A 66,189-nucleotide genomic window follows, 5' to 3' on the forward strand; every position below is an offset into this window, starting at 1 on the left:
GATGGGGAAATAAACGCGGGGTAGGATCGTTTCACCCTTCGGCTATTTTGATTACCTACAAGCACGAGTATTTCCTTCACTATCCCCAGTGGAGTCGCCACTGTGAGGGGGTCGAAAAAGCACGAGGCTAATGCGTGACCTCGTCCCTCGTGGGTGTGACGATTCTTTTTATTCAATCAAGTGTAATTAGATTTCCTGTGAGTTTACACCCAATTGACTAGTAATATAGGAGTCGCCATTCATTTTTTAACGACAATGAGAAAAACTGACAAAACCCGGTTATCGTGACATAAAGGGAGTGCAATTATGTTTGACCACGACGGCCGTAGGTTCCCTTGTGATCCCTGGTGTGGGGATCTCTCAACATACACCCGCAAGGTAGAGATTGAGGGTTCGGGGGACTGTAACTACCGAGAGGAGTAATTCGCTCGTCGATAACTCCAGAGGCAGGATATCCTTACTAGCTTAGCATAAATAATTGAAGGGACATGCGTTAACTATTAAACTAATCTGAATTGATTTTAGCAATATGCAACATATAATACTAATTCGATCGTGATTATCTGATTTAAATAGCATCAAGGGACCTAGCATGATAATTCGATTTCCCAAATATATTATATTTGTTAGGCGTGATAGAACAATCAGATTAGGTTAGTTTAACAGTTCATAAAAAGGGCGAGGAAAGCAGTTAAATCATCGAAAAGGGACACATTACGACGCACCCTTGAGAGGTGCGTCACGGTTCTCAGAAAACTAACCAATTTGACTTTGTTATTTCTCCTTTTTATTTAACGAATCTCAATTATGGGACAGGATACGTTCTATTCGATTTATGGATCGATTGCGACAGAACGCGTGAATAATTTCGCAGCGAGAGGCTTAGGCTAAGGGTTGGAGTCAATACTCAGAATATAATTATGTGTTGTGTGTGTTCCTTTCACGTCGAATCTAGGGGTCTATTTATAGGGAAGAGTTCGTGGAAAGATGGAATTGCAGAGTTCTAATCCACAAAGAATTAGGAAAAAACACGTACCCAGGTATTTTCAGCGCCCAGGCCTGGGCGCCAAAGATTTCGGCGCCCAGAGCCAGGCGTTGAAAATAGGGTTTGGGCTGTTTTCTTTAGTCAGATTCGGATTCCTAAAATCCGTAGAGTTTGAGATTTAATCGAGTCTTTTAGCGCGTATCAATTTTATGACGGAATGCGTCTGGGCCCGTTACGAACACTAGGCTCGTTAGGATTTTAATTAATACGTAACTCTTATTTCCGAATCCTATTAGGAATAGGATTCTCGCGGTTTTCTATCTCATTTAGGATTTATGTTGGAATGCAACACCTAATTCTGACAGGTTTCTATCCTTTATGATTTGCCACTTTTAGAAGCTACCTTTTACGGCAGTTACTATTTTTAGCAGGTTTCCATAAATAGCAGGTTTCGGGTGAAATGAAATGGGGAATCGAGATTCGTTTATTTTATAGGAGATGCGTTGTCAAGTGGAGATTTATGTTTTCATCATCGAAACTTTCCCTTTCGGGAACGGGTACAAAAGTAGGTGTCTACACTGCCAAATTTGAAAATGAGCCCGCACTTGACATAGACATGGGCAGCACAAGCATAAAAATGAGCCGCACTTGGCCTATAAATGAGCCGCACTTGATCTAGATTTGTTGTATAACTGATTTCCCTACTACATATTACAATCGGACCACGCCACTAATTAACCTCTATATGTCATATAAAAAGTATCTAATTATATAGATAATTAAATTAAACAATATATAATTTTAAATATAAAAGTCGATTACATTACAATGATATGAAAAACTAGCTAGCATCCATAATTTAAGATTCAGCACAAGAAAATATCAAAGACAATCACTGGTAATGAAGTTTGCCAACATTTCTCGAACTTCATCTATCTCCTCAAAGGTGAAAGGCCGCTCCCTCGGAATATTGAATACCTTAAAAAGATCGACCATCAAAAAATATATATACACTTTATTTACATAATAAATATTGAATCGTACAATAAATTAAGACTTAATTTGTTCATAATAAAGAAATAATGAACCGTATAATAATAAAATTTGTTAATTTTGGTCCCAACTTTCATCTAATGAACTTAAATGAATATTTTAAAGTCCTTCCATGTATAATAAACTTGGTTTTATGTTTTAACGACTCATTCTCACCCATTTTGGTGAAGTTATGCACATTTAAGCCTCGTTAGTTCATTATCGGTCACATTTTGACTAAAATGGCTAATTTCGGTCCTAACTTTCAACTAATGAACTTAAATGAGTATTTTAAAGTCTTTTCATGTTTAATACACTTATGTTTTTGTTCCAAAGACTCATTCTCACCCATTTTGGTGAAGTTATGCACATTTAAGCCTCGTTAGATCATTATCGGTCACATTTTGACTAAAATGGATAATTTCGGTCCCAACTTTGAACTAATTAACTTATATGAGTATTTTAAAGTTTTTCCATGTTTGAAACACTTAGTTTTATGTTTCAAAGACTCATTCTCACCCATTTTGGTGAAGTTATGCACATTTAAGCCTCGTAAGTTCATTATCGGTCACATTTTGACTAAAATGGCTAATTTCGGTCCCAACTTTCATCTAATGAACTTAAATGTGTAATTTAAAGTCTTTCCATGTTAAATACACTTAGTTTTATGTTTCAAATACTCATTCTCACCCATTTTGGTAAAGTTATGCACATTTAAGCCTCGTTAGTTCATTATCGGTCACATTTTGACTAAAATGACTTATTTCGGTCCCAACTTTCAACTAATAAACTTAAATGAGTATTTTAAAGTCTTTATATGTTTAATACACTTAGTTTTATGTTTCAAAGACTCACTCTCACCATTTTGGTGAAGTTATGCACATTTAAGCTTCGTTAGTTCATTATCGGTCACGTTTTGAATAAAATGGCTAATTTCGGTCCTAACTTTCAACTAATGAACTTAAATGAGTATTTTAAAGTTCTTTCATGTTTAATACACTTACTTTTATGTTTCAAAGACTCATTCTCACCAATTTTGGTAACGTTATGCACATTTAAGCCTCGTTAGTTCATTATCGGTCACATTTTGACTAAAATGACTTATTTCAGTCCCAACTTTCAATTAATGAACTTCAATAAATATTTTAAACCCTTTACAAGTTTAATACACTTATATTTATGTTTAAAAGATTCATTTTCACTTACTTTGGTTAATTTATGCACATATAAGACTCGTTTGATCATTATAGGTCAAATTTTCACTAAAATGGGTTATTTCGATCCCAACTTTCAACTAATGAACTTAAATGAATATTTTAAACCCTTTACAAGTTTAATACACTTAACTTTATTTTTTTTAAGATTCATTATGTTTCAAATACTCATTCTCACCCATTTTGGTGAAGTTATGCACATTTAAGTCTCGTTAGTTCATTATCGGTCACATTTTGACTAAAATGGCTAATTTCAGCCCCAACTTTCAACTAATGAACTTCAATAAATATTTTAAACCCTTTACAAGTTTAATACACTTAATTTTAAGTTTCAAAGACTCATTATCACCTATTTTGGTCAAGTTATGCGCATATAAGCCTCGTTAGTTCGTTATCGGTCACATTTTGACTACAATGGCTTATTTCGCTCCCAACTTTCAACTAATATATTTAAATAAGTATTTTACACTCTTTACATGTTCATTATACTTGGTTTAATGTTTCAAAGAATAATTAACGCCTACTTTGGTCAAGTTATACACATTTAAGGCTCGTTTGATCATTATAGGTCATATTTTGACTAAAATAGCTTATTTCGGTCCCAACTTTCAACTAGTGAACCTAAATGAGTACTTTAAACTCTTTACATGTTTAATACACTTAGCTTTATTTTTCAAAGACTCATTATCACTCACTTTGGTCAAATTATACACATTTAAGGCTCGTTTGATAATTATAGGTCACATTTTGACTAAAATGCCTTATTTTGGTCTCAAATTTCAACTAATGAACCTAAATGAGTATTTTAAGGTATTTACATGTTTAATACACTTAGCTTTATATTTCAAAGACTCATTGTCACCCATTTTGGTCAAGGTATGCACATTTAAGGCTTGTTTGATCATTATAGGTCACATTTTGACTAAAATGACTTATTTCGGTTCCAACTTTCAACTAATGAACATAAATGAGTATTTTAAACCCTTTACATATTTAATATATTTATTTTAATGTTTCTAAGACTCATTCTCACCTACTTTGGTCAAGTTATGCACATATAAGGTTCGTTTGATCATTATAGGTAACACTTCAACTAAAATGGCTTATTTCGCTCCCAAACTTTAAACTGAAGAACTTAAATAAGTATTTAAACCCTTTACATTTTTAACATACTTAGTTTATGTTTAAAATACTTATTCTCACCTACTTTGGTCAAGTTATGCACATTTAAACCTCGTTTAATCATTATAGGCCACATTTTGACTACAATGGCTTATTTCGGTTCCAACTTTCAGCCAATGAATCTAAATAAGTATTTTAAACCCCTTAGATGTTTAATATACTTAGTTTTATGCTCCTAAGACTTATAGTCACCAATTTTGGTCAAGGTATGCACATATAAGGCTTGTTTGATCGTTATAGGTGATCATATTCCGACTAAAATGGCATATTTCTGTCCAACCATTCAACTAATAAACATAAATAAGTACTTTAAACCCTTTACATGTTCATTTTTGTAAAAATAGAGCTTCGGAACAAATGGAAAGTAGAGCCAACACCCGAGAAAACTTAATACCTTGTAGGCTGTGATGTTGGCTTGTGTGCCCTGCCGGCATCCACCATTGTTTTCGAGACACTCATTAGTCTCAATGCCTGCAGGGTTTTTTTAACAGCAAAAGGAAGTATTAGCAACGACTATATATTGTTTTGGATAACAAATGTTTTTTTTTTATCAGTGAAACCTATAAGAGGAAAGGCCTGCCTGACAAAAAACCACTTTATGGGGGAAGAGCCTTAACAGGAGGGACGATCTCTAACTAGTTACAAAGTAAGCAGCAAGGGATGAAAACAAAGCCGCCTTTCTGAGGAAAGCCTAACTAGTAGTACACTATAATAAACTCTCCAGCAACGACATCCAACAAGCCATCGAAATAGAACAAGACAAGACACTCACAACCTAAACAACTTGAGAGAAAATCAACTCACAACACATGAAACTGTCTACGCAAGCTAAACTTTACAGTAAGCCACTAATTATTGCAAACAGAATGTTTCCCAGGCATAAGTTGATTCACCCTTTTAATAACTTGATCCAAACTAAACAGAAACACATGCACCGTGGCATTTTGGAATTCCAGAATGTTTAATTCCTACTTTTCCAATTCTGATAATACGCAAGAAGAAACTGCAGCAAATATGACCTTGGGTTTAATCTTCGGCACTTACCATCTGTTTTGTTAGCCCAATTCCAAAACCGATGCAAGTCATGACTGAGAAAACGCACCTGCAACCGGTTTTTGATAGTAGCAAAAAGTTACTTTTACTTAAACAACGTTTAAAAAATAAATGAAAGAGTGTCTCAGGTGGATACTGGATAGCCATAGAAAAGGCACTTCCCATAATCATAACCTTTAAATCTTTGCATCAAGGAAACACTTCCCAGCTTAACAAGCTAACTAATTAAGCCATGATTGGAACCTTTAAGTCCAGACTCTTTAAGCCTTTAAGGCAATTATAACCAGCTTTCATAGTTTAATAACCATGACTCCATGAGGGTGCAGAGGCCATTTAGAGCCACTATAAGTCGTTGTACTTACCTCTTTTCCAGCAAATTGATTTTTGTATCATGAAGCATCCCATCCCATCAGCAGCATCATGAAGCTTTTGGTCAACATCAGCAGCATGAAGATTTTCAAGAGCATCCAATACCTAATTTAAATTAAGCAGACACTATTCAATTTCCTTCATCATGTAATGTCACAGACTAGACACCAAAAAGGATACGATTTTTAGGGACCTGAATCACACCTGAATTTACTATATATTCACCAATATCAACCCGTAAATTACCCATTTAATTCAAAACCCACAAAATCAAAATCACTAATTAAAATTAGAATCAAAATCAGCGAAATTGAGATTCTTAACAAGTGTTGAGCAACTGAACTTCGGAAATCAGTAATTAAAATTAAAATCAAGCATGAAATCTGGAAAGTTAAACGACCAAATTAGGTTAAAAAGTATAGCCGATACAGATAAACATGAAAATCCATCATTCGAGACAAAAGAATCAAATAAATGGAAAGAACATTAACTGGACTATCAGTATATGAACTATGAACCATGAAATCAAGTTCAGAAAGTTATTTGCATCTAACCAATCAACTCAAGAGTGATTCGACCAAATGAACGTGATTTTAAATCGAAATTAAACTAAAAAGAAAATTGAATCACATAGAGAAAGTGTAATTACCTGGGAAACTTGAATTAAGGAGAATCGTTGAACGATTTCTTCAAATTAGGGAAACTCGAAGCAGCTGGTTGTGTGGGTGGATGGCGGCGACTCAAGATGGACTAACCTCGACACTACATTCTTTAGAAGCAGAGGCGGCGGTGGAAGCAGCGGCGACGGCGGTGGAAGAAGATAGCGATGGCAGAAGTAAAAGCAGAGAAGGGGAAGGAAGAGGAGCGGGAAAATGAAAAAAAAGTACCACTTTATTTTTGGGGAAAATCTACCGTGGGCTCTATTTTTAGAAAAATTTTGTGCTGCTCATTTTTAAATGACCCGCATTTGAGTTTAAAGCCCGCACTTGAAGTCAAGTGCTGCCAATTTTTTAAAATGACCCGTACTTGTAAAAATATATTTTTTACTTTTTTTTTAGTGCTCTCAAGTGCTGCCATTTTAATAAATGAGCTGCACTTGAAGGGAAGCACATGACGATTTTTCCTCTAGTGAATAAACAACATATTTCCAATATGCTTAAGAAAAATCAAGAACAACGTGCTTAGAGAGATAGAGGGGTGGAGGTGGTACTACAACTTGAATTGCATGCATGAAAATAAACAATTGAAATGTTGAATTAAAACACCATATAACTTCCTACCGTTTCAAAAAGAATTAGTAAAAAATTCTATTAGTGGGAGGTTAAATTTTGAATGAACGCTACAGAAGAAGAAGAGAAGAATTGGGAATTGAATTAAATTGACATTGAAAATAATTAAGGTTGGAGAGTTAATGGGAAGATGAAGAACGGGGAAGACGAATTACGGGACGGTTGTTTAGGCATAATCAAGTTGAGTATCGATTCTAATTCTTGGTACTCCCGCCGTCTCATTTCTATAGTCCTGTGCTTTTATTTTGAGCGTCCCAAAATTAAGAAAAATCAAGAACAATGTGCTTAGAGAAAGAGAGAGAGGGGGATGAAAATAAACAATCGAAATGTTGAATTAAAACACCCTATAATCTCCTACCGTTTTAAAACGGACCAGTCAAAAAGTCTATTAAGTGGGAGGTTAAATTTTGAATGGATGCTACAGGGGAAGGGTAGAAGATTTGGGGATTGAATTAAATTGACAGTGAAAATAATTAAGGTTGAAGAGTTAATGGGAAGTTGAAGAATGGGGAAGATGAAGTAGGGATCAGTTGTTTAGGCATAATAAAGTTTAGTATTGATCCTAATTTTTGATACTCCCTCCATTCCATTTTTATAATACTATTTCTATTTTGAGCGTCCCAAAATTATAGTCATGTTTACATTTTTGGCCATTAAGTTTTCCATTTTCCTATGTACTATGATAATTTAAAATGTATTGAAAAATCAACAAAACTTCCTCATGTACTATATTTTAATTCTTCATGTACTATATTCCACTTTCTCATACAAATCAATTATCAATGCACTATATTCCAATTTTCCGTGTACTACATTCCATTTTTCTTAAAACCCGTGTTTTTTTTGTCAACGGGGCTATAAACATGGACGGAGGGAGTTCAATTCTAATAAATTAGGGATTAGTAGTATACTACGTGAAAACTAATGGCAATAAAGTGGAATAATGAATGTTCATTATTTTTTTATCACAAAAAGTAAATAGTAAGATTAATAATGTTTTGACATGTGTCTTCAAGATGGAGTTGCTTATGTGTCATTGAAATGATGATGGTTATGTTTTTTAAATACTAGGTATAGATGTGCTCTTTGTAGTGTATTTGTAATTTCAGGTTTATCATTGTAGGAATTGACATATTTGAATGCATTTCCTACTCATTTGAACCACTACAAGAGGTGATGTACTTTTGAGAACACGAACATTGAGTTGAAAGAGTTTTGAAACAAAGCGAATAACGAAAGAAGTAGAAAATGATTGTAGTCCACAACTTTAATTATAACTCAAGTTCCACAAATACAAATGCAATGATTCTAATTGTGTTGGATTCTAGACTTCAAGATCTTTCCAACTAATGGTCACTCGCCTAATTCCCAAAATGACGAATGAGATATGGAGTTTTGAAGATAGGGAATCGTGCACGCGACCGTATTATAAACCTAATTACTTTGCCAATAAAATAAAAGCAACTTTCCTCTTTAGGCATAACTTCCAAAGGAAGCATTCACTTCCCGAAATAACTTGTTTCCTGCCATTCAAAAACATAAATAATTTCCTTAATAAAATACGCATCTATTGTAATATAAAACATCTTCTTAAACATTGCCAAAAAAAAAAACTAAGTAAGACAATCAAGAATTCTTTGTAGACAGCAAAGGCTAGCACTATCCTTACCATCTCTTCATGCAAGAATGTCTTTCCCCTTCTTGAACTTTGAGCATCTAAAATTCATCCTGAATCGGGTAACTAGTATTTGTTATAAGTAATCTGCAAGTACTACAGTTAGCAACCTAAGTGAAGCTTCCACATTAAAAAAAAGAGACGATTTGACCTTAGACATATATTGAACCATATGACCGCATTGTCAAATGACATCCTTGAAAAAGAATATTCTCAATATGCTTTTAAATAAGGACCCTACCTTCTTCCTTCTGTTTTAAAAATATTCTCAAAAAAGTTGGATATGTCATCATCTTAGTTAGTTCAGTCATTTCCTTGTTAAGAAATCAAGTCTGGATGCACTTTCCCATGTCTGATTCAAAAGATGCAAAACCTTTGCTCTGCTCTATACTGGCGGCTAACTTTGCCAACACGTTCATTCTTGTAACACCCTAATAATTCCTTACCTTTATAAAACCATTTTCGAACTTAAAATAAAGGAATTACTTAAGTATTACCACCACCGTGATAACGGTTAAGGCTATTACCAAAATTACGCAGCGGAAATAACTAACTTTCAAAACATTAAATAGTAGTTAATGGCTCCATACAAGTTGGAACCATAACGGCCCAAAACCAAAACGTTTAAGTAACCAAAACCCATTAACTAGAAGTTTAAATAGTTTAAGTAGTCTAGACTAATAAAATAATATAGTTTAACGATGCAGGAGAAAAACAACGCTCATTCAACATCCCCATTATAGATAACTTCTCCAGCAAGTTATCTCTACAAACCTGTTATGTAAAGTCTACTCCCCAACAATGCAAATGCAATGGTGGATCATCATAGGATCATTAAGGCAAAGGCCATGACCAAAAGACATGAAGCACGAAGTCAGCGAAAGCTGAGTATGAACAAGCTAGAATGAAATCCTATTCTAACATGCTTCACTCACAATAATAATCCACATGCAAAAGCCATATAATTAAACAATTGAAGCCATACAATTAAACAATTAATCATGAAGACATGACACGACTCTTGACTCATAGATTAATTAAGAATAAGCTTTGAACGGGCCTAAAGAAATATCCATAAAAGGAAGGGTGTTGGGAGCCCACCAAACACCAAAAATATAAATAAAAGTAACTTGTCGGACCATACCGACGGAATTCCAGCGCATAAAAAGAATGAAACAACGTCTTGTATCATTCGTAGGAGTACAAGTTTTTCGGCAAGACTCCCCCCATTGTTCATACTCAATGTATATACGTTCCAAGAGTTTTGAAGCTTGTTCTGGTTGCACTTTACGTTTATTAATACTTTCTAACCAAGTGAATTCAAGACACAACACAAGACATATAATAAAAGCAACCAAACAACACTACTTTTTAATCCATTAGGACTTGTGTTCAAACATGCAAGACTTAAGTGATATTACTCCCATGGTACCTTCTCAATATACTATTGAGCTGATCCAACATGCCCATTAACATGTGGGTTGTGCACTAGGCACAAAAAATCCTTAGTCCAATTCACATAGACTTCCAAAACATACCCTACAAACGGGGTAGAATAAATAGTGCAATCAGGCACGAATACTTGGCTCAAAGCATGCTAGACATTAAGTACAATAGCATAAACATAATCCCTTGCATGTGAAACACCATACATGCATATAAAACTTGAACAACAAGCTTGACATTAAATTCAACGATTATAAATTATCATAACATGCTTGTTCAATAAACATAGTTCCACAATAATTCAATCATGCTTGTTCACCGCATCAAACATGAATCCATAATAATATAACATGTTCTTTCACCACATCAAACATGAATTCATAATAATTCAAGTCACGTGATTCATAATAATAAAGTATCACAAGTATCCTCATGTAAACGGTGGTCATCCTAGACATGTACGTACCTCGAATATCTAAGTATGGGGCCCACTTTGCGAATCAAGACTCTAGATTAGAAATCTCCTCCTATAACTGAAATAATGAAACTTAATTATTTTTCATGTTCATTAAATTTCCAGCAACTTTTATAAATTCTAAAACCTTTGAATTAGTTAGAAATTAATTGCCCATTAATAAATAAATACTCCCTCCGTCCCTTAATACTCGCACCACTTTCCTTTTCGGGTCGTCCCTTAATACTTGCACCGCTTCTATAAATGGAAATTTTTACCAATATTATATTATTTCTCACACTTATCTACTAACCCACCTACACCCTACTCCCTACAAAAAATCATTTAAAAATTCATATCCCCCCACTCACCACTCCCCACCCCTTACACATTTCCCACTAACTATATTAAAAAATAATCCACTATCAACTAACACCCATTAAATTAATAAGTCAATTCAAGTGTCTTAAACTCCGCACCGGTCAAACCGGTACGAGTATTAAGGGACAGAGGGAGTAGTCTCAATTGAAAAACTAAAACCCTAGCATGAAAACATTAATTTTTCACCCTTAAATTCATCAAAAATTGACATTTTAAGCCTTGAAATAATTCTGAAAAATATAATTGATTTCCATAATTGAAATCAACATTAAATTATGAAAATAAATCAACCATTAAGTTGGGGTTAAAACCCTAATCCTAATTCAACATAAAAATCACTTTAAACCTTTAAAAGAAATCGACACTTTATTAAATAAACGAATCTGAAAATTGCAATATTCCAATTCAAAACATATTTCAATAATTCATACATACAAATCATCTAAATTCGGTGTTCATAACCGATCCCAACATTTTAATTAATCAAAATCAATAGTAACAATATAATTTAAAATACGGAATTGAAATAGAATAGGTAAGGAAGAAGAGAATTATACCAAACCGGCCTATAGCACGGTACAATCACGAATTGGATGTGATTGGGCGCAAAAGATCGAAAGAATACAGAGTATAGTGCACGGCACACACACTTTGGCTTACGTGTGCGACGGACAGCAAGCAGCGGGGGCACGGGCACGCGGGTGCTCGATAACAACAAGGCAACAACACTCGGTAAGGGCCACGAGTGTGCGACGAGGGGCGAGAGATAGGGAGTGAGAGCGTCGAGTGTGCAGAAGCACGAGCAGCGACGAGGGAAGCGAGGGGTGCTCGAGTGTGGGCGCTGGGGTGCGCGAGGGGTGAGGGAACATGACACACGAGTGTGCGGGAAGTGTGGGTGATGCACGAGCAGCGTACTCGGCTGGGTGCTGGGCGAGGGCAAGGAGGGACAAGAGCAAGAGAGAGAGGGAGGTCGGGGTGAGTGTGGTGCAAGAAAAGAGGAGAGAGAAAATTAATGAGGGTTTAATAAGTGAGGATCAATTGAATGTAAGGGGTATATTTATAGGTTCCCCCAATCCCTAATGGGCTAGGCTTAGGAATTAGATATTGGGCTTCCCTTTAATGATTGGGTTTGGAATAAGAATTTAAATTAGAAATCTTAGTTGGGCTCAACTATTAAACAGGTTGGGCTTAGAATTAATTCAAATCATTTAAAAATCGAAACCCAATAATTTCCCGGCTTCAAATAATAAATTCATTTCGTAATTAATTAAAATAATAAATATTCTAATTAATTAAAAATACATTTAAATAATATTTAAATGTAAATTCTAAAAATCGTAAAAATTCTTTATAAATATAATAAAATATATATATAAATACATAAAAATACGAGGTATTACAATTCTTCTCCTTAACAACTTATTGAACATACAAGACTTTTCCATTGCGTTTGGAATTAAATCTGCAAGTTTTAATTGATTTCTTTCTACAATCTTAAATTCGCCAAATAAGAAAAGAGATATTGTTGACTTTGAAATATGAATGCGTCTTGTTTTATGTCTGTTTCTTTGAGTATAAGTCGAATGCCTTACTCTGACTTTGGCTAGAAGGGAGCCATCTAAGCTTTGGTCAAGGCAAAATTCAACCTACTAATTACCTTGACCATTGCAATGTTGCCTAATACGACACCTACAAAGAAAAACGGCGAGTAGCAATTACTACTCTTTCCTCGAACATACCTTGCACTAAACAAGTATTATTCAAACTATTCATGAACTCTCAGTAGTCGGATAATTCATCCAAGACGTCATGAATATGCAAAAACGTATGCCAAGAATTACAGTACAAAACCAATCCCGTAGACGTGCTTGGGGGCTTGAGAAAGGCAATTCAAAACTGCTCCAAATGTCAATTTTATCGCAAATTTTCATGCTATACGTACGTCATAGGGAGAAAGTCATAGTGTTTTGTTGCATGAAACGAACCTTGGTCTACTAAGACCCTCATCTAAACTTTAAGCAGTATTCACTACTTAGAACTTGAAAGTTGCTCCAAACTAATAGGGCAATAAAACATCGCGAGTTTCTAAAAACTCCGATCATTCTACTGCAACGAACATGCATGAAAATATCTCTGCATATATCCATTCGTACAGTTCGACCATTGCTCCAAAGGACAATGAAAAGCAAAAGAAATTTTCTACCGCAAGAAAAGAAAGCAAAGATAAAAATTCGAGGGATGAAACCCCGAGTTCTTCTACAAAAACGGGGCACACGCGACAAGTTCTTTCCGCAAACCCCAAACATCCACGAGGCATGCATACCCCTCGTGACACTGCATCATACAAATGATCTTCGCATGTACAACGTTGAACCAAAGACAAAAAAACGAATAGTTAGACTCTCGCATAAAACGAGACGATACAAATCATTACACTTACCTGACTAGGACTCATAGTCCCAAACAACTCCGAAATCGAAATTCATACATTTTCTACCACTCATAGACTGTGTATAATGTAAGCAACAAAGTCCTAGTACCTACATTATATCCAAAGTATCAATTCATAGGTACACTTGGGGGGCTAATTCAATCAAGCCAAAAATCAAATGGAAATTGATATACTTGCAAAAAATGACATGCACAAACACATGTTATAAACATCGTGTTCAAGCAACTGATTACATGAAATTGTGCCAAAATAGAAAACCCCAAATCAAATTGAGCATAGGTTTCATACGATATTTACTCAAAGTTAAGCCAAGAACTCAAGAAAATTTGAAATTACTTACATAAATATGATCTAGAGTTGCTTGTGAGTAACTTTGGCTAAGAAAAACAAAAGCAAATCCAAGCAGAAATAAGCAACACATATCGAACAAAAGCAGCATTAGGGATGACGAACTATTCCTACAAAACTCGATTTTAAAGAAGCAGAACGCAAGAAAGTTATTGTGCGCAAACCGATGCGCGAAAGGATTCTTGCGCCTAGCAACAAGGCGCGACAAAAGTCTTGCGCCCAAGAAATATTCTGACAAATTATTTTCGGGCCACTTAGACTTCGCCCAACTGCAAAAACAACAGTTAGCTTTACAATTTCCCTCCCGCGGAAAAAATACAGGTTTCCTAAAACTATTATTTATTCCAAAAAAAATAAAAAAGAAAATCATGGGTCCACTAAAAGGTCACGACCTCTCGGGAAATAATCGTGACTAACCGGTCGCGACCCCAATCATTTTCATCGGAATTTCTTATTCATAAAAAATCCCCAGTTATTTTTAAAAATAAAAATTTTCTGTTTTCCAAAAAACGAGAGCGATTTCCCTTTCCAAAAACGAGAGTTAAAACTAAAAAAAAAAAAAATTAAAATTCAAAGTTTTTCACCTTCTTTCCAAAAAGGCGAGAGCCAAGTTTACCGCTTTATTTTCAAAAAGGTGAGAGCCACCGCTTTCTTTTCAAAAAGGCGAGAGCCAAGTTTACCGCTTTCTTTTAAAAAAGGTGAGAGCCAAGTTTACCTCTTTCTTTCCAAAAAGGCAAGAGCCAAGTTTTCCGCCATTTTTCCAAAAAGGCAAAAAGGCGAGAGCCAAGTTTTACGCCTTCTTTCCAAAAAGGCGAGAGCCGAAGTTTTTCGCTTTCTTCCTCAAAAAGCAGGACTGCCAAGTCGTCAATCTAGCAAAATTATAAAATAAGCCTATCAAGTTTTCGAAAAACTCTGCCTTTATCTGAACACCTCCAATGACATTGTGAGGAGGTACAAGTTCATTCTACAAAGTATTCAATGACTCGTGAGGAAAAATGTTGACATTCCTAGTGATGACCCTTAAGTCAAACGTTATCACTCGGGGGCTCGTGAGACCCTCGTATCCGAATTAATTTCCCGAAATTAGATTCACTAGATGCACTTCGTCTACCAATACTTTGATCTTCGTCTTAAACAGACACAATTAAAGTGGGGGCTAACTGTAAACGCCTACATTTGGTCTCCGGCTAGAAGCGGTAAGTTCTATATATGATGAAACAAAACATCCACTTGGAAAACGCATTCCTGATCGGCGGACATTCTAAGACTGACTGACTCATTACCCAAACCCAAAATTCCTATTTACATTAACTGCTATTTATAGTAGCTGCCTATCTAAGTATCTGCTAAAACTAGTAAACCGTCCAAGATAGATTTCCAATTAAAATTCTAAAGCATATAGGAATTTTAGTTGCACTCCAATTAATTTCCTAGACAAGATTGAAAAGCATTAAATAATTCTAGTCGCATTCCGATTAAATTCTTAAAGTCCTAAAAAAATAGAAAAAGGATTCAAAATAGAGTTTTAGTTTAATAACTGAAAATAAGGATTAAAAGAGATTTAATACGACATAAAACCGAATTAAACTCTAAATGAGGAGATAAAATGCATGAAAACAGATTTGTGCGCAAGAAATCTCTTGCGCATAGGGCCCATCGTAGTTAATCTCTCGCGCCAACATTCACGCGCAACAATATTCTCACGCCTCTGTCCTAATTCAACTTAAAAAAAAACTCTAGAAAATTTCTGGCGCCAGCACATAAGCGTGAGACATTTCTCACGCCCAGGTGCTGTGCGCGAAAGATTTATGGCGCCAAGATGCTTTCCGACGTACCTCAAATGCTAATAATTCATATGTTTAACAACACTTATTTCTTATAAATAGAGGAATTGATCGGCCAAGTAAAAGGCACCAAATCATAATCTCATACTATACCCAAGCTACAAGCCTAAGCCTAACTTCCCTATACGTTCTTACTATAGCCCCGCACACGGTATTCCACGAGTTCTGTCGTATTAACTCTTGTTAAGCGGAACTCTGCCGGTATAAACACTCAAATTAATCCTGGATCCTACCCAAGAGTCCAGTCAAGTTGAGGAACGTTCGTTGAATAAAAGGAAAGCTAGTAAAGACAAGTGGTTAGTTTTCTGAGAACCACAATATAGCCAAAACTATATTGTAACGTGCCATAACCTGATTTATTGCTTTAATCACCATTATAAATCTGTCAAACATAACCTGATTATCTATATAGCCTAATAAGATATTCTTTGGACAATCAGAATTTATTGTTAGGCACCTTAAATCAATCTAAATCACCCTTTGACGGTTGTTAGTTAATACTTGTGTATTAAAAGCAACTCAAATTAGCAATGTTTACACATGTCCCGTCTTCGTTACATTGAACTAGTAAGGACCGCTTCATGGGCTAATGTGTGGCACTCCCCGTATTAGTAAATGTCCCTCGAACCCTCAATCTCTACTCCCCGGATGTATGTTGAGCGATTCCCACACAAGGAATCACAAGGGAACCTAAGGCCGTTGTGGTCAAATACGTTGAGCATGGGTCTCACAAGCTTGTACTCACGTGTCACAACAACTGTGTTTTGTCATTTTTGTAAAACTGAATGGAGACTCCATAAACTAGTAAAAAGAGGCTAATTTCCCATAGTTAGTCCGATTTTACTTAATATTGCTTGTCACACATCCGCGAGGGAAGAAGTAAGAAAAGATCCTAAACCTGTCTTTTCTGACACCCCTCACAGTTGGCTCTCTAGGCCTATGATATTCAAGGTTGTGCACCTGAGTTTTATTGGAAGTGAATTCGGAAGATATGTAATTACTAAGTGGCACCTAAAGCTTGTGGTTATGGGTATTTTAGTTTGTACATATTCAGTTGTTTTATTTTCGTCGTTATTTCAATTAAAAAAAAGGGAATTTATTTTTGTAGTTTAAAAAGGCACGGAAAAGGGCAGATGTTGGTTCTTATTCATATTATTGGTTACTTCTTCTCTTATGGTCGTATTTTGGCTATTGGCGAGTTTATAGTCTTTTCGAGATTGGTTTCATTGGTTACATTTTTCTCCCCAAGTTAGGCTTTACCCTCACATGTCCAAATTCTTCCTTATCCCTTGTTTATACCCGGCCAACATTAAAAACTTGAATAAAAGCCCTTTTGATCATCATGCAGCATGTGTAACAATAGGTTGGAAGCAATCGTTTGTCATGGATCAAAGAGTATATGTGAATTTTGAGTCGACTCCGGTGTAGGTTGAGTGTTTAGGAGAATCTTCAAACACACGAGTGTTGTGAGGGGCTACTACTCATTTGATAGTGTGCATATTCATAATGGGAAGGTGAGTGAACTGGCCACATTTTGCTCGCTTAGCCCGCCACATAACGAGAGGAGTGATTTCTTTGGTGAGACCCAATCTTGATTTTATGCTTATGCCTTTTGAGCCTCGTGTGAAATTTGTACAGGTTGATGTGTGACCATAGGGACTAGCGAATTTGATCATGATATTTGCTTGCCTTGAATTGATCTTTGTTTCATCGTCTATCTTTTCTATTGAATTTGGGGTGAATTAATTGTCTATCTTGGGGGAGTTTGATATTTTCATATTTTATAGAGTTTTTTTACCCCCGTCTCGTATGCACTTTTGTTCTCAATTGAGCTCTTCGAAGCCATTGTGAGTACTAATATGCTCCTTGTAGTGTGTTTGTAGTTTCAGGGTTATCATTGTAGGAATTAGAACATTTAGGTGCATTTACTACTTATTTCAATTACAAAAAGATATTATTTACTTTTGAGGGCACAAACATTGAGTTGGAAGAGTTTTGAAGAAAAGCAGATAGTGAAAGAAGTAGAAAATTGACCCTTGTCCACTCTTTTGAGAATACTCAAGTTCTACAAGTTCAAATGCAGTTATTTTAATTGTGTTGGATTCTAGAATTAAATATTTTTCTAACAAGTGGTCATTTGCCTAATTTCGATAAATAACGAAGGAATTTTGGTGTTTTGAAGATAGAAAATTTGTGTAGTTTTGCACCGAAAATCGACCGGGCTACGAAATTCGGTGCCAGCGGTTTTCGGTGTTTTTCCAACTTTTTCCAACCCAAAAAATTTCTAAGTGTGGAATTAAAGTATGAATTCGTAACCGGCCTGTTTCTGTAATCCGGTGCCACCGGTTTTGAATACGAATAAGTCTATTACAGCTCATTGTGTCGAAAATCGGCGAGTTTTCGAAACCCGACCGGTTTTCGGTGCTTTTCCCTGTCGGATTCCTCCGTATGTTTTTGGGGGACCTTATACATATTAAACTTAGTTTTTCTTAGAGGACATGCTTTTAATTACGTATTAGTTTTCTAGTATTAAAAAGTTCCGTAGTTTTTGGTACCTATTTTCGCTCTAAACCTTTGTCGATTACTTTCGTTAATTCAATTCAAGTTTCAACCTTTTTTTTGGCAAGCAAGCTATCATATATTAATCAACAGAAAGAGATAGTACACCCTAGCCAAGAAGGAACTTGAGGGAGGCACCCACAGAACCAAACCTGCAAAAACTACAGCTCAACAACCTAAGCTTAAACAACAATAAGCACTACAGGGCTCTAATCCAATCATGGTCTAACCAATTAACATTCTTGCTAATCAAGTTCCGAATCCTGTTCCTAGTATCAAACTGGATTGTCTTTAATATGAGTTGCTTAGTTGGGACTTGGAGATCCCAAACAACTGCATTTCTTGCTTTCCAAATCTGGTACACAAGCCCTGCCAAAGCAGTCAGAATGACTTTCCATATGAAATTTTTCTTACGATATTTTCTCACCCATTGAAGCAACTGAGTAAGTCTGTTCCTGGACCGGTTAAAACCAAGCCAAGCCAAAAATGACAGCAGACAGTCAACACTGAATTGGCATTAAAAAAACATATGGGAGCTAGTTTCCACTGCTGTACCACAGATAGCATAAGTGTCACTATCCCCCACTCCAATCTTAAACAACCTGGCCCTAGTTTTCAGTCTGTCAAGGAGAGCCAACCAAAGAGTGAACCTGTGTTTTGGGACAGTATATCTATTCCGAACAAACCTATGCCAAGGAACTTTGGGTTTTTGAGCAACAGACCCCCATAAGTTTCTTTGATGGAGTACTTATGTGCAAGAAGACATTGAGTAGAGCTAAGAGCACTTGAAATACTTGTTTTAACCTTACATATGTACCTAATTTCCCAACTTGCATCAAGAGATGGTGTATATTGCTGCCAGCATTGATCTTTCACATAGAGAGTGTGCACCCACTTTACCCACATATTATCCTGTTTTTGGCTAATTGCCCAAGCCAGTTTCCCCACAGCAGCTTGGTTCCAAAGAGAGATGTTCCTGAAACCCAAACCACCCTGATCTTTTTTATTACAAAGATGATCCCAACCAATACTTCCAGGTCTACTATCATCATATCTCCATACCAGAGGTAAGATCTACAAATAGTAGAAATTTTGTGTGTAATTTTTTAGGAAGATGAAAGATTTGCCCCCAGTATACACAGATACTCATGAGGACTGAGTTGACTAACTGCATCCTTCCTGCAAAGGACATATGCCTTATGCTCCATACCTTAATCTTGGACACCATTTTTTCAACCATGAATTCACAATCTCCAGCCTGCAGTTTTCTAGAACTGGTAGGCACCCCCAAGTATCTAAAGGGTAATTCTTTAAGTTTGAAACCAGAGATCATCTGAATACTAGCCTTAACTGTTGGATTCATTCCATGGCAATAGATGGAAGATTTTACAAGGTTAACCTGTAAACCTGTAGCTTCAGAGAATATCTGAAATCCTCCAACATTAGCTTCATAGAAGAGATATCCCCCCTGCAGAACATAAGTAGGTCATCTGCAAAGCATAAGTGGTTCATTCTCATTGTCTTACATCTAAAGTGGAAGTGAAATTCAGGATGTTGACCAACCAACTTCATTGATCTGGAAAAATATTCCATGCGAATAGTGAACAGGAGGGGAGAGAGGGGATCACCCTGTCTTAACCCCCTTTTAGGGTGAATGAGGGAGGAGGGCACTCCATTAATCATGAGAGAGTATTGAGTGGTGGAAAGACAAGTCATGATCAAGCTGATAAAGTGAGCAGGAAAACCTAACTCAGTCATTGCTTCCTCAATAAATGCCCATTCCACTGTGTCATAAGCCTTCCTCAGGTCCAGCTTCATCATACAACATGGTTGAGAACTCCCCCCTGCCATAGGGTTTAATAATGTCTTGGCAGATCAAGACATTATGTAGAATGGATCTTCCATAAACAAATGCTCCCTGTGTGTGAGTGATGATATCAGGAAGCACAAAACTCAATTTGCTGCATAGGAGCTTAGATATGCATTTATACAGAACAGAACAACATGCAATTGGCCTAAAATCTCCTACTGAAGCAGGCACATTGACTTTAGGAACCAAGGTAATTGAAGTTACATTAACTTTATTAAGGATTTTACCAATTGTGAAAAAAAAATCTGAAATGGAAGCACAGATGTCATTGCTTACAATGGACCAGGTGGCTTTGAAAAACTGACTGTTGAACCCATCCAGCCCTGGTGCTTTGTTATTAGGAATGGAGTTCATAACTCTTTTGATGTCAGCCTCATTGAAAGAGCATATAAGGCGTTGCATGTGAGCATCAATCAGTATGCTCCCTTGATCAAAGATGATAGGTTGGACCTATCTTCTATTGATCATAACTGACCCAAAAAGGTAATCATAAAACTGAGTAAAGGCCTGTTAAACCTCAGTAGATGTCTTCACCCACACCCCTGCATTGGTCTGGATTGAGTGGATCTGGTTAGTTTTTCTTCTCTATTTAACACTTTGATGAAACACCTTGTTGTTCTCATCACCCAATTCTAACCACTGAACCTTAGTTGTCTGATGTAAGAAAGATAAATAGCACTCATGAGCAACTTTATAAGCATGACTTGCCACCTTTTCAGCTGTGGCTAATGAACTATCACCAGGTTGCCTGTGCATTTCATGCTGGATTTGTAGCAAATCCTTATGTAGTCTTAAGCTTTCAGCCTCGATGGAGTTGAGTCCTGCTTTGTTTAGCAGTTTCAGTTCTTGTTTGATCATTTTTAGTTTCTAAGTAACTCTGAACATATGGCAACCAGAGACATGCTTACCCCAGGTGTTCTCAACTAGTCGCATGAACTGTGCAGACTTCATCCACATATTGTACCTAAAATGTCTCTTTTAAGCAGGAAGGTGGTAGCATTGCAACACCATAGGGAAGTGATCAAAGCTTCCTTCTGGAAGAAAGGTAGCTTCAGCAGTGGGGAACATGTCTTCCCAGTCTATGTTAGCAAGCACTCTATCAATCCTAGAGAACACCCTAGCATACCCATCTTGTTTATTAGTCCAAGTGACATGCCTTCCCACTATCTTGACTTCAGTGAGACCACAATGTGTCATACAGTTCCTCATGTCTTGAATATCAGGAAGCCTAACAGGTGCTCCAACCCTATCTTAAATTGCCATGAGAGCATTGAAATCTCCCATTATCACCCATGGGATGGACATGTTATCAGCAATAGCCATCAAGTGATCCCACAAGCCAACTCTCTCTTTCTTCTCATTGAAACCATAGATGAGTGAAGCAAAAAATACCATTCAATTCCAGAACTGTGATGCCCCAATATTTTTATTCTTAATTATATTTAAGAAATTATTATTCTAAACGAACTTATTAGTCAAACACTTTGTATGATATTAAATTTTAGATTTCTAGTAAGTCAAAAAATTCAAACAAACAATTTGTGAAAACAAAAAAAAATATGTGAAAAACAAAAAATATATAAAAGAAATATAAAATAATGAAATTAAAATAAAAAATGAAGTAAGATATTTGTGTTAACCGACATTGCATCTCCCAATATTTACAAACTTTTAGGAAAGACGGTCTAACGGTTAGACCACTTTTATGCATGCACTTTAACTAATTAGTTAACCGCTGAAACCAATTAGTTAAGTTTGAAATTCAATTAGTTAAGCAACGAAACCAAGTAGTTATGCAACAGAACCTATTAGTTAAGCACTTAATCAATTAGTTAAACAATGAAACTTATCAGTTAAGCAATGAGATCAATTAGTTAAGATTTTATGAGTTTTAGTTATCAATAAGTTTGTTCGAAAATAATAACTATTCGACTCATAAATTTAACTATTTGTCTTTATACCTTAACTATTTTGTTATTCAAATAGTTATGATTTTATTACTTATAGTTATGTTTTACACTAGTCTAGTTAATACCAAACAATTTGTCTAACCGTTAGACGGTCTTACACAAAAGCTTTTGCCCAATATTGGTCCTTACCATTTCATCTTCACTCATCTTCTCAATATTGGTTCCTCCATTTTTCCTGTTAGTTGGTTTCCCCTCACCAAAACCACCTATCAGGCTATCAAGCCACCACTTCTCCTCTCCTCTGACATTTAACACCGACGATGTTCACTCGATCATACTCCCTTGTTCGGTAATTTCAGACTCCCTTCATCAATTAGTTGGAATTGAATAAATATCAAAACCCCTAAATTTAGTATACCCTAACTTATTGAATCTTCTCTCTCTTTTGGCTTTATATGGTGATATCGGTACTTTCATTTGACGTAGGCACCGTCCTTATTCATCGGCGCTACTAATACTGTCGGAGATGATACCTTGTTTGTTGGTGTTACACCACTTCCGATCCCTTTTGATTCGTCGTCGCTAATGGTGGCCATGGTTTCCCTCATTGTACCTCCAATTGAATCACCTGAGGTGCCACACTCTTCTTTCGCCTTAATACTAGATTTGAATTAAAATTATGGGTGAAGATGATTATTGATGTTGATAGTGTTGTTTTTGCCATTGTTGGTACTGTGAGCTATTGTTATTGTCATTGTTAGTTTTGATATTGTCATTTTTAGTCTTGATATTGTTTTTTTTTTTTTTTTGGTGTACCATCCGGTTCACCCTTAGGGCTAATCCGGATTCGGGGCGAGTTCTGAGTGGATAGGTTCCATTCCCCTCCTAATTGTTGTTGCGGGGGATCGAACACAGGTCCTCCCTACCAAGTTCAGCCTCAATCACCACTGTTAGTTTTGATATTGTCATTGTTCGTGTTATTGTTATAATAGATACTATTATGGTTGTTTCATTGTTGTCACCAATGTTGGTTGTTGCTTCTATAGTATTCCGGAGATTGATAGATCTACCCACGGGGTAGTTTACCCAACTTACGTAGACTATACATGTGGACATATGAGGATTAGGTGGACACTAAGTAGACATAGGAATATGAAAGCATTTATTAAGGTGACCAGAAAAATATGTTGATTGATTTGTATGATTACAAGTTTACAAATACAGAAAAAGAGAGTTTAATTATCTCAAAGAATCTGATTTTCATAATTGATTACAACATTTTGAATTTTATTTTTGCATCCTCTAAGATCAGGAAAAAAAACGTTACTATTTTTTGATAAACTAATTTCAACGAAATTCCCGGAGATGTTCATTCGATTCCGTTAAGCAAATTTTGTAGTCACGAACAAGGTATGTACCAAAATACTATATTCTCATAACTTTCGTCTGCAAATCTGCATTGTGGTGGAAGATTTATTACTCATTTGTAAGTCATACATCAACATCAACTATGACAGAAAATACTGAAGGAAAATATGAAAGGAAAATACTCATAAAAAGAAAGAGAAACCAAGTAAAATAAGGTAGGAAAGGGTGGGGAAGTTTGATAATTCACATGAGTTGTTAATTTAAGTCCTCTACTGTTTTGTTTTTGTTTTCTTCACAATTCAACCAGCTTTCACATCAAGTGGCTTTCACAAATGTCCACAACTCTTAACAAATGTTCACAAATTTTACAATTAATATGGTTATCCCCTAACAGATACTAAATCAACTAGTGCCACGGGATAGCCATAATGTTGTATCATGGTCTTCAGAATTTAATTTCACTAAGTAATTTAGGGCCTAACCTGGAAGGAATCCGTAGTAGTCGAAGAAATAGTTTTCTCAATAGCAGGACTTATTGCACGAGCTACATTTGTGCCAACAACAGCCAATTCTTTCTTCAATGTTCTCTCAATCACTGCAACAAGGTCCTTGTTCACAACATTATTTATCAGACCATGTGTTTTAAACAGTTTCATGTAATTTCATGTAATTTTATATGCATAACTTATCCTTAATGTAGGGGAGGTAAAAATTACAACAGGTAGCTTCTGTTAAGAGTTGGTAAAAGAAACCTTCTCGTGCCACCCATACTAGGCTACATTGCCACCCATACTGGTGTAACATGCAACAGTTGGTAGCCCATAAAACATATAACATACAATTGAAGCTAATAATGTGTTTGATTTATGTTTGGTAAAATAATCAATGAATTAGTACCATTAAATTAAGTACATCTTTCCCTAATATATATGACAATTGCCCATTTATATATATGTATTATTTTATGCAGAAAAATTACAATGGACAAAAAGGACGGAGAAGTTGACAGAGTGCAAAAAATGGCGGTTGATCTTAATATTGAGTATCCTAGTGAATGTGATAGCTATGAAAGTTCAGATACAAACTAAAGTATTGACTTGGAATCAGATGTGATCAGACATGACACTAGTGAAGATGATATATTAATAGGTGATGAAGATCCAAATGAAAGAAACGATATATCCGTAGAAGAGCCAACACTCGCATCAGGAGAGCCATTAGTATCCCCGAGAGTAGGCATGACATTTAGATCTTATAATGTTGTAATTGAATACTACCATGAATTTGGAAGACAAAACGGGTTCGGGATGAAGATTAGAAGTCGGGAAAATGTTAAAGGTGTTGATTGTGGTAATAGCAATGATTGCACAAGGTTGAGACTGACATATACAAAAGAAGGGTAATTCACTCCTAAAGGGAAAGATCCATCAAAGCCATCACGCACTCAGGTTACCGGTTGTAAAGCTAAAATAACCGCCACATTTGATAAGAATACTGGGGAATGGAAACTCACCACTGTGGTTTTGGAGCATAACCATACCTTGGATCCCTTGAATTCACGATTCATGTCTAATTATCGATTCATTAATCCACACAACAAAGACATTATAATGACTAATGAAAGAGCTGGAGTACCTATTAGTAGAAATTATGCTACATTTGTGGTACGTTATGGTGGATATGGTTCTGTTCCTTTCTGTGAGAAAGATTGTAGAAATCTAGTCAGCAACCATAGACGTTCGTGTCTTCGAAAAGGAGATTTTGCTGCGATGGAGAAACATTTTCTAGAGATGTCTTCCAAAGACAAGAATTTTTATTATATGTATGAAAAAGGGGATGATGGAAGACTTAAAAATGTTTTTTGGGCTGATGGAAGGTGTAGAGCTGCATATCGAGACTTTGGAGATGTTATATCATTTGATACCACATACTTGAGGAATAGATACAGAATGTCCTTTTGCCCATTTATAGGCGTGAATCATCACAATCAGTCAATGTTACTTAGATGTGCTCTTATTTCAGGAGAGGATACAAGGAACTATGTTTGGTTGTTCAAGACATGGTTAGCATATATGTCTGAAAAACCTCCAAATTGTATTATTACTGACCAATGCATGGCTATAGGTAACCTTTTTCCACTGTAATAATATTGTATTGATGAATATTTTAGATAACTATGTTATTTTTGGTTATTTGACACTAAAGGACCAACTTTCTTTCTGGTTCTTGGCCTCTAGGCCTCCTATCACAGAGTATACTTCATATATGGAGGGAAAACGTTCCTAATATTACATGGAACTTATTCCTTTTGAATGTTTGTTATATTATTTCTTGCATTGGTTTCATATTATTATTATTGATTTTAATACAAAGCGGCTAAGTTTCTTTTGTACTAACTTTGCTATTACAGGGAATGCAATTAGGGAGGTTTTTCCTGATGCAAAACACCGATGGTGTATTTGGCATATTTTGAGAAATGCAAAGAAACATCTAAAGGACGAAGAAAATAGTGATGAAATCCGCAAGTCATTACGACGTGCTCTCCATGATTCTCTTCATGTTGAAGAGTTTGAAAAAAGATGGGAAGAAGTAGTGGAGAAATATAAGTTGCATACTATCAAGTGGTTTGATGAGATGTACACTGTTAGGCATCGATGGGTTCCTGTGTATTTTAAGAGTGATTTTTGGGCTGGAATGTCTAGCACCCAACGGAGTGAGAGCATGAATAATTTTTTCAAAGCATTTGTCAATCTGAATACTTCTTTGAAAGAATTTGTTGATCAATATTGCCTTGAATTGGGCAAACGAGCAAATGACGAGGACAATGAAGATTTTCGATCAACTAATAAGCCAACATTATGTTTCACAGAATATGTCAGTGAGGGTGTATTTCAACGCCTTTATACGTCAAAGAAATTTGAGGAGTTTCAAGATCAAGTGCGTTTGGTTACATATACTAGTGCAACAAAAGTCCAAGATGATGGAAAAATTTGTGTGTATGATGTGGTGACAAAAAAGGCTAAATGGCCTAGAAAACAAACTTTTAAAGTGACATTGGATCGAATCTCCTACGATATGAAATGTGAATGTAAACACTTTGAATTTAGGGGTATTTTGTGTTTTCATGTGATTCGAGTATATCATGAGGAGGATGTTGAGTGTATTCCTGAGAAGTACATCCTATCTAGATGGAGAAAGGATTTGGTACGAAACTATACCACAGTTCCGGTTCCATATTATACCCCGGATAAGAATCCGCAAGCGAAGAGGTACATTGCTTTGTCTAAGGAATTTGAGGATATTGCTTCTGTGGCAATCATAGATGAGAAACCATATTCGTTTCTTATGGAATCTTTGTCTAAGTTGAGGTTGGAAGTGAAGGCATTGGCTGAAGGATGTCAAGAAATACCCAAAACTGTGAACACCATTGGAAAGTTTTATGGAAGACATTCCTCAAACGGAGATGAAGATGAGAGAAATCCTCAACATGAGGATTTGGTGAACCAAAAAGAAAAAGATCCAATAGATCGGAGAGGTAAAGGGAAAAAGCCAAGCAAGAGGAAAGGATATGCAAATGAACAACAAAGTGAGATGTACAAGAAGAATCATCATACACCAGACTATAACATTGGATATGGAGAATGGTCACAGGTATGATAAAAGAAATAGTATATCAAATAGATATGTTCACGTTAAAAAAATTAGTTATATGTACATGATGAAAATAATATTTACCAATACTTGGGTTTTATTTTATTTTTTGTCCCATAATCAATACCGAGTGAATGGGATGCAATATCCAATCATGTCGTCAAACTATGTTGTTAGCTCCCCTAGCGCACATGTAAGTGTTTTTTATGGTAACTTGTTAATACTATATTACTCCATAATACAGAGGAAGAATTACTTTGACATTTTTTATTTATTTATTAAGGTTGTTCGGCCAAACTATAATCCGTTTACGTATAATATGGCCCATGCTCCTCCATTTCATGTGATGCCACCCTTGCCGGTAAGTTACTAATATTACTTATATATTATAAACTAGATTAGATCCCGTGCACGCACGGATTTTGATTAATTTTTTTCACAAAATATTTAACTGAATATCTTCCAAACTACTGCATAATTATAACATTTTTAACATACTCGCTTAAATTTATTCATCTAATATGCATATTTAAAATGCTAATTTGGTAATTTGACCAAAATATTGAGTGATATATTTTCCATTATTAATATAGCGCTTTGACTAAAATATTACCAATTTAGAATAATTATAATTAATTACGTCGTATCTATTATTTCCATAATTTATAAACTAAATTTTGTTTCCATACGTAAATAGTTTATAAAAAAAGGTAGAGAATAAAAATAAAATAAAACAGATACACTTTTTGGGAAAGTGGTTTTTGGCGGGAAAAATCGCACCAGGAATTGACACGGTGTCATTCCTGGTGTCTCTTTTAGTATATAGTAATAGATTTTAGTTTCTATATAATTTAATTTTTACTTTTTTCTTCATATGGACTGAAGTACGGTGCACCAACGCAAGCAAGACCGAGTAAGTAAAAAATATCTTTATATTGATTATGAGTTTCTATATAAATGCTACATAGTATAATTATTATTATTATAATTTCTAAATGTGTCAAACTAATGTGCAGGTACAAGCCTTCCTTATACAAGAGCGGGAACTGAAAATAAATTCAAACAATTTGTACGCCAGGGATAGTTTAAGTGGGATAATTTATTTCCCCATATAGGATGATTACAATTTGTTTGATTTAGGATAGTTTAATTGGGATAGTTTGAGTCAAATACATACCCTTTTTATGTTTTATAAAAAAATATGGTCTTTCTGAACATCTAGATGCGGACCAAAATGATTTTGTTTCCCTTGGCAGAGCCAAGAGATAATATATGTCTATAGCTTGCCACAGTAGATAGGTTTTTTGGATAAAAAGTGAACCCAATGACATCAAACAAATTTAAACAAACATAAAGCAAATGCAATATCTAGAAATACTACTCTTCTAACTATTCCACTCATAAGGGAAAATAACATGAAAAAACAAAATAATGTACACCAATTTGCACCACATCAGTAAAAGATAGCTAAATCTCTAAACATCAACGTACCTTTCCTTGTTGTGTTTGGGAAACAATCTCTCAAGATAAAAAATGGGCTGATAGAATTGATCATGCTCCACCCCTGTAGCACATGACATGTAAGAATACAAAGGGAAACAGTCACAAAAAAAGAGAATGGCAGAATCAAGCAAGGAGAACACCTCCCATCCCTAATCTCTAACTATATACGGAGTATATCCCTTATCATGCAGCAAACCTTGAGTATAAAGAATTAAAGAGACAATATGTCCCAAACAAGGCTAAAGATAAGTCTCTAACTTATGATGCACAGACACTTCAAAAGTATGACACTAACCGTTTTCAAAACGTGTTGGACACGCGACACTCGGACACACATTACCCTATGATACCAAACTTCGATTCCCCGTATCCGTATCTGTATCTCGTGTCTGTGCAACCTATTCTCCAACACTAACTAGATAATGTATCATTGTACCAACATAAAAAGTGCCACAAACACCTAAATTTTTTTCTACTGTTATAATAAACTTGCCTTCATCATCAGCAAGTATTTCACAACATATCCGGCACCGTACCCTTTACATGCTTTATTACAACTTAGTTAATTGAAGCTATTCATGTAATTCAAAATTGGGTAAATTTGCTTATGTTAAAATTAACATAAATTGGGTAAATTGAAATTATTTCCAATCCAGGCCATGTTAATTGAGAATGAAATTCCAGGAATTTGTTAGTTCATTCGCATCAACATTTATAGTTTCCGCATATTAACTAGAAAACGTGTAGAGAAATTTTGGGCGTAATTGCCTTTGTGTCATTGATTGTGCCCAATTAAATATTACAAGAGTTGGAATAATACTTGAACTCTATCTTAGGAAGTGAATTAAATTGTATCAATCACCACCATATATACCCAACTACCGTATCACCATATATGCAGATATTCCAAAATATATATCCTAACAAAACGGGTTGTATAATTACAGTAATTGGAAAACGGCCGGCATGTTAAATCCAGGCTAACAAAATTATCTTACCGAGGTTTTGTAGCCTTCTCCATGCCTAATGTCGATCTCCCGCTCCTTCATCGTTCCTTCAGATCTACTAAATAGAACTCCACCAAATACCTCTCTTCCACCCAATTCCCTCTCCTCCAAATTGAATCAAATTAAACACCATCTATAATTGGAAGCTTTCAATCAAAATGGGAAAATTTGTACTTGAGAAAGACTTGATTACCATTGCTAGGGGGGCTACTCTTTTTTTTTTAATGTGGAATTCTTGTTTCCCTTATACCAATGGCCGAATGTAAGATCTGGAAAAAATTTGACTTGAGCCAAATGCAAGATCTAGAATGTGGTATTTTTTTTAAAAATTTTTTAATTCTTGTAGGTCCACTTTTGCAGATTTTTATAATTATAAATAATAATATATTTATTATTGCAGATTCTAAATTTAATAATGAAGGTACTCTGTACCGTACATAAATAAATAAATAAATAAAATACCATAAAGGAAAATTTGTTCATAACTTCATTCATAATATTAATATTATAAGTGCAATTCCATCATTCCATCAATCTCATATCTCATATTATAACTGGAATTTCATCAATCCATCATTCTCATACTAACATAGAAATAGAAAAAAAAAAAAAAAAAAAACAGAACAAGAACCAAACATAGACTACTTCCGAAATAGCAAAACCCTTGAAAACCCCTTGAAATTTTCATCGCTATCAACTTCAATCCACGATAACAATCTCACACACGTTGTTGGATTCTGCGACCTCCCCACCGATACGACCGGGTGTTGCATCCTTCCTCTCTCCAACAGTCTGAGCAATAACCAAATCACCAACTTTTTTGAATTTCTTAGCAGAAGGAGGAGTCCTTGAAAACAACTTCTTCCTAGATTTGGCAGCCAATGGAGAATCTTGTTGTAACCGGGTTGAGGAGTAACGCTACCCTGCTCAACATAAATTTCAAGTAGAGCTCGAAGTGGTTCATCGCCCATAGACAACAACTTCTCCAAAAAAATCTGCACCCATAACCTTAATGATACGATTGAACAACTTTCTGTTTTCAGTGGTTTATAGGGTAAGACTAGCTTTGGATCCCTTGTACAACGCTTGCAAACTGATTGGTGATGAGATTGGAAAGGGACTTGAATTTTCCATTTTCTCAACAACAATTTTTCAGGAAGGAAATGTTTTGAAGTTTTTGACGGTATGAGTTGTGATTTTGTGAATATTCATTGAAAAAAATTACAATTTATAGGAAAATTTTCAAACATAAAATTTGAAAGAATACAGAGAATCTGAATTCATCTTGGAATTGAAAGGAAGAGCAAAGCGTTTTTATGGGTTCTCTGAACCTAATTATAGCTTGGTCATTGGGAATGAAAGAGAATAAACTGAACGTTTATTTTTTTTTATTTTTTTTTCAACTATTCTTTTTAATGGAAATTCTTTTTTTCAATAGTTTTCTCCCATTACAAAAAAATAATATAACAATATGTTTTATATAGGAGATGGACAATTTTTGTTGACATTTAATTTTTTTCTCCAAAATGTATAATAATACGACAAAATTAATAAAAAAAAGGTTTACTCGTAATACTTATAGAAAAATAGAAAATTTATTTTGCATTTTATAATTAATAAAAAAGCAAAAAAAAATAAATATAACTTTGACATATATTATAAAACAAATGCTTTTAAAAAAATAAAATCCATTCGTATATGGTGGAGGTTCATATTCGAATAAATAGAAAAAATATACATACAAGTTCGTTTTAGAATAAATCACCAACAAATAATCTCTCCGTGTTATTTTATTATTATTATTATTATTATTATTATTATTATTATTATAAATTTTTTTGAGGGAATTATAATATATTTTTTTTTGAGGGAATTATAATAATTTTAAAAAATAGTCAAAAAGAGGTTGGTTGCATTATTAACATTGTGATCGATATCATATGACCATACGTAGACCTAATCCATACGAGTCGGGTTAGGGTCGTTCGATGAGTTAAGGAACAAAAGGCGTCACCGCACCGTATTTGAACCCTAACTCGACATGAAATTCCCTCAAAAACAAAAAAACATGAAATACTTATAAGTTCAACCCGTATTTAAACGACTAGATATACACCCGACCTATTTTTTAAGTGGAACTTGTATTTACCCGACTCGAACCCAACCCATCTAACCGCTTGACAGGTCTAATTTATATGCAAGTTGTCATAATTTCTATTCTACTTTGAACCGATAGGGCGGTTTAAAAGTAGAGGGTAGAGTCGTGAGATTCTATGTACAAACTTACTAAAAATCTAGAAATACTATTTTAAAATGTATATAATTAAAATAAATCATGTATGAAGTATAGAATTACCGAAATATCACTTTTTTAATGATCATAAGGTTTATGATCATATACAAAGTTGTTTAAAATGCTATTTTACTTTAAACCCTAACCTAGAATGATCATAAGGTAAAAACTATACATATAAACACTAAACCCTAAACCCTAACCTTAAACCCCTAAACCCTAAACCCTAAACCCTAAACTTGAGTAACACTAAATCAACATTTATCTACACTTTTTTAACCCTTGTACATATAAGTAATATTAAGGTGATTTGATCGAAAATATAAGGTGTACTCTATATAATAATTTCAAATCGGATACGATAAGTAAGTGTAATTCAATTGAAATTAAGATTTCTTTGACTATATATCATTACAAATGTCATTGAGCTAAGCCACATATTAGGTTGTTCGAGTTAAGCTTGATAACAAGTTCACGAGTTCGTAACTCAACCGACTTTCTATTTGACGGAGTATGAACTTATTCGAGTTGTTTACGAGTGTATCGACTTATTCATATCCATGTATGTCATATAATTGTAAATGATTAGCTACGTACTATTATTGGCATATAAATTTGAAAGGATAAATGAGAAATTCCTAATAAATTTGAAAGGATAAAATGAGAAATTCCTAATAAATTTGGAAGTATAAAATTCAAAATTCCTAATAAATATGAAAGGATAAATTAAAAATTCTATAAATGTGAGCTGCTCTTCGATTTTGATCGGTTTCAGTTATTCGATTTGTATCGGTTCGAGTTGATTTAAATTTTACATTTATTTTTGATTCGGGTTAATTCGGTTTCGGGTGAAGAATTGTTGGAGAACTTCGGTTCGGGTTGTTCTGATATCGGGTCATTTCAGGTCAAATTACTTCCAGATTGGTTTCGATTATGCGTCGGGTCTATCTGGTTTTCGGGTTAACTTTGGGTCGTCGTTGCGGCTCAATTTCTGGTTACAAACCGGATCAAACGGGTTGTTTTTCGGGTCCAATAAAGTTTTGTGAGGGATAGTGACGAGTCTTATGATTACTTGTAGTGAAGTTGTAAGAAAGTTATTCGGATAAAATTAATATAAATATAAATAATTAAGTTCAATATTTTTTTTTTGATTAATTTGGCCGATTTATTATTGAAGGCTCATGGCCCATGCAATGAGTTGGCCCAAGTACAAACCGTTTCTTTTACAAGATGATCATAATGAAACAAATATGATGTTTTTTGAGTTACACAGCCAAGCTACGAAGTATATTACCATGAATCACATCGTCCCTACTTCTTAAAGAATAAAAATCACACCATGCCGTTCCCGAATAATAAAGACTAGAAGCAGAGCATTGTTTAATTAGGCACACTGTGTATATATTTATACAATTAACACTTCAATAAAACCTTTCGAAAGAACTCTAAACTCTCGGCCCTTTTAACATGTGAAATAGAAAAGACTCACATAACAACTCCTAAGTCCTAACTCAAGAATTGCATCAGAAACAAGATCTAAACACTCGTACCCCAACTACCTGTTGCGATTAAAGCGAAAATTAGAACAAACTTATCTGATTCGATGAACTGAACGAAGAACAATTGTTGCGTCGTGGACACCCACTGTCCTAAAAGACGATTCCGCGCTACCTCCCGGTGCAGTAGAACAGAATGCGGTCGCCCTCCAGGATTAGCGCAACTCCGACGTTGTGTGCACTCACAAAGCCGGATGGAGTCAGAACGTATGCCCAAAACCGAGAGCAATTTTGTGTGAGAGTAAGAATGTGTTTTCGTATTTTGTGTGTATGATTTTCTGTGAGAAGGGAACTGAAACTCTGATTTAAATAATTAGAAGGAAAGCATTGCAACAGCCAAAAACGGCTGAGGGAATGAATGTTGCAACAGCCAAAAACGGTCAGAGACATTGAATGTAGTAACGGACGTAATTAATGGTAATTAATCCAACGGTTACGTAATCAATACAGATTCCCGTAACAATGACTTAAGCAAAACGGTCCAGTTACCAAAAAGAATAGGGTTGACCCACAAAACCCACCCCACGCCCGCGAACCGCATTCCCAAGTACCAAGTACCAAGTACCAAGTACCAAGTACCAAGGCCCACGGCCCACGGCCCACGGCCCACGGCCCGCGGCCCGCGGCCCGCGGCCCGCGGCCCGCGCCCGGCCCGGCGCGCGCGCGCGTGTGTGTGATGTGTCCACCCATACCATTCTCACACTTTCTTAAACAAGAGTTACACTCATTCCCCAATTAATAAACAAGAGGAATATGAAGAGTTTTTCCAATGTGGGACTCTTGAATTTTCACTCACCCTTTTTTCCTTTGTGTTTCCCAATGAGAATTTCCAACAATCCCCCACAGGTTCGAATATGCGGAAAAGAAAGAAAAGAAAGGAGAAGGATATTGGTTTTGGGCAAACAAAACAATTGAATAGGTGTCAATGTCTTTCGACTTGAATTAACACTTAGTGACATTTAAGCTATGATCTCTTTCCTACCAAGTGACTTTCGTATTGAACTTGATAGGGAGATAGAAACCCGTCACTTAAAGCATGCAACTGAATATGTATGACATTCTGACTCCGCGAATAAAGTGACGCCTTATACTGGCCATACGTCCGACCTGGATATGCTCATAGGTGCTCTAGAGAATAGCCCATATCGCAATTCTCATAGGAAGCGGCCACACTTCCACACCTACGTAGGTGAATCCCATCAAGTGTGAGCTACATTCACACCACCAAACATATGGTATGGGTTCATTAAGAGCCGTATGCTCAACCTCTTTCCTATTGTAGCAAGCACATTATAACATCTAGGGGATGGACAAAAAAATAAAATTTTGTGCTTCCGAATTATAACAATAATGTCGTCCTTTGAACTCTGTGAGTAGGAGTTCATTATTTTACAATTCATTCAACGGGCTTCAGGCCCATCCCTTCCGATGTTTCCAAAACTAGTTTTCTACATAGGCCTTTCGTTAACGGATCCGCAATGTTCATTTCAGACTTTACATAGTCTAGTGATATCACCCCACTTGACAACAATTCTTTGATGGCCTTGTGCCTCAAACGAATGTGCCTTTTCTTCCCATTGTAGGCATGGTTGTTTGCCACAGCAATAGCCGCTTGCGAATCACAATGAAGTGCAACTGAAGGAGCTGGCTTCCCCCACAGCGGAATATCTGCAAGCACATTTCTCAACCATTCTGCCTCATGACCTGCCAATTCAAGAGCAATAAACTCAGATTCCATAGTAGACATAGCAGTACAAGATTGTTTACAAGATTTCCAAGACACAGCTCCACCCCCTAGGGTGAAAACATAACCACTGGTAGAGTTAATTTCATCATTGCCAGAAACCCAGTTAGCATCACAATAGCCTTCCAAAACTCCTGGAAACTTGGAGTAGTGCAAACTCCAATCCATGGTACCCTTAAGGTACCTGAGCAATCTCTTCAAAGCATCCCAATGTTCATGACTTGGGTTATGAGTATACCTGCTTAATCTACTCACAGAATAAGCAATGTCAGGTCTAGTGTAGTTCATCAGAAACATAACACTACCAATAATCTTAGCATATTCAGATTGGCTAACAGGATCACCATTATTTTTCCTTAAGTGGATGCTTGGATCATAGGGAGTCCTAACTGGATCGACGTCAAAAGAGTTAAATTTTTTAAGTAACTTTTCAACATAGTGAGCTTGGCTAAGACAAATGCCATTTGGAGTTCTCTTGATTTTCACTCCTAAAATCACATCTGCCTCACCCATATCTTTCATTTCAAACTTAGAACTTAGAAAACTTTTTGTCTCATTTACTCGATCCAAATTAGTCCCAAAAATTAACATATCATCCACATAAAGACAAATAATCACACAACCATCAGAATCATGCTTAGAGTAAACACAAGAATCACCTTTATTTACATGGAACCCATTACCTGTCATAGTCTTGTCAAATTTGTCATGCCATTGCTTTGGAGCTTGCTTAAGCCCATACAAGGACTTGACTAATTTACAAACCTTATTCTCTTGACCAGGAACAACAAACCCTTCCGGTTGAACCATGTAAATTTCCTCATCCAAATCACCATTTAAGAATGCAGTTTTAACATCCATTTGATGCACAACAAGATCATGAATGCAAGCAAGAGCAATCAAAGTTCTAATAGTAGCAATTTTAGTGACAGGAGAATAAGTATCAAAATAATCAATACCATGCCTTTGGGTGAATCCCCTTACCACAATTCTAGCCTTATACTTGTCAATGGATCCAGTGGATTTCAATTTTTTCCTAAAGATCCATTTACAAGTAATGGGCTTGCAACCCCTAGGCAGATCAACCAACTCCCAAGTATTGTTACTTAGGATTGACTGAAGTTCACTATCTATTGCCTCTTTCCAAAACACTGCATCAACAGATTTCATAGCCTCTTCATAGGTCCTAGGATCATCTTCCAAAATAAAGACATAAACAAAGTCATCATCAATCAAGTAAGGTTCAGTTAAGAAAGCAGTAATAAAATCATCACCATAACTGGTTTCCTTTCTTGCCCTCTTGCTCCTCCTTGGCTCCAATTCAGAATTCACATCAGAGGTGGGAGGAGCAACAACAGGCATACTAGAAGAAGTGCTAGAAGAAGGCACATCATTGATACAAGATATTTTCAAAGGAAATACTGTTTCAAAAAACTCGGCATCTCTTGCCTCAATGATGTTACCACCTGCATAAGAATTGTTAGCACCTTTAACAAGAAAACGATATGCAGCACTTTGGTAAGCATAACCAATAAAAATACAATCAACCGTTTTAGGACCAATCTTGTCCCTTTTGAAGCTGGGTATAGCCACCTTTGCTAGACACCCCCACACTTTCAAATAACTTAGGTTAGGTGCACGACCCTTCCATATTTCGTATGGAGTCTTGTCTAGCTTCTTGTGAGGTACCCTGTTTAAAACATGACAAGCAGATAATATAGCTTCCCCCCACATGTTATCAGAAAACCCAGAACTAATAAGCATAGAATTCATCATGTTCTTCAATGTTCTGTTCTTCCTTTCAGCAATCCCGTTCTGCTCGGGTGTGTAGGGAGCCGTTGTCTCATGAATGATCCCATTCTGCTCACAAAATGCCTTAAGAGTGTTAGGGTCATATTCACCACCCCTATCACTCCTAAGTCTCTTGATCTTCCTATCAAGTTGGTTCTCCACTTCGGCCTTGTATTTGAGGAACATTTCCTCAGCCTCATCTTTTGACCTGAGAAGATAAACCATGGTGAATCTTGAGCAGTCATCAACAAAAGTAATATAATACCTTTTACCACCCCTGCTCTCATAATTTTTAAAATCCCCCAAGTCACTATGAACAAGCTCTAGTACTTTAGTTTGTCTATCTATTGATTTAAATGGCTTCTTTGCAAACTTGGCCTCAACACATACTTCACATTTTGCAAAATCAGTTTTAGAAAAACTGGGAATCAAGTTAAGTTGTTTAAGCCTTTTAATTGAAGCAATGTTAAGATGACCCAACCTTGCATGCCATAAATCAATAGACTCAGCAATATAAACAGAAGAAGTACTAGCATTCTTATTCATAATTTCAAGTTTGACATCAAGAGTAAATAAACCCCCATTACAGAAACCCTTTCCCACAAACTCCCCATTATGAGTAATAACAAGCCTATCAGAATCAAATGAAAGCTTCAATCCAGCCTTCATTAGCAAGCTACCAGAAATCAGGTTCCTACGCATTTCTGGAACATGCAACACATTGGTAAGAGTAATAAGTTTTCCAGAGGTAAGAGTGAGAACGATCTTCCCTTTGCCTTGAACAGTTGCAGAAGCTGAATTACCCATGAAGACATTTTCACCATCAGTTTTTTCGTAGGTAGTGAACATGTCTTTGTTGGTGCAGATATGTCTCGTTGCTCCAGTATCAACGATCCATTCAGCAACATTACCTGTCAAGTTAGCTTCTGAAACAACAGCAACAAAATGGTTAGGATTAGAAACTTCATTAGCTTCAGCAAGGTTGGCTTGGTTCTGATCCGACTTCTTCTTGGATCTGCAATCTACAGACTTGTGACCAGTTTTCCCACATTCAAAACACTTGCCCTTGAACTTATACTTCATTGGTTTCCCTTGAGGCTTGAAAGGACTTCCCTTTCCCTTAAACTTTTCAGAATATGCATGAGGCTTAGGTTCTACAAGGTTAGCCTTAGCAGACCCGGAAAACACAGATTGACCCTTATCCTTAATACGATTTTCCTCCTCAATTTTCAGGTGACCTACAAGCTCCTCTAAGGTAAGGTCCTTTTTCTTATGCATTAACTGATTACGAAAAACTTTCCAAGAGGGTGGGAGTTTCTCAATTAAAACTATAGCAAGGGTAATATCACAAATACTCAAACCCTCGGCAGCCATAGCAATGCAAATATTTTCATAAGCATGAATCTGATCAATAATTGGTTTATCATCTTGGACTTGAAAAGCTAACCACTTACTGACACAATAACGCTTAGTACCAGCATCATCAGTTCCATATTTCTTTTCTAATGCATCCCAAATATCCCTAGCATGATTAAACCCCATATAGATATCAAGCAAGGTATTCGACATATGATGCAGCAACATGCCCTTACATGTCCTATCATCTTTAGCAAATTTCAACTCAAAAGCATGCAATTCAGTTTCATCATCAGGTTCGACAACATCATCAAGCACATAAGCAATCTCAATTTGTTCTAAATAGAATCGCATCCTAACAGCCCAACGTTTATAATTCTTGCCATCAAGAGGTTCTAACTTAGACATATCAGGAATCATGAATTTGGAAGTCAAAGCCATAATAATCGTCTTTTAGATTGTTGCGATTAAAGCGAAAATTAGAACAAACTTATCTGATTCGATGAACTGAACGAAGAACAATGATTTTCTGTGAGAAGGGAACTGAAACTCTGATTTAAATAATTAGAAGGAAAGCATTGCAACAGCCAAAAACGGCTGAGGGAATGAATGTTGCAACAGCCAAAAACGGTCAGAGACATTGAATGTAGTAACGGACGTAATTAATGGTAATTAATCCAACGGTTACGTAATCAATACAGATTCCCGTAACAATGACTTAAGCAAAACGGTCCAGTTACCAAAAAGAATAGGGTTGACCCACAAAACCCACCCCACGCCCGCGAACCGCATTCCCAAGTACCAAGTACCAAGTACCAAGTACCAAGTACCGCATTCCCAAGTACCAAGTACCAAGGCCCAAGGCCCAAGGCCCAAGGCCCAAGTACCAAGGCCCAAGGCCCAAGGCCCAAGGCCCAAGTACCAAGTACCAAGGCCCAAGGCCCACGGCCCACGGCCCACGGCCCACGGCCCACGGCCCACGGCCCGCGGCCCGCGGCCGGCCCGGCGCGCGCGCGCGTGTGTGTGATGTGTCCACCCATACCATTCTCACACTTTCTTAAACAAGAGTTACACTCATTCCCCAATTAATAAACAAGAGGAATATGAAGAGTTTTTCCAATGTGGGACTCTTGAATTTTCACTCACCCTTTTTTCCTTTGTGTTTCCCAATGAGAATTTCCAACACTACCTACCTATTTTAACAATCCAAACCCTGCTACCATAGCCACACTCCACCCTCTCTACAACTTCGCTCGGCGGCTCAGCCACAACAATGATATATTAATAAGCCCCTCTGTATCACGCACAATAACCCCTATCAAATCCTAATACCGTCTATTATCGCCGCACCGATATTTGCCTTCACCGGACCTGCTACATGAGGAGATTTCTAATTGTTGTTGTATTCCTACCACCCCTGAAAATCATGAGAAGACGATAATGTCATAAAAAATAAAGAACTAATTACAGGGAGTTGATTTTCATTTTTTTTTATAAAAAAACTAATTATAAAAAATGAAAGACGTAAAAATGATATTTATGATAAAACAAATTAGAGGACAAGAGATGGTTTTCATTTTTTTTATAAAGAACTAATCATAAGAGTTGTTTTTCATTTTTTTATAAAGAACTAATCATAAAAAAATCATAAAAAATGGTTATACAAGAGAAATGAAAGACGTAATAAATTGTACGGAGTAGTTGTGGAACAATTTGGGAAAACAATCTACGAAATGCTAGGAAATGTTGCAGTCTAGTCTAGGAACTGCTGCGGAGTGCAAGGGAGCATTAAAGTTAAGATTTTGACCCAATGCCACATCATCACCCATGTTACATGCCACGTATTCTGCCACATCAGGTGGGTGAACTACCCGGTGGGTCAATAAAGTTTTGATAACTTACCTCATGGAATGCATTTATATGGATTTTAGATTATATGCAGGTAATTAAACTAGGTAATGGGGTGGTTGATTGTGGGTAAGGCATAAGCTAATAAATTTTTAGATTTGTAATTCGAGAAATATGGTACTCAAATCATGGAAAAATGCTAGTGAGTCCATTGTAAATATTGATTTAAATTTCTTATTACCGTGTCTTAGTATAACCAATTAGTGAAATTATATTTCTAATTTAGATGATATTAAGGTGTTTTAACTTATTTAGGAAAATATATGATTGATTATAAGGTTTTGACTACTATGTACATTTTAAGAAATTGGAAATAGTGAGGGTGCAATGATTGCCTCTTGTGCAAGCTAAATGAGTGTACTAATCCTTGTTTAAAAATATATTTCGCATTGGTTAATTTGACTTGCTTGAATGGACTTAGATATTAGAGATTGATCATTAAAGCGCTTGGGGGATTGATTGATTGGTTCTCGCCGTATGTGGTAATTCGGAATTAATTATCGTCGTATATGGCAAGATGGTAAACCGTCCTCATCTCTAGTGTGACTGTTCAGGGACTCCCGAGTCACAATAAAAGTTAGAGTTGGGGGGTGTGCACACTAGAGGTTATTGAAATTATTTGGCCAACAAGATTGAATGTACTGTCAGGGGCTCCCGGGTACACATCAAATAGACTGTCATGGTCTCCCGGGTCTATCTATTATTCAGTAGATTGTCAGGGGCTCTTGGATCTACTTAGAATGGTGAATTTTACTGGAATTTGGAAGATAAGAGATAAATATGATTAGGTAAGAGCTCCAATAGAGAACCATTAGAGATCTCAAATACTCACTTACCTACTAACATAACTCAATATGTTTTATCTTTTGTTACTCAAAATTTATTTGGGAACGATGTCGTTGTAGGTATTCTTTAATTGGTATATGATCTTCATTTACTTAAATGTTCACATGAGTTTTCTCAATACTTGATGAAGGTAGAGTTGTGGTACTCAGCTTTTGCTGACGTGTGTATTTCTTGTTTGTTGTTTGTGTTGTTCTCCCATTTGGAATTGAACCTGCGACGACCCATTTTATTATGGTAAGCAGATGTAATCCCCCGTATATTTATAAAGCTTATTAATATAGTTTTACGAATAATTAATAATATTTAAATTATATTGGTGAATTTTAGTAATATATATACATATTTAATGTATATTTACTTATTGAAATGCATTTTAAATATTTTAAGAATTTTTGAAATCAAAAATAATTTTAGAATTTTATTTTGAAAAGAAATCGAATTACGAAAACGGATTGAATTTATAAAACGATCCTATTTAGTTTTGAATTCGAATCATAAAAACCAATTCTACTCCTAGCCCAATTGGGCAAAGCCCAAACCAATAAACCCAACAAATACTCCTTTCTCTCCTCTACTCTTACGTGAAACCAAAAGGAAAAAACAAAAAAAAGAGAAACCCTCCTACTGCAATTCACGCACAACTCAGCCATCTCTCCCGCCTTCACTACTCGCCGTCGTCCCAGCCGCCGACCACCACGCACGGTAATCTCAGTCCTCTCCCTCCTCTTTCGATTCTCCTTCCTCCTCTGCTTTCGTTCCTCCCCTTCCCCTCTGTTTTTCGTGCTTCCCTTAATCCTTTGCGTGTTCGCAGCAACCCCGTTCGCGCAGCAGCCACCGCACACAACCACCGTGCCCAGCACCTTGTCGCGCCGCCTTGCTGCACGTACGTCAACCACCACTGCCGCCCTACCGGCCAACGCTCTTCCCCTCCTCTTTTCTTGGATTCCCATTTGCGCACCACCATTACAAACACGCGCAGCCACCGTTGCTGCCACCGCCGGCCACCTTGCGTCAACCGACTATCTGCCTTGCTACCGCCGTCCCGACCGCCGGCCAGCCTCCCTCTCTCTCACTTTTGGTTATTTCCTTAAACCCTAAACTAATTAATGAATTTAATTACGTTTTAATAGTTTAATTATGTTTCTTGAATTTAAATTATAAATTTTATGATTTGATTATGAATTTCAAGAATTATATGTTTGCATAATTGAATTATTAATTTTAGATTATATAAATGCATTGAAATATTGATTTTTAATTATTTAAAGTATGAATTTTAAGGTTTTTAATGATTTTAAATCATGGTAGGATGGTTAGGAATTATTAAAGTTATTGTTTTTATGCTTTCAAACATGTTAATTATGTTTTGGAGTAGTTTGAAAGTAGTTATATTGCTGGAAATTTAAAGTATGATGCTTTGAAGAGTTTTCAACGAATTTCACTAATTAATATAATAATTACGATGCTAGGAGATTAAATATTCAAGTTTCGATATTGGGAAATGTTCTAATTATGTTTAGGAAGGGTTTGAAGCTCCCTAATGTTGCTGAAAATTCAATATGAATTGATATGAGTCTATATTGGTTGTTGTTAGGTGGAGAATTCTCCGTAGGCGACTTTTGAATTATTAAAGTGGTCTTGCAGTTTGTTTACACAAGGTACGTACATACCTGTGTGCTTGGAATGTGTGCTAATTGTTGAAACCATGTTGAATTATTGATGAACTTGGTTATGTTGATGTTGTTGATGAACTTAGTCAGGTTGAAATTGCATGTTTGATACTGTTGGAAGAACATATTAAACCTTTATTGCATTTTGAGGATTATAACATGTTAGTATGAAAGATTGATGCAAACATGTTTGATTGGGAACACTAGATTATTTAGTATATAATTCAGATCAGTTAATTGTTGTTCCCTTTTTAGCTTTTCACTACTTTATGAGGGCGGAGGACCTTATTTAGTAAGTTGAAACCTTATACCCATATTCAGGGGTTGATCAGTATTAAAGAAAAGATTGGAGTTAATTGGAATGAGTCTTGTTTGATGCCTTTGTGGTCACTTACTCAATTCTAAGATAAAAACAGTTATAAATAAATGTGAGTTGCATGCCTTATGTGATTGTTGAGTCATAACAGGGTGTCAATTTGTAAATCATGTAAAGTGAAACTGAGTAGCAATAGCTTTAGACTGTGCACGTCTAAAGTGACGGACAAACAGGAGTTGGGGTTCATGGTGGTAGCCCATGGCCTTTCATTCGGACCGGATTGATCACCGCGTCCTATTTTCAGTCAAACGTTCCTCGATATCGCAGGTCACTGAGGTTACGGAGTCGCGCCCGTACCTCGCTTAGCTAGAAAACTCGGTCCATTGCCTATTTCAATTAAAATAATATTATTGTTATAAAAGTCTAGTCCAGTTTAGCCTAGTCTAGTTAAGTATGGTCGTCAGATTATCATGCTTTGTCTGCCCTTAATTATGTTTAATAGTATCATGTTAGGATTATTATTGCTTTAGTATGTAGTACTCAGCTTTGCTGATTACGTGCTTTGTTTGTGTGTGTTGATCATGGCTATGCCTATTGATCCTGTGATGACCCATCTTTGGTGAGCAGTCTCTAAGGATCAATAAGCGTTGCCCATCTACAGGTTTGAAGATGATGCATCATTGGGATCGGGATTAGAGAGTTTGTAGTTCTATTTGTTTAATTAAGTGATTCAATTTGTTAACTTGGATTTGAAACTTGTCGTACTATTGGTATTTCCTTATTTCAGTTAATTGTTTTGGACCTAATATGTAATAGATTATTTATGAACCTAAAAGTTAGTTTTATGTTTTCCGCTGCAAAATTCTGAATAAGCCGTTACGTTTTCACACGGGCGATAATGCCTTGATAATTCTCTACGTTTTATATTTAAAAGTTATTTTAGAAAAGAGAGAATTGTCGGGGTGTTACAAAGTGGTATCTAGAAGCTAAGGTTTTACTTAACAATTTTTTTAGGCGCCTAACTATCTAGTTATTTAAAATAAACTTCTTAAAAATCGAGCTTCTACGTATTATAGTGTTCAAAAATTGGTACTTTTTTTTCGGGGGCCGATTTCCTTTTATCTTGTTTGAAAGTATATAATATTTCTTATTTAAGTTCGGAATCAACTTATTTATTCGAAACTTTTTGTTTATGTGAATTAAGTACGTTTCTTTATTTTCGAAATTAAATTAAATATATTCGAAAAAGATAAAAATAAAAAAATCTTATCCCTTAAGTATATTTATTCGTTTAATATTTATTCGTTTAATAAAAAAAAAAAAAAAAGAATCTTATTAATTATTCGTTTGAAAATAAAAATAATAATAAAATTTCTTTATTTTATTTATTCGTTTATTATTAATTCGTTTAATAAACTTTTTCTTACTAATCGTTCTTGTTTTATTCTTTAAATTCTTCAATGTTTGACCTATTATGATTTATTATGAGAGATGGGTAATATAGGAAAGGGCATATAGTATAGAATTATATGTGCATTAGTAGCTAATTGCTAGCATAAGAAGTTAATTGCTATGTGCATATGTTAAATGTTTAAGTGTTGCATGTAAATGTGCATAAAAATTGTTTGATTACACCAAACTTATTGTTTTATTGAATTCTGATTATGCTTTGGTTGGGAAATCGTTAGTAAGATCTTAAGTTGTTTGTTTCATGAATAAAACGCTTCTTTCCAAGTACACCAACATAGGATCCTTTGAGAAGATCGACGAATACTGAGGATCAAGATTTCACTTCACAAATTTCCAAGGAAAGAACAGATAGACAAGATGCCTTAAACATTTGAAGTTGTAATAGTTAGTTTATTCTTAAATGTTTTGGAGAATAAGTAGCAAAGCTACAACAGTTTAAAGTTAAAGCAATAAGAGTTTGAGTTATTCTTTATTCTTTTCAAGGATGTATTAAACCTTTATAGAATTAGCAATAAAAGTTAAAGTATTCGTTTTCAATGTGAGAATTCCATAATTCGCCAACAATAGTTTATGTTTATATCATAGATCTTTTATTTTATTTTGAGGACAAGTGTGTTGTTAATATTTAGGGATTGTTATACTCATTCTTTTGAGGAATAAAAGTTAGATCATTGATTATCCAAAGGACCAAGAGTTTATTTTGGGCACGCAAGGGAATGTTTTCTTCTTTTTCTACCTTATTATTTGTGATGATTGAATTTGATCCTTGTTTCTTAGTTGAATGTCCGGTATGTGAATATCATTCATAAATGATTGTTTATGTATGTGAATTCTGGATGCTGGTGTGATATTGCATTGCTAGGATAATGTTAAGTGAAGTTTCGAACGTAAAATAGAATATATTACTTACAGGTCGCGCTTTAGGATGGCCAACAATAATGACCTAGCTGCTGCTATTCGCCTCTTGGCGGAAAAACTAGCTCAGGAAAGAACTGAGCGCCTCGATTCTGCAGGGGACATGTTTGAAAGGTTTGCGAAAGTTAAGCCACCATACTTCAAGGGGCAAGCAGACCCGACCTTCCTAGAAAACTGGATTAGGGAGTTTGAAAAACTATTTTGGGCGGTAAATTGTCCTGAAAATATGAAAGTAGGCCAAGCTGTCCTTTACCTAAAAGATGAGGCCGATCTATGGTGGAAAGAGAATGGAACTAGGCTAAGTGTTGTTGAAGGATTTAATTGGGACTCATTTGTCGTTGCGTTGAGGGAAAAGTTTTATCCTCCTTTCATAGCAAAACGAAAAGCGCAGGAATTCATAAACCTGGGGATGGGGAGTATGACCATCGCTGAATATTATAGCAAATTTATAGCGCTGTCGGAGTTTGCACCTGAGGTTGTAGCCACAGAAGAGATAAAGGCTCAGAGGTTTGAGCAAGGGTTGACCGATGAGATCCAGTTAGGATTAGGTGGAGAAACCCTTACACCTTTAGATAATGTGTATGAGAGAACCGCTCATATTTATGGTTTTCAGTCCATAAGGGACAAGAAAAATGTTGTTGGAAAGAAAAGAAAAGTGTTTAATGTCCGGGAAAACCAAGGGAATTTCAAAAAGAATATGAATGAGAATAGGAATGGGAATGGAAATGGAAATTATCGAGGAGGAAACAGTCAGGGGCACAACAATAGGAGTCAATCCGTGAGAATGTATCACTGCAAGAGGTGCAACAATAATCACCCTGGTAAGAATTGCAAAGGAGAATTAGTGACCTGCAACTATTGTCAGAAAAGGGGGCATAGGGAGTATGAGTGCTTCACTAAGCACAGAAAGGAACAAAATAGTAATGGAGATGGGAACCAAGTGAGATTTAACCAGTCTGGAGGTCAAAATTCAAAGCCTGGAGGGGCACAAAACAATCAAGAGAACTATAATAAACCTGCAAATGATAACAACAACCAGAATAAGGCTCCAGGAAAACCGTTCATGATGACTAGAAATGAAGCTGAACATTCTGCAGACGTAGTTCATGGTACTTTTTCTATTAACTCCGTGCTAGTTAAAACATTATTTGATTCGGGAGCAACCTATTCTTTCGTTTTGTCATATGTTATTAAGAGTCTGAATTAGTAGATTTTGAAATGATTGATTTACCTGTTAGTATACCTACTGGTGTAACCTTAAGGTGTACCAAGTTATTTAAGAACTTTCCTTTGAAGATAAAAGATTGCGTTTCTAACTTGATAGAGTTTAATGGGAAACCTAGATGTAATTCTGGGAATGGATTGACCAAGTTTTTACAAGGCTAAGGTAGATTGTGAAATTCCGAAAGTAAGTTTAAGGAACCCTATGGGAAGGTTGACCTCATGTGAATGTTTTGAGAAGTCCAAGAACCTTTAAGTGATTTCTATAATGCAAGTGAGGAAATTGATGAATAGAGAGTGTGAACTATTTTTCTGTATTGTGCTAGATGTGAGTAAAGAAGTTGGAGTGAAGATCGAGGATGTTCCCATGGTGAATGAATTCGTTGGTGTGTTTCCGAGGGAAATTGTGAGTACGTCACCAGCTAGAGCCCTTGAGTTCACAATAGAGTTGAATCCCGGACCGACACCTATACCCAGAGCACTTGATAGAATGACACCTCCTGGAATGAGTGAATTGAAGACATAGTTTCAAGAATTGTTCGATGAGGGGTATATTAGGCCTAATGCATCACCACGAAGAGCCCTGGTGTTGTTTATTAAGAAGAAAGATGAGAGTGTGAGATTGGGTATCGATTTTAGGGAGCTAAGCAATGCAACCATCAAGACCAAGCATCCTTTGCCTAGGATAGATGACATATTGGATCAATTGAATTGGACGAGTGTGTTCTCGAAGACTGATTTGCGTTTAAAGTACCACCAATTGAGAATAGCTGATAAGGGCCTAAGACCTCATTAGGATTCGTCATTGTCATTATGGGTTTAGAGTAACGTCTTTTGGGTTAACCAATGCACCTGCATTAATTATGGACTTGATGAATGAGATTTTCTACGAATTCCGAATTTAGTTCGTTATGATGTTATTGATGATATCCCTATTTATGCATAGAATGAGAAAGAGCATGACAAACACTTGAGGATTACTTGGAGACGCCTAGGAAGAATCTAGTTTTATTAAATGAAGTATACAAAGCTTGAAGTCATATGTGTATAGTGACACCGACGGAAAAGTTAAGGACTAAATTAATTGAGAACTATGTTACGTAAGGGATTAAATTTAAGAGAAGATTTGAGTGGTCCAGGATCGTTAGAATCATTGTTGTCTGGAAAAGATGAAAAGAAATATATGAATTGGTGCAAGAGCTAAGAGTTAAGCCCAAAAGTTATACATATCCATGAAAGGCATAATGAGGTTTGGTAAAAAGGAAAAGTTGACCAGAAGGAGTCTCTGTAGATCCTGCTAAGATTAGAGAGGTGAGTGAGTGACCTATTCCAAGAACGTGTATGTATCTAAAGTTTTCTAGGCCTAGATGACCATTATAGGATGTTGTGAAAGACTTTTCGAAGAGAGAAAAACCATTGACCAACTTGTTAAAAAAGGAATCGAAATTCAAGTGAAGTGAGAAATGTGAGGAAGCTTTTTAGATTTAGCTTTTGTCGCGTCAATTGAAACCTTATAAGGCTAATTACCAAACCCATGACCTAGAGTTAGCTGTTATGGTGTTATCTACGAATATTTGGAGACATTACCTTTATAGGGCAACATGTAAGATCCTTATCGAGAACAAAAGTCTGAAATTTTGGCAATAAGGTCCAGTTGAATCTTGGGGACAACATTGAAAATGAGTATTTCTTTCCACACTGCAAACGATAGACAGACTAAGATTACTAACGGAATATATGTTGAGAACCTGTGTTATGGACTTTAAGGGTAATTGGGAAGGCCACCTAGGTTCGATTGAATTTTCGTGCATCAATAGTTACCATGCAAGCATTACGATGTCACATGTTGAGGCATTGTATGGAAAGAATTGCAGAAGTCTTACTTGTTGGAATGAGTTTAGTGAGAATATTGTATTGAGGACATAATTCGTTGAGGAAGAAATACCCAAAGTTATTCCCTGAGATGAGTTACGAGGGCGTAACTCGTTTTCTTTAAGAGGGGTAGAATGCGATAGAAATTCGCGCTTATTACCTATTTTTATAGTATTTTTATGCATTTTATGCTTATTTTTAGCAACTTATACATGTTGATGCAAGTAAATAGATTCTTCGCATAAGGAAAAGGTGTTCATGAGTAACATAAACAAACAAAAGTTGGCAAAAGAGTGCACAAGAGTGGCACAAGTATTTCTCTAGTAAGAATGAATTAAAGACTTTCGAAAAAAAAAAAAAAAAAATGTATGAGTTCTTGTGTCAAGTTTCGGGGCGAAACTTCTTTTAAGAGGGGTAGATTGTAATCCCCCGTATATTTATAAAGCTTATTAATATAGTTTTACGAATAATTAATAATATTTAAATTATATTGGTGAATTTTAGTAATATATATACATATTTAATGTATATTTACTTATTGAAATGCATTTTAAATATTTTAAGAATTTTTGAAATCAAAAATAATTTTAGAATTTTATTTTGAAAAGAAATCGAATTACGAAAACGGATTGAATTTATAAAACGATCCTATTTAGTTTTGAATTCGAATCATAAAAACCAATTCTACTCCTAGCCCAATTGGGCAAAGCCCAAACCAATAAACCCAACAAATACTCCTTTCTCTCCTCTACTCTTACGTGAAACCAAAAGGAAAAAACAAAAAAAAGAGAAACCCTCCTACTGCAATTCACGCACAACTCAGCCATCTCTCCCGCCTTCACTACTCGCCGTCGTCCCAGCCGCCGACCACCACGCACGGTAATCTCAGTCCTCTCCCTCCTCTTTCGGTTCTCCTTCCTCCTCTGCTTTCGTTCCTCCCCTTCCCCTCTGTTTTTCGTGCTTCCCTTAATCCTTTGCGTGTTCGCAGCAACCCCGTTCGCGCAGCAGCCACCGCACACAACCACCGTGCCCAGCACCTTGTCGCGCCGCCTTGCTGCACGTACGTCAACCACCACTGCCGCCCTACCGGCCAACGCTCTTCCCCTCCTCTTTTCTTGGATTCCCATTTGCGCACCACCATTACAAACACGCGCAGCCACCGTTGCTGCCACCGCCGGCCACCTTGCGTCAACCGACTATCTGCCTTGCTACCGCCGTCCCGACCGCCGGCCAGCCTCCCTCTCTCTCACTTTTGGTTATTTCCTTAAACCCTAAACTAATTAATGAATTTAATTACGTTTTAATAGTTTAATTATGTTTCTTGAATTTAAATTATAAATTTTATGATTTGATTATGAATTTCAAGAATTATATGTTTGCATAATTGAATTATTAATTTTAGATTATATAAATGCATTGAAATATTGATTTTTAATTATTTAAAGTATGAATTTTAAGGTTTTTAATGATTTTAAATCATGGTAGGATGGTTAGGAATTATTAAAGTTATTGTTTTTATGCTTTCAAACATGTTAATTATGTTTTGGAGTAGTTTGAAAGTAGTTATATTGCTGGAAATTTAAAGTATGATGCTTTGAAGAGTTTTCAACGAATTTCACTAATTAATATAATAATTACGATGCTAGGAGATTAAATATTCAAGTTTCGATATTGGGAAATGTTCTAATTATGTTTAGGAAGGGTTTGAAGCTCCCTAATGTTGCTGAAAATTCAATATGAATTGATATGAGTCTATATTGGTTGTTGTTAGGTGGAGAATTCTCCGTAGGCGACTTTTGAATTATTAAAGTGGTCTTGCAGTTTGTTTACACAAGGTACGTACATACCTGTGTGCTTGGAATGTGTGCTAATTGTTGAAACCATGTTGAATTATTGATGAACTTGGTTATGTTGATGTTGTTGATGAACTTAGTCAGGTTGAAATTGCATGTTTGATACTGTTGGATGAACATATTAAACCTTTATTGCATTTTGAGGATTATAACATGTTAGTATGAAAGATTGATGCAAACATGTTTGATTGGGAACACTAGATTATTTAGTATATAATTCAGATCAGTTAATTGTTGTTCCCTTTTTAGCTTTTCACTACTTTATGAGGGCGGAGGACCTTATTTAGTAAGTTGAAACCTTATACCCATATTCAGGGGTTGATCAGTATTAAAGAAAAGATTGGAGTTAATTGGAATGAGTCTTGTTTGATGCCTTTGTGGTCACTTACTCAATTCTAAGATAAAAACAGTTATAAATAAATGTGAGTTGCATGCCTTATGTGATTGTTGAGTCATAACAGGGTGTCAATTTGTAAATCATGTAAAGTGAAACTGAGTAGCAATAGCTTTAGACTGTGCACGTCTAAAGTGACGGACAAACAGGAGTTGGGGTTCATGGTGGTAGCCCATGGCCTTTCATTCGGACCGGATTGATCACCGCGTCCTATTTTCAGTCAAACGTTCCTCGATATCGCAGGTCACTGAGGTTACGGAGTCGCGCCCGTACCTCGCTTAGCTAGAAAACTCGGTCCATTGCCTATTTCAATTAAAATAATATTATTGTTATAAAAGTCTAGTCCAGTTTAGCCTAGTCTAGTTAAGTATGGTCGTCAGATTATCATGCTTTGTCTGCCCTTAATTATGTTTAATAGTATCATGTTAGGATTATTATTGCTTTAGTATGTAGTACTCAGCTTTGCTGATTACGTGCTTTGTTTGTGTGTGTTGATCATGGCTATGCCTATTGATCCTGTGATGACCCATCTTTGGTGAGCAGTCTCTAAGGATCAATAAGCGTTGCCCATCTACAGGTTTGAAGATGATGCATCATTGGGATCGGGATTAGAGAGTTTGTAGTTCTATTTGTTTAATTAAGTGATTCAATTTGTTAACTTGGATTTGAAACTTGTCGTACTATTGGTATTTCCTTATTTCAGTTAATTGTTTTGGACCTAATATGTAATAGATTATTTATGAACCTAAAAGTTAGTTTTATGTTTTCCGCTGCAAAATTCTGAATAAGCCGTTACGTTTTCACACGGGCGATAATGCCTTGATAATTCTCTACGTTTTATATTTAAAAGTTATTTTAGAAAAGAGAGAATTGTCGGGGTGTTACAGCAGATGACTATTTTCCACATGTATTATTGATTTCATAGGCTGCTTCGAGTGAGGACGGTAATATTAGAAGCAAATGTATCACAACGGGGGTTTTCAATCGTAAATTCTTAATAGTTAATATAATATATAAGGTTTATATATTTTTGAAGTTTTAATTTAGTTAATTTGTAATCTTTATTATCTTTTATCGTTCTTTAGATTTGTAGCCTTGCGTTTGCCCTTAGGTAAATGCGGCGGTATACTCCGATTCTTTGTTGTTGCTTCCGCCTACGTTTGAAAATATACGGGTTTGTAAATCCCATTTTTGGATGGATGTTTGTTTTGTTTGAATTTATTTCAGGTTTTGAATAATCCTAAATCTGGGTTTGTTTGATTTACAAAGGAAACTCTGCCGAATTTTATACTCAAATTAATATTTTATGATTTTAAGTAATATTTTAATAGGGTCTAGAACCGGGGTATTACAAGAACTCTTATGAGTGACATTACAATGAATCATTTGACTGCTGACAGCCAAAATATCAATATCAAAGCACACTGGGTCCCAGGCCATAACAATCCTTCCATTCATGTGAATGCTAAGATTAGTGGTAAAACACCAGTTGGGACACACATTAAGGTACAAGTCCCCCATGTTAGCAGCCTTTACCCTTGTTTCTAGGAGACTAAATAGTTTGATCTGATGAGTAAGAATCATTCTCCTCACCTCAGTCTGTTTAGCTTGCTTATTTAGTCCCCTAACATTCCAGCACAAAACCCTATCCATTGGATGCAGGGGAGTTCAATCCTCTGTCAAATGGTTGTATCTCCACTATAGGTGAGTCAGTGTCCTCCAATTCACTCTCCAAATCATCCTCAGTAGGAAGGGCTTGAAACTAATTTCTAGTAACAATAGGTTGCAGATGTTGACACCTATGCTTACTTAATCCATGAGCTTGTGTAAAACCATCAGAGCTATCCATAGTTGTGGCATCCACTGTGGAAGTACTCCCATCTTCCCTAGGAGCAATTGTGGGAGGGGGCCAGTTTTCTTCACCCACACCCTCTTTGTTTTGACCTTCTTCTTGTTGTGACAGTTATCCTGAGTATGGCCATACCCCTTGCAAATAGAACAAGTGAGTGGAATCCATTCATACTCCACCTTCTGCTTCATTAGTACATCCTTCTCATTCATGAATTGAATGCAGGATGGAAATTGTTGATCAATATCAACCTCAACCAGTACTTTGGCAAACATAAGTTTGTCCCTATTCAAAGTGGCTTGATCTACCTTCAATGCTTTCCCAACCAGTCCAACAATCTTGAACAAGCTCCTTTCACCTCAGTATTTGACATCAAGCCTAGGAATTTTGATCTAAGTTGGAATTTTCTTGACTGGTTCTTTGGCAATATTAACATCAGGGGTCCATGGTCTAATGATCACAGGTTTGGAATAAAAAAACTAAACATCTCCCTTAAGAACATTAGAACAATTTTTCATGGTCTTGAACCGAACCATATAGATCCCTTTCCCCACCATTGCAACCTTATCAACTCCATTTTTTCCCCAAACCCTCCTCACAAAACCATCCAAAACGTTATGTGGTGGATTAGCACCTAGTATACATAACAGATTATAGCAGAATTCCATAATGCAATTTCATCCTCAATATCCTCAACATCAATTTGAACAATGGCAACATTAATATTGGGGGAAATCATATTATCAACATGATTATCATCTAAAGAGATTGAAATGTGATCAGGAGTACTGGAATTTAAAGGTGGAGAACTAACTGACCCATTCCCGCCAATACTCTGGTTTGATTGAAAATTGGTTCGAACATTTTTCCCCTGTGTCAATCCATTAATCCACGCATTGAATCTTGTTCGCACTTGTGATTGGTGTTGTAAATCATGCAGTGATGATTTCGGGGTGAGACTCTGTTCTTCTAAAACAAAATTTTCATCTGGGTTTGTTGGTGTTTCCGCCGTGGCAATGGCCACCACCACCTCTTTTTCCGGTGAGATTGTGTTCTTCGAAGCAGCCTGTGTAACCACCTTACTCGTCTACTTCTTATTCGATTGTCCTTTGCCTTGATTTTGCTGCTTCCGAGGTCTGGCCATGGCGTCGATGGAGGGAGGAGAAGTCACCTCTTCGAAACCTCTCGGGAGCGAAATCCTGACAACCTTTTTTCAAGTTTCAACCTTTGTTCTTCAATTCGGTATTATTCTAATCCTTATTTCGTTTTCTTAAATTCAATTATGCATTCAATTATCATATTTGCTTTGTTTAATTTTAATATGAGTGTGTAGTTTAATTTCTAGGGTTTAGGGGATCCATGAATGCATGATTGGGATTGGATTGGATTTAATTCTTAATTTTCAATTATAATTTCTATAGCTTATTTTAATTGTTCGTCAATTCTGTTCGGTCGGACTATTTTGATTGAGTTTGATGAATCTTAGATTATGCGCCGAGAGGTATAAATCTGATGTTCATGATTTGTGGCTATTAAATAGGAATTATTTCTAGTAAATTGGGAAGGCCCGCTAGTTGTTTTTCTTAAGGAATTCATAAGATTCGAGAGATGTATGATTTCCTAGTTATGATTGTTAATTGTTTATTATTATCCGTCGACCAATCCTAGTCTGCATTTGTGGTGAATCTTTGCCCTAGATTCCTTTAATATTGACATTTCCCTAATCATTGTCGTAGTTTAATCACATAAGCTAACCCTTTTTATCCGTTACCGATAGTCTAAACCTGGTAATTAGTAATAGGAAGAACATTGTTTCCCTGTGGATTCGATCCTGACTTCCCTTGCTATACAGTTAGTGAAATTAGGTTTATCTTTGATTGGGTGATACGAATTTAGCCTATCCATTTATCATTGTAGGAATTGACATATTTGAATGCATTTCCTACTCATTTGAACCACTACAAGAGGTGATGTTCCTTTGAGAACACGGACATTGAGTTGGAAGAGTTTTGAAGTAAAACGAATAACGAAAGAAGTAGAAAAATGGTTGTAGTCCACTATTTTAATCATAACTCAAGTTCTAAAAACCAAATGTAGTGATTCTAATTGGGTTGGATTCTATACTTCAATATCTTTCCAACGAATGTCCACTCGCCTAATTCCGACGAATAGCGAAGGAGATATGGAGTTTTGAAGATAGGGAATTGTGCAGTTCTACGCGCGCCCGATCTGGCGAATGGCTGCCCGTCGATCGATGCGCGCCAGATCGGGTGGATGGAGGCCCGATCGGCCGGGTGATGTTTTCGCTGCTGTGTTGTAGTCGTTCGCCCGATAGGGTGACCCATTGCCCGATCTGGCAACGACAACCCCATGCCGCATTTTTCCTTTAATGATCCGGTTTTTGGTTTTAATTTTGGGAATACTATAAATACCCAAGCTTAATAATTTGAAAGACATCTTATTTCCTAGACTTAGACTTTATTACTTAGTTTATTTTTCTCTCTAAAACTTTGTTATTTCACTTTGGTATTGAATTTCAAATTTACAACTTATTCAAGTTTCAACCTTTGTTCTTTAATTGGGTATTATTCTAATCCTTATTTCATTTTCTTAATTTCAATTATTCATTAAATTATCTTATTTTCTTTGTTAAATCTTAATATGAGTGAGTAGTTTAATTTTCTAGGGTTTAGGGGATCCATGAATGCATGATTGAGATTGGATTAGATTTAATGCTTGATTATTAATTATAATTTCTATAGCTTGTTTTAATTGTTCGTCAATTCTGTGCGGCCGGACTATTTTGATTGAGTTTGATGAATCTTAGATTATGCATCGAGAGGTATAAATTTGATGTTTGTGATTTGTGGTTATTAGATAAGAACTATTTCTAGTAAATTGCGAGAGCCTGCTAGTTGTATTTCTTAAAGAATTCATAAGATTCGAGAGATGCAAGATTTCCTAGTTATGAATATTGGTTGTTTATTATTGTCCCATCGTCCAATCCTAGTATGCATTTGTAGTGAACCGTTGCCCTAGATTTCCTTAACATTGTTATTGTCTTGTTTAATTATCGATGTAGTTATAATACTTAATATCAAGCCTTTTTATTTTTTATTGATAGTCTAGACCTATTAATTAGTAATAGGAAGAACATTGTTTCCTTATGGATTCGATCCTAACTTCCCTTGCTATTCAATTAGTGGATTTAGGTATATCTTTGATTAGGTTATACGACTTTAGCCTATCAAATTTTGGTGTCGTTGCCACAATTTTATTCTTTTTTTTAATTGTCTTTGTGGTCTAGATTATTTTCTTGAGTCTCGGAGAACTTCCAGTTCTTTGAGACCATGTATATATTTTCTTTTCTTTAGTTTTTTTTTTTTTTTTGAAAACTGGATTATTATTCTTTCCTTCAACATGAAAATGGATCTTTTTGGGTGTATTGCGATAGACTGGGTGATTTTCTTGGCTACCACAATTATAATCTTTGGGATTCTTGTTGTTTTGCTTATGGTGGTTTAAATGAGTATACAAGGAATATGATAGAAAGTAGATTTAACGGTGATTTTCGAGCCTTGTCTTTGGATGATGTTTGAGATTACTATATGTGGTTTGCAAGGGATTCGTATGAGCGTGAAATTGTCATTCATGTTCCATGTGCTAATCCAAATTATGAGCATAATCTCCATATTTCTACCACCTCTTCCTTGAATGCTTGTTATAATGTGGTCCGTTTTAATGTTTATGATAATCATGTTTGTTCTAATGACTTCTCTAACCCTTGCATGGATATCAGTGTTTTTCCTCATGATCCCACTGTTTCTTTTCCCGTGTTTAATTGTAAACCCTTGCCCAATCCTTTTCAACCCGAATCAGAAAGCAGAGGTAGCTTCTTAGAGGAAATAAGAAGTTTAAATTCTGAGATTGAGATTCGGTGTACTAGATCTCAAGAGGATACTAATGAGTATATTAAAGTTATTAAGGTTGCTCTTGAGAGATTTAGAAAAGCTCAAGAAATTATTGAAAATGATGATTCAAGTTGTGTTGGGGATGAGGGTCGATTCAGTGAACTCATAGGTAACCAAGAGAGTGAGGAACCTATAGTGGAGGTTGAGGATGAGTTAGAGGATGATGATGTGACTGATGGATCAATGGATGAAAGATTTGTTGAAGCTGAAAAACCATATATTATAGAGCAAGCCCATAAGGAAGTTGAAGTTGATAAAACCCTTGTTGTTGTGTCAACCCCTACTCCTCATATTCCAAGTCCAAGAAGGGTTATTCTTAGCCCCGTTTACACCGTCTCACTGCCCTTCTCTTTCCTAATAAAACCTTTGCTTGAGGACCTTCCTCCTCCTCTTGAAAATCAAAAGCCCAAATGCCTTGAGTATGACCCAATTATAGAGTATGTTCCTCTTTGTGAATGTTTTGCAGGTACTTGCAATGCTTACAAAGAAGAGGTGGATCCTTTGCAGATAGTTCTAGATGGTGAAGACATTGTCCACGATGAAAGCCAAAACACAGAGAGGGATATTCCATTGATCATTGAGGTTGGAGAATCAATCGTCCGCAAAAACAGCTTCCATAAGGAGAGTATGCCTACTTTCTCGGTTCCTTGTTTTTCCTATTCTACTTTTTTTTTAAAAAAAAAAATCTTCTTCCTTTAGGCATTTCACTCCTTACTGGCATAGAGTTCGTTCGGACTTTATGAAAATCTTGTTGATGATTATCGCATAGGTCCTGGTTCACGAAGGATGTGCGAGTGCGCATGACAAGCTTCTGCGCTTGTTGGTTGGTTATTTACTAACCAAAGTCGAGAAGGAGGCATAGAGGAGTTAGACCTTGAGGTGTTCGACGACGAATGAGACCCTCTATCTCCACTCCTTCAAGCACTGAGGACATTGCTGAGTTCGACTTAGGGGAGGTATGTGTTATTGCTTTCTGTAGTAGTTTTATCGCTTTCAAAATAAATAAATAAATCCAAAATTACGTGTTGATTTATGATATTGAGACAATTAACTCCCGGTGCCCCTTAGGTTCCAATTTTTTTGATAATTCGAGGTGATAAGACATGTGAGCATTATGGATTGATTGTCTTTTAAATGAATTATGGTCGTATTGACCCTTGATGAAGGTCAACTTTGTCCCACTTGTCATATGCATATTGTTGGATTGTGGTTAGCTGTGAGGTTTTGAGCCTTAATTATTTTGAGTGTTTAATTCCTGGTGTTGCATTGATCTGAGTCTTTGATTTTCGACTGTAAGTATACTTAACACGCTTGTACTTTACGCATGATGAAATACCATTCTTTAGGAAGCCTCCAGATGAATTTAGATTTCTTGTTAACTCCACAAAAATAACTCATTTATCCCGTTGGTTACTTGTCCCAAATCTAGCTTGGGGGAGCTTTTTTTTCTTGGTTATGGTTGTTTTAGTTGGATACTTGGCATATTAGGCCATGGATTATTCAAGGTTGTCTGATGGGAGTTGGATAATAAGGAAGAGGTGTTTTATTGAGTTGACAAAGAAGCTTGTGATTGCGGGTAATATAATATAATTTGCATATACATAGTTAATTTTCATTCAAGATCACAAAAAAAAAAAAAAAAAATCAGAAAAAGAAAATAAATCAAAAATATGTTATTTATTCTCGTAGTTAGAAATGCAAGGAAAAGGGTAGAAGTTGGTTCATATTTTCATATTATTGGTTACTTCTTCCCTTATGGTCGTATTTTGGCTATTTAGGAGTTTATAGTCTTCTGGAGATTGGTTTCATTGGTTACATTTTTCTCCCCAAGTTAGTCTTTAACCTCACATCTCTAAAATCTTTCTTACCCTTGTTTATACCCGGCCAACATTACAAGCTTGAATACAAGTCCTTTTTTTTTATCATCGTGCAACGTGTGTACGAAAATAGGTTGAAAATAGTCGTTTATCAAGGATCAAAGAGTATATGTGCATTTCGAGTCGACTCCGGCGTAGGTTGAGTGTTTGTGAGAACCTTCAAACACACGAGTGTTGTGAGTTGGGAGGGGCTACTACTCACTTTATAGTATGCATGTTCATAATGGGAAGGTGAGTGAACGAACCACATTTGGTTCGCTTAGCCCGCCACATAACGAGAGGAGTAATTCACTTGGTGAGACTCAATTCTAATTTTATGCGTATGCCTTGTGAGCCTTGTGTGAACTTTTTATAGGTTGATGACCGTAAGGATTAGATAATTCAATCATGATGTTTGCTTAACTTGATCTGGTCTTTGATTCATCGTTATCTTTTCAATTGAACTTGGGGTGAGTTAATTCTCTATGTCTCATTGATGCTCTTTTCTTAGGGACAAGCAAAGGTTTAGTGTGGGGGGAGTGATATGTTCATGTTTTATAGTGTTTTTACCCCCGTCCCTTAGTACTTTTCAATCTCAAATGAGCTATTCAGAGCTATTTTTAGTAATAATGTGCTCCTTGTAATGTATTTGTAATTTCAAGTTTATCATTGCAGGGATTGACATATTTTAATGCATTTCCTACTCTTTTGAACCACTACAAGAGGTGATGTACTTTTGAGAGCACGATAATTGAGTTGGAAGAGTTTTGAAGCAAAGCGAATAACGAAAGAAGTAGAAAAATTAATGTAGTCCACTATTTTAATTATAACTCAAGTTATACAAATCCAAATGCAGTGAATCAAATTGGGTTAAATTCTAGACTTCAAGATCTTTCCAAAGAATGGTCACTTGCCTAATTCCGACGAATAACGAAGGGGATATGTAGTTTTCAAGATAGGGAATCGTGCAGTTTGTACACGTGCCCGATCAAGCGAATGGCTGCCCGTCGGGCGATGGGCTCCCGATCGGGCGGGTGATGTTTTGACCGCTGTGTTGTTTGACGAGTCGTTCACCCGATCGGGCGATGAAAACCCCAGGCCGCATTTTCCCTTTAATGATCCGTTTTTTGTTTTAATTTTGGGAATACTATAAATACCCAAGCTTAATAATTTGTAAGACATCTTATTTCCTAGACTTAGACTTTATTACTTAGTTTATTTTTCTCTCTAAAACTCTGTTATTTCACTTTGGTATTGAATTTCAAGTTTACAATTTATTCAAGTTTCAATCTTTGTTCTTCAATTGGGTATTATTCTAATCCTTATTTAATTTTCTTGATTTCAATTATGCATTAAATTATCTTATTTGTTTTGTTAAATCTTAATATGAGTGAGTAGTTTAATTTCTAGGGTTTAGGGGATCCATGAATGCATGATTGAGATTGGATTAGATTTAATGCTTGATTATTAATTATAATTTCTATAGCTTGTTTTAATTGTTCGTCAATTCTGTGCGGCCGGACTATTTTGATTGAGTTTGATGAATCTTAGATTATGCGCCGAGAGGTGTAAATCTAATATTTGTGATATGTGGCTATTAAATAGGAATTTTTTCTAGTAAATCGCGAGAGCCTTCTAGTTGTATTTCTTTAAGAATTCATAAGATTCGTGAGATGCATGATTTCCTAGTTATGATTATTGGTTTTTATTATTGTCTGTCGTCCAATCCTAGTATGCATTTGTATTGAACCGTTGCCCTAGATTTCCTTAACATTGTTATTATCTTGTTTAATTATCGTCGTAGTTATATTACTTAATATCAACCCTTTTTATCTGTTACCGATAGTCTTGACCTGTTAATTATTAATAGGAAGAACACTGTTTCCATGTGGATTCAATCCTGACTTCCCATGCTATTCAATTAGTGGATTTAGGTATATCTTTGATTTGGTGATACGACTTTAGCCTATCAAAGTCTAAAACAACTAAATTTTTACGTGACTTTTTATTTTCTATGATTTTGGAAAAATAATAATAAAAATTAAAACTTTAGGACAACATTGAAGAAACATAGTGTCATAAGTCTCATAAGCATCAAATATAAAAACTCTCTACATAGCTACATATATATCTAATTTGGTGTTTATTAATTTGAAACACTTAGTTCCACAAGAAAACAAATTATTCAAGTTGTAAGATGATCTAATTGAAAGATTACTGTGTAGTTGATGAATGTAATAAATGTTTTTCTCTTTATAGGATATATGTATTTTGTCAAATATCTAAAATTTAACAATTCAATTAATGTACCAAGTGGGACATCGCTCGGGCCACACACTAGTTGTTGATTAAAAATTCGTCCATATACTCTATCCGCACTATAAAAGAGAAGAGGTGGAAATATTTGATGCGACATGGTAAAATGAACTTGTACTTTTATAGTTCCTCCGTTCTCTTTTAGTTGCAACGTTTTTGTTTTGAACCCTAGTTATAACCTTCTACTTTTGACAACGTTACCAACTTGAGTTTACCAGACTATCCTCATCAATATTAAATAAATCACCTTTTCCCCTAATTATATCTAAAAACGTGGGACATGAATGTAATTTACTTCATATCTACTTGCGTTACAGTTAAAACACCATCTCTAAAATGTCACTTTATATTTTTTTTAAAATAAATAATATTTTTTTGGTCCCCTTGTATGCCACATGTCAAGTCTTCCATGCATTAAATTGGTGTTCCATTAGTTGTTCATAAACACCAATTCTTAAATGGCTTCACTCACTCTCTTCCTTTCTCTCTCATCTTTCAACCTACTTTATTGTTTTTTATTCAATTCTCTCTCTTGAACACCAAAAATTGGTGTTTGATACATATGCTCTAAAGGATACAACTGAAACATAACGAGGAAGTGTTTTCTTAAGAATAACACTGATAAAATTCACGTCTTAGATTCATAGATGATGTGAAGCATACGTACTCCACTACTCCCATGGCAGAGCATATTGCATAAGATGTAGAAATAGAGCATATGTTCACATATAAACCCTGAGAAGTATATTGGCATAACAGTTATGTAATACTACCAATTACGTTACATAACATAGTAAAAAGAACAAAAACTTTAGGCAAATTTGCCAAAAACAACCTTTTAAAATCCATTTTTTACGAGAAATAACATTTTAAATTCTTTTTTGCGAAAACCTACCTAAAATTAAATTAATTTTGCGAGAGACAACCTTTTTGGATTTTCTGACGTTGACCAGTAATTTCCGGTCTTGATTTCGCCGATTTTACTAACCTCACCCATCTTCCCTCCATTTTTCCCCTTAAAACCAAAATCCATCCAAAAATCGAAAAAAAAAAAAAAAAAAACTCAAAGTTCATTCTCTATGTTCTTCTTCCTAGTGGATTACAGCTATTTGCGTGATTCTTTAACTGGGAATTGATGACAAAAATTTAACGCGGTTATATTTTTCGGATTGTTGCTGTAAATCGGAGGATTATTTTGTAGTTCTAAAATAAACAAATAAAAACAATTTGAAATGACGGTGATGAGTGTATCTTTGCCATCCTTTACTTTTGTTGTTGCTGCTACTACGTTGTAGACACCTACTTTTGTCCCCATTCCCGAAAGGGAAGGTTCGATGATGAGAACATAAAATCTCCACTTGGCAACGCATCTCCTATAAAATAACGAATCTCAATTCCCCTTTTCATTTCACTCGAAACCTGCTATTTATAGAAACTTGCTATTTATGGAAGCCTGCTAAAAATAGTAACTGCCGTAATGGGTAGTTGTCAAAAGTGGCAAGTCATAAAAGATAGAAACCCGTCAGAATTAGGTGTTGCACTCCAACATAAATCCTAAATGAGATAGAAATTACAAGAGGAATCCTATTCCTAATATGATTCGAAAATAAGAGTTACGTATTAATTAAAATCCTGACGAGCCTAGAGTTCGTAATGGGCCCAGACGCATTCCGTCATAAAGTTAATACGCACTAAAAGACTCGAATAAGTCTCAAACACTCCGGATTCTAAGAGTACGAATCTGACAAAGAAAACGGCCCAGACCCTATTTTCAACGCCTGGCTCTGGTCGCCGAAATCTTCGGCGCCCAGCCCTGGGCGCCGAAATTACCTGGGTACGTGTTCTCTCCTAATTCTTCTTGGATTAGAGCTCTACAATTCTATCTTTCCACGAACTCTTTTCTATAAATATAGCCCCAAATTCGACGTGAAAGGAACACACAATTCATATTCTGAGTATTGACTCCAACCCCTAAGCCTAAGCCTCACGCTGCGAAATTGATCCCGCGTTCTGTCGCAATCGATCCAAAAATCGAACAGAACGTATCCTATCCCGTAACTTGAGATTCGTTAAATAAAAGGAGAAATAGCAAAGTCAAAGTGGTTAGTTTTCTGAGAACCGTGACGCACCTCTCAAGGGTGCGTCGCAATGTGTCCCTTTTCCATGATTTAATTGCTTTCCCCGCCCTTTTATAAATTGTTAAACTAATTAAATCTGATTGTTCTATCACGCCTAATAAAGATAATATTTTGGGAAATTGAACTATCATGCTAGGTCCCTTTAAGCAATCTAAATCAGATAATCGCGATCAATCTAGTATTATGTGTTGCATATTGTTAAAAGCAACTCAGATTAGTTTAATAGTTAACGCATGTCCCTTCAATTATTTATGCTGAGCTAGTAAGGATATCATGCCTCTGGAGTTATCGAAGAGAGAGTACTCCTCTCGGTAGTTACAGTCCCCCGAACCCTCAATCTCTACCTTGCGGGTGTATGTTGAAAGATCCCAACACCAGGGATCATAAGGGAACCTATGGCCGTCGTGGTCAAACATAATTGCACTCCCTTTATGTCACGATAACCGGATTTTGTCAGTTTTTCTCATTGTCGTTAAAAACTGAATGGCGACTCCTATATTACTAGTCAATTGGGTGTAAACTCACAGGAAATCCAATTACACTTGATTTGACAAAAAGAAACGTCACACTCACGAGGGACGAGGTCACGCATTAGCCTCGTGCTTTTTCGACCCCCTCACAGTGGCGACTCCACTAGGGATAGTGAAGGAAATACTCGTGCTTGTAGGTAATCAAAATAGCCGAAGGGTGAAACAATCCTACCCCGCGTTTATTTCCCCATCAAGTTGGGACGACCTGAAAATCAGCATATTAATGTGAACGGGCAGAACCACATAACGAATCTTGGCTCCCTCAGGGAGTTTGGACTAAGGATACCCATCGCCAACCGGGGGGTGCATACGCTTCGAATGTTGTCCACTCGGCACTTTCGCTAGTAGTACACCCGTCCCAAACCCAATCGCTCGCCCATTAGGTCCCTCTCATCGGTGCATGCCCCCCAGGCTTACATTATGATTGGCCTCTTGGGCGAAATTCGTCTGTTGAAGGCACTACCTCGACCGGGGCATGTGTTGGATCTGCGATAGAAGCGGTACCAAGCCAGGCGCAAATACTACCCATAGAAGCCTATCATAAACTACATGACTTGTTATTATTGCCTCATGATGTAATGTTAGTTATGTGTAGCGAAATATGTGATTGTGTGTGACAAACAACGTTAGAAAACCAACGACCTTAAAAATTGCCCATACATTCACAAACCAATTGGCCAAAGAGTTATACCAAAATACGTGTTCCGCAAACCCGAACGATCGCCACAAAAATAAGCGACGCTCGGGATGGCCCGTAACGAATCCCACAAACACCGCACAACGCGTAAAGGACGTTATTAGGCAAACACGCAAAATCAAAGTCGCATAAACAAAAAGTATACGCAAACAAAAGACGAGAACCAGTCAGGGACGTATTTTCAACGCCCCTGGCTGGGCGCCAAAATTTCTCACGCCCTACGCTGGGCGCCGAAGTTTCTGCCTGGCCTTTGGGTCAGGCGCAGCAGCCTCGGTGCCCGCGCAAAAAATACGTAGCAAAAAAAAACTATTCGTAAAAATTGCTGCAAGGGCGTGTGAAAAGCACTCGATTCTTAAAGCGACTAAAAAAAATGAATAAAAATAAATAACTCTCTGTGTCGTTGATTAGGCCTCCTACGACGACAATGTTCGGCACCAAAACCGAACATGCCAATAACTATGAATGTCACACGGGCAAGTGTTTCGAAAATCCAAAGAATGACCAAAAAAAAAAAACCAAAAAGTGTACCAACAAAAGAAAGAGCGAAAAAACCAATAGAGAGAGTCAAGAGTCTAGACTAAGTAATGATTAAAACTTTGGGTCCTAAACTTTAGCTTATCTTATGCATAGGGCTGGTCCTGCCACTTGGTGCCGATCTGAAAATCAAAGGTTAGTGCGTCTCGAAGATACATCACCAACACCAGTTTTAGTGACTCCAAGCTCCGTCCGTCATCCCTCATTTCAAGGATCTCCGCTTTCCCAACCTCGATTCGCACCCTCAAATATGTCTATAGAAGAGCTACAGAACCAAATGACCCAAATGACCCTACTCATGAACCAACTGAAAATGGAAAACGAATCCTTAGCGGCTGCGCAAGCCAAACATTTTGCATTACTGGTCATTTGGCCTCCCGAAACCGAATTAGTCCAAAAATTCATTGACAACCTGGACCCAACTTACAAACCACATCTTAGATACTTGAGCCGTGATACCTTCAAGAGGGTTTATGAAGTAGGAATGAAGATCGAGGATGACCTCACAAAAACAGTACAAAGCAAACCTGCATACAAGAGTAGCACCTACCACAGGGGCCCCATGCCCCAAGCCCAAGAGGTCCATGTTGTGAAAGAAACTCCAACCCGAAGGAGCCCGGGAGGGTGGACCCGAAATCAAAAGTTTGCCCCACTCGGGTCGACTCTAGTACAAGCTTTCCAAAGACTAACCAATCAAGGAAAACTAAGGCCCATAGGCCCCACACCCGACCCTCCAGTCAAAAGTAAGTACTGGGTCGAGGGCGCTCGCTGCGAGTTCCATCAAGGGAATGGGCATGATACTGAAAACTGCTGGAGACCAAAAAACACGATCCATGATATGATAGAGGAAATACTACCTCTCCCCAACGTTGGCAAACCCAACAACAACAAGAGCCCACTCGGTTCTTGTCACATCTCTCTTGACCAACCAGAAAATATGAACTTTGACCCTACGGCGTATATTACGCCCCAAGGTGCACCACTCGCCATGGTCCCTATGGATCAAATCGAGAGAGAAGTGTGCGGTGTGTGGGATGATGATGCTGAAGATGTCTACCTGTCTCAAGTATCGGGCCAAGACCTCTTTACTGAAACTTGGCCCAGATTTGAAATTTCCCATGACCGCCATACCTTGGATGAGGCACCTCACCTCACCAAGACCAAAACAGCTGAAATATTGGGCAACTGGGCTCTATGGACATTGTTTAATGAATCGAGGACTATGGAGAACGAGACTGTGATGACTACCCTAGCTTCACAAGATGAAGGTTTCGATCCAACCCGGTTAATCTCTCCTGCATCAACACTAGAAGAGGCCGAGAACGGATGAGTGAAGACATGTCAGTGGGCCAACACAAAAGGGATTGAATTCAAGATGAGTACCGGCGGAGGACCAAAGTTTTACAAGACTAAACCCAAGGCTTGAGCCATAGAGAGCACCTTAGTAAAAAAAAAAAAAAAAGCGCCTAGTAATTCTTTAGATTGATAAAAAAAAAATTAA

At 36.3% G+C, this 66,189-nt stretch overlaps 1 protein-coding gene and 2 long non-coding RNA genes across 6 annotated transcripts; 2 read left to right on the forward strand and 1 right to left on the reverse strand.

Moving 5' to 3' along the window:
* Positions 1-1,731: 1,731 nt before the first annotated feature.
* On the reverse strand, positions 1,732-29,950 carry LOC110802228 (uncharacterized). 4 transcript variants are annotated; one of them, XR_002537103.2, is made up of 10 exons: positions 29,584-29,950; positions 28,574-28,646; positions 23,914-24,026; positions 10,712-10,778; positions 8,794-9,587; positions 6,485-8,647; positions 5,829-5,940; positions 5,458-5,515; positions 4,808-4,884; positions 1,732-1,963 (listed from the first exon to the last, which is right to left on the reverse strand). XR_002537103.2 is itself a non-coding variant. In XM_056840090.1 (4 exons), exons 1-4 carry the CDS (start codon positions 29,632-29,634, stop codon positions 13,337-13,339), a joined length of 333 nt encoding a protein of 110 aa, XP_056696068.1. In that variant the 5' UTR covers positions 29,635-29,921; the 3' UTR covers positions 11,089-13,336. The 4 variants fall into 4 exon arrangements, 2 of the variants coding, with proteins under 2 accessions (XP_056696068.1, XP_056696069.1); XR_008930295.1 differs by having other exon boundaries at positions 8,794-8,886; positions 29,584-29,947; XM_056840090.1 differs by lacking the exons at positions 1,732-1,963; positions 4,808-4,884; positions 5,458-5,515; ... (2 more) ...; positions 8,794-9,587; positions 10,712-10,778 and adding an exon at positions 11,089-13,432 and having other exon boundaries at positions 29,584-29,921.
* An 11,557-nt stretch (positions 29,951-41,507) lies between these two features.
* On the forward strand, positions 41,508-44,009 carry LOC130468923 (uncharacterized). The gene is made up of 4 exons (XR_008929296.1): positions 41,508-41,788; positions 41,898-42,164; positions 42,681-42,744; positions 43,700-44,009. It is a non-coding gene; the product is annotated as an uncharacterized lncRNA (long non-coding RNA).
* A 5,022-nt stretch (positions 44,010-49,031) lies between these two features.
* On the forward strand, positions 49,032-51,650 carry LOC130468924 (uncharacterized). The gene is made up of 4 exons (XR_008929297.1): positions 49,032-49,429; positions 49,539-49,805; positions 50,322-50,385; positions 51,341-51,650. It is a non-coding gene; the product is annotated as an uncharacterized lncRNA (long non-coding RNA).
* Positions 51,651-66,189: the final 14,539 nt, after the last annotated feature.

This window comes from Spinacia oleracea, chromosome 3 (genome assembly GCF_020520425.1).
Source record: "Spinacia oleracea cultivar Varoflay chromosome 3, BTI_SOV_V1, whole genome shotgun sequence".
Taxonomy (NCBI): domain Eukaryota; kingdom Viridiplantae; phylum Streptophyta; class Magnoliopsida; order Caryophyllales; family Amaranthaceae; genus Spinacia; species Spinacia oleracea.

Bases quoted from the DNA above. Each gene is read 5' to 3' on its own strand.
- LOC110802228 (XM_056840090.1), bottom strand. From the start codon at position 29,634: ATGAAGGAGCGGGAGATCGACATTAGGCATGGAGAAGGCTACAAAACC. The intron at 28,647-29,583 runs GTAAGATAATTT...CATGTGCTACAG, and splicing joins GAGAAGGCTACAAAACCTCG to GGGTGGAGCATGATCAATTC. The intron at 13,433-23,913 runs GTTAGGCCCTAA...GTACATGCGAAG, and splicing joins CTACTACGGATTCCTTCCAG to ATCATTTGTATGATGCAGTG.